General features: G+C 41.1%; 3 protein-coding genes across 3 annotated transcripts; 1 reads left to right on the top strand and 2 right to left on the bottom strand.

Annotated features, from left to right (window-relative positions):
• Window positions 1-7,063: 7,063 nt before the first annotated feature.
• LOC114311189 (WEB family protein) lies at window positions 7,064-8,234 on the bottom strand. The gene has a single exon (XM_028257266.2). It carries the CDS (start codon window positions 8,001-8,003, stop codon window positions 7,335-7,337), a length of 669 nt encoding a protein of 222 aa, XP_028113067.2. The 5' UTR covers window positions 8,004-8,234; the 3' UTR covers window positions 7,064-7,334.
• A 23,788-nt stretch (window positions 8,235-32,022) lies between these two features.
• On the top strand, window positions 32,023-35,812 carry NFU2 (NIFU-like protein 2). Its single transcript, XM_028257265.2, has 4 exons — window positions 32,023-32,403; window positions 32,506-32,602; window positions 34,311-34,621; window positions 35,375-35,812. Exons 1-4 carry the CDS (start codon window positions 32,281-32,283, stop codon window positions 35,561-35,563), a joined length of 720 nt encoding a protein of 239 aa, XP_028113066.2. The 5' UTR covers window positions 32,023-32,280; the 3' UTR covers window positions 35,564-35,812.
• Window positions 35,813-36,600: 788 nt separating this feature from the next.
• Window positions 36,601-55,390, bottom strand: LOC114311187 (ATP phosphoribosyltransferase 2, chloroplastic). The gene is made up of 11 exons (XM_082914463.1): window positions 54,981-55,390; window positions 54,809-54,868; window positions 40,629-40,742; window positions 40,149-40,214; window positions 39,946-40,053; window positions 39,735-39,818; window positions 38,532-38,633; window positions 38,303-38,416; window positions 38,149-38,229; window positions 37,826-37,945; window positions 36,601-37,042 (listed from the first exon to the last, which is right to left on the bottom strand). Exons 1-11 carry the CDS (start codon window positions 55,224-55,226, stop codon window positions 36,947-36,949), a joined length of 1,191 nt encoding a protein of 396 aa, XP_082770589.1. The 5' UTR covers window positions 55,227-55,390; the 3' UTR covers window positions 36,601-36,946.
• Between the last annotated feature and the right edge of the window lie 16,699 nt (window positions 55,391-72,089).

Below are 72,089 nucleotides of genomic sequence, written 5' to 3'. Positions count from 1 at the left end.
TTTTGTGAAGAATACAAGATAGAGTTTTACAATTCTACACCGGCATATCCTCAAGCAAATGGGCAAGCAGAAGCATCAAATAAAGTCGTCTTGGATGGACTAAAGAAAAGGCTAGAGAAGGCAAAAGGCAAATGGGCGGATGAACTTCCTCATGTTTTATGGGCTTACCGCACCACACCTCGGCGATCAACAGGAGAAACACCATTCTCCTTAGCCTACGAAATGGAAGCAGTAATCCCACTGGAAGTTGGCCTCCCCACAATTCGAAGCGAAAATTTTGATCCGGACTTGAATGGAGAAGCCATAACATTGGAACTTGACCTTGCAGAAGAAAGAAGAGAAAGAGCACTGGTTCACATCGCCGCATACCAATGAGAGTTAATCAGAAAATACAACAAAAAGGTGCATCCAAGACAATTCAAAATAGGTGATTGGGTACTGCGCAAAGTAATGGGAAACACCTTGATCCCAGGAGATGGAAAGTTAGGGCCAAACTGGGAAGGTCCTTACAAGGTGGTTGGGTTAGCAAGCAAAGGGGCATACCACCTAGAAGACGAGGACGGCAAAGCAATCCCTAGGCCATGGAACACGGCCAATCTCAAATTATTTTACTTTTAGCTTTTCTTTTTCAAACATATGTAATTTTTTCTTCCTTCAATAAAACAAGCAATTCTTTTCAGCACAAGTGGTTCTTTGTAAAAGTTAGCCTTAGTGAAGATTAGGTACATTGCAAACATTTTACTCTAAGTTAGCTGGAAAAACTTAGAGGTTGGCTGGATTAAACCAACACCTTCCTAAGCCCAGGATAAGGATCCAGGCTGCAGGACGTTTGGTCGGAATAACCAAACATTATTCTAAGTTAGCTAACTTAGAGGTTGGTTGGATTAAACCAACACCTTCCTAAGCCCAGGATAAGGATCCAGGCTGCAGGACGTTTGGTCGGAATAACCAAACATTATTCTAAGTTAGCTGGAAAAACTAACTTAGAGGTTGTCTGGAATAAACTAACACTTGTTACTCTTCAGCCGAAGTAAGGGATGGCTGAAGAGTGGTTGGCTGGATCAAACCAACTCTTGTTACTCTTCAGCTGAAGTAAGGGTATGGCTGAAGAATGGTTGGCTGGATTAAACCAACTCTTGTTACTCTTCAGCCGAAGTAAGGGTATGGCTGAAGAGTGGTTGGCTGGATTAAACCAACTCTTGTTACTCTTCAGCTGAAGTAAGGGTATGGCTGAAGAGTGGTTGGCTGGATTAAACAAACTCTTGTTACTCTTCAGCCGAAGTAAGGGTATGGCTGAAGAGTGGTTGGATGGAACAAACCAACTCTTGTTACTTTTCAGCCGAAGTAAGGGTACGGCTGAAGAAGTGATTGGCTGGATTAAACACTGTGTACTCCTCAGCCGAAATAATTATATCGGCTAAGGAGTGGTTGGCTGGTAATCATAGTTTAACCAACTAAAACCGAAATAGCAGTTGGAGTAATAGAAGGCATTACAAAGTGCACGCATACGAATCAAAACCGGAATAAGAGTTCAAGCAAAAATTTCATTCACTGAAAAGCCATTACAAGGAAGGGGCATAGCCCGGTTACAAGAACAAAAAAAAGTAACAAAAGAAAAAGTACATAATCAAGAGAAAAGTTCTTCAATTTCGGCATCAAAAGATGCATCACCATCAGCTTGAAGACCGGTTTCATGAGGGAGCTCGCTCTCGGTTACCAGGATAGTTTCAGTTGGAACCACGGTTTCAGTTGGTAGTTCAATTGTCAGGTCTTCCACCGTGGGCTCCAACCGAACTGGTGGTTCCACACTGACAACCGGAGTATCTTCAGAAGCAGAGAAGTCGTCAGAATCTGAGTCTTCTAAAAACTGTTGTTGCAGGGCATTAGCATACTCCCCAAAGGAGCTCGGTATGAAATAGGCTGGAGGGTTGTTGAAAACCTCGGTCTGTGGATCGTGACCGAGCTTCTCAACAGCCGCCCTCCAGCCGCACTTGAAGAACAGCTCCTTGGCAGCGTCGCACTGTTTGACATAAGCGTCTTCTGCCTTCTTGTAACCCTGCTTGTAACCCTGCTTTTCGGCTCCCTTCGCGCTCTTTTTTAGTTGAGTTATTTCGGTGTCTTTTCTCTTTTCAAACTTTACCAACTCGCGCAGATACTTGTCTTTCATAGCAATGGCGGCTTTCTGCTTCTCTGCCTCAGCCGAACTAACCAGATCGGCAAGTCGGCCGTTCTCTGCTTGTAGCTCGGCCATTTTCTTTTCGACTTCTTCTAGCCCGGCCACCTTTGCTTCGGCTTCCGCCATTGCTTGCCTTGTGGTTTTTCTAAGCTCTTGGACTTTCTTGTAAGTAATGTTGTTTTTCTGTAAGGCCTGACAAAACGAAGACTTCTCTTGAGCCGAAGTAAAAGTTGGAAAAATCAGACAGAAAAAGCGGACAGAGTTACTTACCAAGATCATGGACTTGGATGAAGACCGGATAGATTTCAATTTGGTGTTTAATTGTTTTAAGTGGTGCTCCATATCCTTAGGGAGGCACACACTCTTGGCCAGATTGAAGGCCAATTGATGATCTTTTTCAGCCACAACCGAATCAGAATCTTTGATATCTCGGTCGTTGAAGATTAGCTTCGGAGCCCATTTGGAAGATTCTGCTCGGTCAGTTTGCTCCGGTTGGGGGGTTGGTTGAGGACTTTGGGGGATGGATTCAACCTCGTCAACAAGTTGCTGTTCGGTCGATGTAGATCGGGCGCGTTTAGAAGGGCGAGATGAAGAAGGTTGTTAAGAAGGGAGGGCCACAACGGCAGGCTGCGTTTGATAGTTGGTGATACTTCGGCCCTGGTTGTTGCGGTCAGAAAGGCCCTAACTCTGCTTTTCTTTGCCATCTCTTCTTCAGCGGTTAGTGGGACAAGTCGTATTTCGGGCAAGGTTGGGTCCGGTTCAGGTGCTTCTTCAAGAAGGAAATCGGCCACTCGGGCTATTCGACGACCGCTATATCTGTAGGTCGGCTCAAAGTTTAGAAGCTTAGACCAACTTCTTTCTTTAAGCCGTAGTGCGGCTCGGAGTGTGTTTAGATTTGGGTAACTGTAATGGGAAGCAAGATGAGCTGAGTCTGCAAAAAGGATACAACTGTTAGATCGGTTATGACGTCTGAAACCAAAGCAATAGGAAAGCATGAATAAAACCGAAGTAACTATACCAAGTTCTCATTTCTTCCAGTTTATACTTCGGCTTGGGATTGGGGCTTGCTGATCTTCAAAATTACCCGATACCCAGAAGAAGTCATCATCATTAACATCCTTATCCGGCGTATCTTTTATTATCTTTTCTCTACGACGACGTATCCTAAGGTAATAAACCCAGCCATCGTCTTTAGAACCTATGGAGTACTGATAGAAGATTTCAGCTAGACCGAGGTTAAGGCCTGCTTGGCGGTTTAATTCGGCTATGCCCATTATTATCCGGTATGTATTGGTCGATAGCTGGGTTAGGCATAACCTGGTTTGCCTAAGAAATTCACAAATTAAAGGCTGGACTGGGAACCTTAGTCCGGTCTCTATTATTGAAAGCAGGGTAAAAGGTACAAAGCCTGCTTCGCCCTACGGTATGATGTCCTTCTTAGCTAGGGTAAGGTGTACGTCGTCTGGAATGCCATAATCCCTTCGGAATTCGGCCATGCCACCAGGGGTCTCTACCAAATACCTATACTTACCCATTTGTTGTTTAATTTACGAATAAGTTATATCGGTGCAAAAATTGTGCTCAGTAGCTCGGTTGAGCGCACGCAGGAGTGCCTGGGTAACCTAAGTCTGCAAGGTAGAAAACAAAGGGGTTAAGCACAGATCGTTGGACCGTGCTACAAATTAAAAACAAGGTAAATGAGCCCTACTTCGGCTTTCTGGGCAGGTTCTGTCTTGGTTCGGCAAAAAACTTGGTAGTTCGGTTTGAACTTTGGGTTCGCAAGATCGGTTTTTTTACCTCGGTTTGAACAGTGGGCTTTTTTTACTTCGGATAAGCCACTAGGGGCAGCTTTCTGAGTTTGGTTTAGAAACTTAGAAAGCTGGTTTAGCCCCAAAGGCTTAGCTCGGTTGAAGATCGTGGTTCCCAGTCTAATGTGTTCAAATTTCGTTCGGTAATTTTATTTCGGCTACAATGAATCAGGAGTTGGTGATTTGTTAAAACTCTTACGATCCTAGTTCGGTTATTGTTTAAAGTAATCTACCTATATAGGACAAACAGTATCCTAGTTTGGTTGCTATATGATTTTGGATCCAGGACTAGTTTTCTACAGAATAGTTCATACACGCATGAGTTCTACTGGTTTTCTCATGAAAGTACAGAAGCGAAACAAAAATGAACAAGCATGTTTTGCAAAAATACAGTGAACAAAATACGTAGAACGGATATGAAAGCAAAAACAAAGGAAGCAAAATGAGTTTACTTTTTTTTTTTGATCGACAAAGAAAAAATTCCATTAAAACATGAAATTTAAAAGGTACAAGAAAAAAAACGCATTGAGAGAGATTCGAAGAGTAAAAATTCACTCTCCTACTACTGCTACTCACGTCTTTATAACCGACCCCTTGGCCTCACAAAATATAATTTAAAATACAAATAAAACTAACAAAACAAACCCAAAAAAACTACAATTCAAACTCTTGAGCCCCACACCTAACACTGAAACACAGAGAACACCCACACCTGCCGAATACCACCTAAAGCACTGACACCTAAAACACTGAGCCCCACGCCTACTGCTGCCGAGAACCATCCATGACTGCAAACCCTGCTGGTTACTCCTCCTTGGCTCAACAAAATCCTAGCTCTCGTCTTCAACCTCCACCGGAAACTGCTACTGGTGCCTCCTGTACAGCTGCTGCGGCCTCCTTAGGTTCTTCTTCAGCAGCCACTGGCTCTGCCTCTGGAAATGGAGCTACTGGTGCCTCCTCTACTGCCGCTGGTGTTGCAGCTGCTCTGCCTCTGGAAATGGAGCTGCTTCAGCAGCCATGCTATTACTCTGAAAACCCGAATTACCAACTTAAACTTCTGCCACGGTTTACTCACCCAAACAACTCCCTCAGTTGATCCTCACCAACAAACGCTGAGCAGTCCCCTCTAAGAAGACCCGGCGCCATTCACCTCTTAACCGAACAAAAGCACCAACCACCAAAGATTTGAACGGAAATCACCCCACAAACTCCCACTCGCACGGAGCGCTCGAATGAAGAACCTAAACAACTATGAAACCTTCACCCCTCAAACTCCCGCTCGCAGTGGAAGTGCCCGAATGAAGTTCCTGAACCAACCCACCCATGATCAACGCAGCCACCCTAAACCGAAATCCATGGCCGAAACTGAACACCATGGCCGAAGTAAAGATAGATCTAAAACCTCCCAAGGAAAACACAGCTAAAGACCCCAAAGAAAACCTGAGAGAACAGACACCCTAAACAAAAACAAAAGGACAAAACAGCATCCTAATCAAATCTAGAGATTAGATCTGTAAAAGGAGAAAACCGAAAAACAAAAGGGGGCTCAAGATTAATAGGAGAAAAAGCAACAACACAAGAGGAAAAGCTAGGCCAGCCAACCGCCATGGCCAAAGGCGGCGGCCGGCTGGCCAGCGGTGAGGCCCCGAGGTGGAGGTTTTTTTAGAGAGAGAAAATTTTCAAAGAGAAGAAGAAGCTTATTTTTCTTGCAAAATGAGTTTACTTACCAGATTGAAGAGGGAACTGGAGTTGGGAAAGTGGCAGCAAAATCAGTCTTCAGAAGCAACGGAAGAACAGCAAGAGCACAGAGAGAGAAGATGGAGAATAGTAAAGGTGAATGGTTCAAAGGCAGGATGATTGTTTTGTGGAAAGAGAGAGAGAGGGCGGGAACTGTTCAAAAATTACGAAATACGAAGACGACGTTGACAGCTGCCTTCTACGAATGGGAGCGTGCCACGTGTATACGGAAAGGGAAGCGTTACAGTCGTGATTGAAGAGACGTTTTTAGCCGGACAAAGTGAAGCCTGAAGTAAAATTAGCTCGGCATAAGGGCCCAAGAGTTTTTGGCTCGGCTGGAGAGGCTAAAGGGTTTTTTAGCTCGGCTAAAAAGGCTTAATAACTTCAGCTCGGTTGGTGGACTGGTAATCCCAATCATGCTGAGCAGATGGAATTAAGGGGCAATTGAGAGGGTAATTTTTTATAAAAATTGGGCCGAGCTATGTGATGGGCTTTGTGGCCCAAAGTGCCAAGGACTGGGTGAAAAGGCCGCAATGTTACTCCGGCCCAGGAGAAGTGTAGTTACTCCGGCCCAGGGAGGTATAGTTACTTCGGCCAGGAGAAGTAAAAGTTGCTTCGGCTTAGGGATTGTAAAGCTACTCCGGTCCGGAGGCAACTTGGAGTTAGGTCGGTCTCAGAGTTAGTCCGATCACGGCGTATTATGGTTAGAACGGTCAAAACCTTGCTACTCGAAAGCTCGGTTTAAGCACACCATGGGTTGTACATGAGAAAACTGAGATAAGGATGGAGTTAAAGGTGGAACCGAAGTAAGGGTGGTTCGGCCTTCTCTGTGGCTCAGCATAGCCAGTTTTATTTCGGTCATGATTGTAGTTCGGCCATGGTAAAAACCATCTCACTTGGTTTAAGCAGTAAGGGGGGTGTGGAAGGATAAGCATTATCTTTCAGGAGTATAAATCCTAGGAGGACTCTGCATAAGAGGAGTACAAGTCCTACTAGGATTGTGCCACACAAAACCTATAAAAGCTCACAAATATCACCTTGGTGGAGGTAACATAATTTTGCTTTCTAAGAACATTGAGCTTTGTCTATCTGTCAAGTTTTCTGATTTAGGCATCGGAGAGGTTTCCGGCTAGCTCACGTTTGTGTTTTCAGGTGATAAAGCGACGTCGTACGGAGGAGCGTGGACTTGGTCAACAGGATTATACGAGAAGGTGTATTTCTTTCCCGTACACACCCCTAATTTCATGTGATAATCAATTTTCATGTTTGCAAGGGGGGGAAACACACAAAAAAAGATCAAATTAAATAGATAAACATGCTCATATACATTACACATCCCATAAAACCAGCAAAAAAAACATGTAAATTTTCCTCAACATCCCACTAATTACAAGTTTCAAGTTGGGCGAAAGTAAGTCTCGAAACACATAGACCGAACACAAAATCAAAACCGAAAACACATAAATGAATGAACAAAGATTTATCAATGGGAATACTGAAAAATCTTGTCCATCAATACAAAATATGATTAAATGTCTCATTTATATTCCTAAACTTATTGCTAATGCATATATTATAGCTAGGTCACAAAGTGAACCCAACCAATATTGTTTTCAATTTAAGTACACATGAGTTGATGAAAAGAGAGAGCTGTGAAGACTAGCAGAAGACCCTTTTTTCCTAAAAAACAAGTCTCCCACAAGAGGAATAATAGGCTTCTTCTTTTTCTTCTTCACCATCATCATTTTCCTCCCATTTTCTCTTCCTCCAAACAAGCCTTCCTCATCACCAATACCCAAAACCTGAGCCAAAGTTGGCTTATCCTCCTCCATTCTCACAATCTTGTCCCTCTTCCTCACCTCCTCCTCCCTCCTCGCACTCCCCGTCCTCGCCACCGCCTCGGCCGCCGCATTCCCCGCAGCAGCCGCCTCGGCTTTCGCCATCTTCGACATGTTCTTGTGAAGCTCCGCGTTGAGCGAAGCGAGAGCCACCTCAGTCTCCGACTCTCTCTCCTTCAAAAGCTTCAGCTCCGTCTTCGTCTCTTTGAGCTCCGATTCGAGTCTGTTTAGGGTTTCTGCTAGGGTTTTTTGCTCTTCGTCGTCACTCTCTTTGGTTTTCGTGAGGGAAAAGTTCCATTGTTTGGGAGCTGAGAATGGATTCGGAGAGGAGTAGAGTTCGCCAGTAAGGAGCTTTTCACCGAAGATGGCAACAGCTTCTTTGACGGAGGTGAAAGGACGAGAGGTGTCGACAGTGGAGGAGTGGTGGTGGGTTATGGATTCCATGGTGGTGGGGGTGAGAGAGAGAAGTGAAGGAGATGAGGAGGGAAGTGTTTGTGAATAATATTGGAGGAGAGGAGATGAGGGGGGAACATTTGATGATGGGTTGGTTTGAGTTTTCTTTGCTTTTACTTCACTAGTTCATAGAGAGAGAGAGAGAGAGAGAGAGAGAGAGAGGTGGGCATGATGGTAAGCTGGTGAGGTGCGGTTTTGGTTTTTTTTGTTTTTGTGTTTTTGTTTTTGTTGTTTTTTTGGGTACAAAGCTGGTGAGATACTGTTGTTTGAAGGTTAAGACAGATGAGATTTTGGAGTAGAAAGAAGTAGACAACTCAACCACGAGAAACAAATGGTTCTATGTTAGGCCTCCCTGGCTATTTTTATAATTTTTTGATTAAAATATAAGGTAAAAAAATTAATATGTTTGAAGTAATTTTTTAATTTTTTATAAAAAGATGTATAAAAGGTGGAGAGAATTTTTTTTTTAAACTTTTTGATATAAATTATTGACTTTTTAAAAAAAAATTATTAACTTTTAAACTAAAACAATGAGTTGTCAAATAATAAGAAGGTAGTTTTGTTATTGTTTTGTATGCTTTGTATGTGATCTTTCTCATTAATTTCTTATTAAATGTTTATCATTAATTTCTTGTTTATGCATATATAGTTTTTTCAAAATAAGTTGTAGCATATAGTAGTCCTCAATCAATAAATACATACGCTACAATATATAACAATTTTAGATAATAAATTTTTTTATTTTTAAAAATGAAAATCATATATATGATTAAAAATAATGTTTTTCCTTTACTTAGATGGCACATTGTAAAGACTTATTTTAAAGTAAAATAAAAAAATTCGCATCAACATGTCTTTTCTATTTATACATAAAGTTCTACACAAATTCAATTTCAATTATAATAACTAAATTTATATGGATTCTAATTGAGAAATACTTATTTTATATATATATATATATATATATAATTATAATTTAATTATTATGATATTTAAAAAAAATTATCTTGATATACAAATAAATAAATAAATAATTTACATATAAAATTCTACATAAATTTAATTTCAATTACAATAACCAATTTTATATGGATTCTATTTGAAAAATACCTATTTTCTATATATATAATTAGAACTCTGCTGGTCCCAAGCCCGGGTTAAGAAGGAAGATTGTGTGTTAGGTAGCCGATAGCCAACACGTAAAAAAACCGTTCGAATTCCTTATGAAAATGAATCATACTTTGAATCGTTTAAATGCGAGGCTGTTACCCTCAAGTAACACGTTGTGCCTGCCTCCGGGTGTTTCGAAAAGTGAGCAAAGGGCGCCGTATCAACGCTTGGGTGTGGTGAAAAATGGGCAAAGGTTCCCGTGTTTTCCTAGACGAGCACGGGTAAAGAAGCTAGTTCAAGAATATAAGTTTAGGGTAGCCACTTGGAATATAGGAACCTTAACTGGTAAGGCGATGGAATTGGTAGATGTTATGATTAGGAGGAGAGTTAGTATAGCTCGCATACAAGAAACTAAGTGAACAGGTGAAAAAGATTGGGAAATTGAGGATACCGGTTTTAAACTGTATTATATTGGTAAGGACAGACACAGGAATGGGGTAGGAACCATAATTGTCAAGGGTCTGGTGGAGAATATAATGGCGGTCATTAAGAAAGGGGATAGGATTATGTTAGTTAAACTAGTTATTTGAGGGAATATAGTAAATGTTATTAGTGCATACGCCCCTCAAGTAGGATTAGATGATCAGATTAAGAGGGATTTTTGGGAGCAAATGGATGAGATCTTACAAGAGATATCCGTAGGAGAGAACTTGGATATAGGTGGAGATTTTAATGGCCATGTAGGTATAAATAAACTAGGCTATGAAATGGTGCATGGTGAATACGATTTTGGTGACAAAAATAAGGCAGGAGAGAATATCTTAGATTTTGCGTTAGCTTCTGACCTGGTGGTGGCCAATACTATGTATAAGAAGAGGGATGAGCATTTAATAACTTTTAAGAGTGGGTCAATTAAGAGTCAAATAGATTACTTCTTAGTAAGAAAAGTGGACTGCCTAAAAGGCAATGATTGTCAGGTGATTTCTGGAGAGAGCCTGACTTCTCAACATAGGATTTTGGAACTAGATTTGCAAAAGAAACACCTTTTGCCCCTATTTTTATGATTTAATGATTTAATTCATAACTAAAGTTTCAGAAATTTTGAGAAGTCTATTATGTGTTCCATTTGAAGAGGGGGAAAAAGAAAGAAAGAAAAACAATAGGGAGGAAAAACAAACAAGGTGTAAAGAATGAATGTAAAGAATGTAAATGCCGAATGTAAAGAATGTAAAGATTTGATATTTAATAACTAAAGTTCCAGAAGTTTTTCTCTCACTTCCCCCCCTCTTCTATTTGGGTTTTATTTATTTTTTCTTTCTTCCTGTTCGGTTGCCGAGAAAGTGGCTGCAGGAGTAGAGAAAATGAAATTTTGGTTACTGTCATTTCTAGGTTTGACTGAAAGGTTTGTGATGATTGTATTTTTATCAAAATTAATTTTTTTTATTAGGTTTTGTACTCAAGAACAAGTGTTGATGTTCTTAATTGTTACAATGGACCAGAGACAAATTCAACTCTATTTAAATTCTGAATATTTTTCTAAATAAATCATATTTATGAAGAAATAAATACCAACTTCTTTTTTAAGTATAACACATTAACCCCAATCATCCATTCAGGAGGGGTGTCTCTTAGTCTTAGATATGGATATCTAAAGGAGATGAAAAGAGCTTGAATTTATTGACTTTGTTCTTGGCGTTAAACAAGGTCCTTTGAAACTTCCTCTACTGATATCTACTATTTGCATTTTGTCTATTTCAGCTTCAACACCAAAGAAAACAAAATGTCTACTCAAACTTTCAAAAGCTGTAATGTAATAATCACTGATTTGATATAGAAAACAACAACCATCCCTAGCTGTTTCCAACCCCACTTCTTTATCCCTTATTTTCATTGCAATTAGAATTGAAACTTTGTCCTTTCATTTTATTTAATGACATTCTATATTACCTCTGTTTCACATGGTTCCATATATCCCCTTGCACCCAACAATATCACTTCTTTTTTCATTGAAATGAAGAACTTAGAGTTAATCAATTTAATTTGTTTATATTAATGATGCCACAAGTCTTTAGGGAGGAAGGTTAATAATTGTAGGAACTATAGAAAGGTACACTTGGTTATTTCGTTTCTAAATAGAAAATTATTAAATACTCTAGGTGTACCATGTAATATAGTTTATTTTTTGCTTTCTACTACATCTTTCTTATAGGTTGAGGCTTTTATTTATTTATTATATCTAATTTCCTCTTAATAAAAAGTTTTTCCTATAATTTACAGGTGGATGAGACTTAAACCCAGGTAAAACTCTATGCTTATTCATTTTCTCAAAATTTTCCCTTTGCATACTATTTTTGATTTGATTATAGGTTATAGTCAAACTCTTATGTTTTTGTGTGTTGCGATTATATAGCATATTCTGTAATTTTGCCAGTAGAATATTTGATAAAATACCTAAAATAGAGTCTCTTCTTTATTTCCTTCACTATAGTTACCAAGTGGAAGCATAAGCTTGACTGCCTTCAGAGTTTTTGTGCTTTGAATTTGGTATGGTAACTCTCTCTATTTTATATCAAATAATACTTTCGTGAGATGCAATTTGGCTTTGCAATATTTATGGCAAATGATGCCATGGCTTTGACCCATTTTCATAATAGGATGGTGAAAGAACATGTTGTGAATGACTTTGACCATTTTAATTTGATCTTAATTTTGTTTTCTTCAATTGAACACGTTGCTCCATAAATGTTTTGGTTAGCAGATTGGTTTTTTATTGTATATGAAATTTTAATGAGAATGTTGTGAGTGTGGGAAAAGGTCATTGGAGCTATTCTCTTCCCAAATTCGCATTTCATTTTTTATAATCTATTTTCAGCAATGGGGTATCTTTATAAAAATTCCATCCTTAAAGAAAATGATGGTCGGGATAGCTAATAATGTTCTATTACATATTTTTTGTATTCCTCCGATTGAAAATTAGGTCGTAGTGTGTGCTTCTACAGCTTGCTTTTACTTTTACTTTATGATAAGTTTTTGATTGGTCATGCAATTTGGGTCTGATGAAAATCAGCAACCTTGGTTGTGGTGATGACGTTGATGTGATTACTAGGTTGTGAGCCACTTATCAATTATAACAGTTAGCAAAATTGGTGAGTACTCTATTGAATTTGGTAATTCTGTTAAACCCAGTGAAGGTTGACAAGTGATACTGCTTGAGCAATCCCAATAATCAGTGTTATCAGTTTTTTTTTTTTTGTTGGGATTGCCTTTAGGCACGAGTTATACGCTAGGAGAGCTTAGGCATCATTAGCTTTACAGTTATTTTTGCCTTTTCCTGATGAAGAAACTTATCTTCATTTATCATTTTCAAGTGTATGGAACTATGCACTTCGTTTTCAAGTGTAAACTTAAAACTTTGTCATGTGTATATGTGAAAGTAATTTGTGAATATACTAATACATTTTCTAAATATTTGTTTTGATAGCTAAAAGAAGTTTCTTTACCCATAAAGCGTCTATGTGTAGTCGTGTAAGCACATGCATTGCACATCAATAAATTTATATTGGTGCAAAGCTGGGAGTTTGAGGGCAAAATTTATACTATTTTTGGTTTTATCATTGCCAAATTTTGAAAATGATTGGTCAGGGCAAAAATAAATTTTATTATATCAGTTTAGTCTTATAGTTTATTTAGTTTCAATCTAAATTTTGTTTTTGTTGTGGCAGGGGGTTAGCTGCTGCCCATGAGCTAACCAAATAGATCCAAAGGGGTTGGTTTGATATTTTGTTTATGGTCATGTATTGGAAGCGAAATGAATATGAATGAGTGTAGGTGAAGATTGAAGAAGGTGATAGAGGGTTATCCTTGACGTGGGTAGGTCCATAAAGGCCATAACCCACTATGAACAACCCAAGCCTACCACTTAGAGCCCAATACATAACCCAACTGATAAGGCCCAGCACGGTTGGAAGTCAACATGACATGAAGGACCAATGATATTCAGACACATGGCAGGTAAAAGGCAAGCCACATCAGCAGACAAAGATCTGCAAAGTTATTGTCACTACACATCGCCATTAACGCAGCCCCTCACAGCATTTATTACGACAACACCTCTCCGTCGGGACAGCACGCCCTCACGCTGAACAAGGTAAGCTACAGCATAGACTTTTGGCCAAGGTGACAGGTCGGAAGGGACACCAAATGATATAAGCAGAAGTTGAAAATAAGAAGAAGGTTAAGCTTTTCTATCTCTAATTCATATCCCTACATCCCACTTTCTCTTTTTCTAACTTGCTCGTCGGAGGGTTCACTGTGGGACTCCCCGTTCCCCGTTGAACTCGTGTGCAGGTTCATTGGTAGGCTTGACTATCCAGATACCGGTTGGAGAAGCGTGGACCAGTCCGACCCATTCCATCTGGAACCCGTTATATCATAACTGTATCATTAGTTGGCGTCGTGTCACGACCCAAACCCGCCTCTATGGATTTAGCACCGTAACCGGCCAGTAATCCGTGATTACCGAAGGCCTGTTTAACAGTAGAACAGTAAAACAGAGTACAGGGGCTAGCGGAAGCCAAAACAACAAATAAACAATGTCCAATGAGCTGTGACAGTCTGTATGCAAAAAGACTTTTCATACATATATACAATCAGTGCAAAACAGTGTGTACAACATTTACAATTGTTCAGGACAGGGACTTAATCCCTATTAAAACAGTACAGTACAGTAACATTCAGTCTATACAGATTATAAGCAAAAAGGGAAAATCTAAAATCCCCCAAGCAGCCTTAGCTTTAACAGATCAAGAACCTCGAAGTGAGGTACATAGGTTGGCTTGACAAAACTAGAGTTTACCCCGACGCTTCTAGCAACAGTCCGGTGCCTGAACACCTACATATATATATGAGCAGTGAGCTAAAGTCCAGTGAATAACATAATACGTAAAGAGGTTAAGAATGAATGTCCTTTCAGTATTGAAAACAGTTAATTGATTCAGTATAGCAGTCATTCAGTTATAACAGTCATATATGGTACATCCATTAGCAGAAACAGTACAGTAAGTAGTAGGTCTTGAGAGACTGAACAATCAATGATGGCCATCAGTAATGGTTCCAAACATGGGAACTGACAGAGATCTCTGTAACAGTAGCAGTAACAGTTCAGTAACAGTATATTGCTATGGATGCCACAGTACAGTTCAGAATAGAGGACAAACATTCATTCAGTTAACAGTAAATAGTTCAAAAACCAGTTCAATTGATCATTCAGAAAATATTCATTTTCGAACATATCTTTACAACATTGTTATTCACAGAGTTCTAGGCTACAGATTAGCTAGAGCGTGTCTCCGAAAGCCAATCCTACACAGTTGCAGAATGAACACACACTAAGCTACATAGTTGGGAAAATAATAACTTAATCCCTATCTTGACTCAGTGTGGTTCTACCTCAATATACTCATTAAGATGCCTTAAACTAGGCCTAAGAATGCCTAGAATGATGCGATGATGCACTTAGAAAACATTTTCAGAATTTTCAGAAAGCAAGGGTCTCGCTCGAGCGTGGGATTCCCCGCTCGAGCGGACATGCAAACAAAGCCTCCGCTCGAGCGTAAACTTTCACGCTCGAGCGTATTGAAAAAGTATTGGATGTGTGAAAATCACGCTCGACTGGGTGCTCAATACCCGCTCAAGCGTGTGAAACAAGCCCTCGCTCGAGCGTCCAATACCCCGCTCGAGCGGACTGTAAAACAATGCAAAGTGCTGGGAGCACGAATTTCACGCTCGAGCGCCAGTAACTCCGCTCGAGCGTGAGTCCAAAATCTGGAAATTCCAAATTCGAACCTCAAGCTCAAAACCAAGTTTTAATGTACTAAATTCGATCCTTTTGGGCTAATTTTCTGGAAAACACTTCAAAACCCATAGTATAACATGTTTCAAAGGTTAATTTGGGAAATCAAAGCCCAAAGGTAGTTCAATTAAATCCAATTTCAAACCAATTTTCATGAACAAAGCTCAAACATGACATGCATGAGTTTAAACCAATTCAAAGCTTCAATTACATGCTCTAATGAGCCAATTTCTTCTAAAACATGGTACAATCATGAACTATGATCAAAAGATGAACATGCATGAAGCAATCTCATGAGCAATAACTTTAAAACTCAAGAATGGCAACATGCATGCATGAATTAAGCTACAATACAACATTATAAGGCTCAAACTAGGCTTAGATCACTAAGGACACAAGAACCATGCATGAATCAATTCAAAAACAAGTTCAAAAAGGTGGATGTTCTACCTTAAGTCTTGAATTAAAGGCCTAGGAGCTCAATTTGCAATCTATACTTCAATTCTTCAAGTTCTTCAAGCCAATTCACAAAATCAAGTTGAAATCACTCATATTCTCTCACTCTAGTCGGTTGTGGCCTCTAAAATGGCTGAGGAAGAAATGTTATGTGATCAAGTGCAAGGCTCAAATGTGTTAGGTAGTGGGCCACTAGGATGGCAATATGGTAAATAGAGCAACTTATGTAATTTAACTCATTTTAATCTAATTTAATCATACCAAAACACAATTCAGATAAATATGCCATAAATTCACAAACATTCTAATGATCATAAAACACTAATCGATTTCGGGTTCGGCCGCCGATAGGGCCTTCAATTTGCAGTTTAAACATAAAACATGAATAGATAATTTAACAGTCAAACAGATAGAAATGCATTTAAACTAGCACATTCAATCAGCCAGTTCAGTATTTCAATCAATTCAATTACTAATCATGTTCAGACTCAGTATAGCAGTGATCAGTGGTTTATCAGTAAACAGTGGTGAGGGTTATTACACGCCGTCTGTGGGAAAGCTTTGCTCCGCGTGCCAGTTGTGCTCACTGTCGCCAGAGACCCTGTCCCAATAACCCTTTCCTGCTACCCATCAAAGTGTATGACAGACGACTAGATCCACGGCTTCTCACCACAATGCTGCCGACCATCAAGCCGACCCCCCAATCCAAACAACCCACCACAGTATTTCATCGAGTTTACCAACAGCATTAATCGTATGGCCGAGCAAAACCAAGTCCTGATTAATGCTCTGCTCCAAAGAAACCTTCCTATGCCCCCTCTACCACCTCCAGATATTCCCCTCAACCAAGAGGGAGCCCCGAGCCATACTATCCCGCAGCCTAATCCACCCAACTGGGAAGGCTTGTAACCCCCTCCCCCAGGTATAAACTTGCCACCCCGAGGCCCACAATCATCGATCCCGGCACCAATCCCCGAGGGGGAGGCTAGTAGCGTCCAGCCCCCGCTGCCCTCTGGTGGTGACAACATCTCTATCTGGGATGCAGAACTCCGAGCCGTGAAGCTCCAACTCCAAGGGGTCATGCAGAACATACAACATAAACCATCTACCACAGCCAACTCCCCGTTTGTTGCCTCCATCAGAGACAAACCTCTCCCTCCTAAGTTTAAAATGCCCACCATCGACTCTTTCGACGGTACAACAAACCCAGTCGATTACTTGGAGACCTACAGAACCCTCATGATCCTCCATACATTCCCCGACGAAATCATGTATCGGGCTTTCCCCGTAACACTCAAGGGGTCGGCTCGACTTTGGTTTAGTCAACTCCCAGCAGACTCCGTCTCCACTTTCTAGTACCTCAGCGACTCCTTCCTCAGCCATTTCATAGGGGCCCAGCGCCAGCGACGCCCAGCAACGCAACTCCTCAATATCCGTCAGACCGAGGAGGAGTCGCTACGCAGTTTTGTTACTCGCTTCAACACCAAAGCCTTGCAGGTAGCGAAAAACGATGACAAGGTCATCCTTACGGCTTTCATGGCCAACCTACGTTCGTCTGATTTCCTTTTCTCCCTCTCAAAAAATCCCCCGACCTCCATGGCAACCCTACTCGCCAAAGCCTAAAAATACATGAACGCAGAAGATTCCCTAGCTACTCGCCAAGACCTTACAACAAAAAACCCGGCCTCCCGAGAAAAGCGAAAAGACTCAGAAGCCAGAAACACCTAATACAATAACCAAACACCACATTATACCGATCGACTCCCCCGAGCCGACCGGTCGGCACCAGCCCGACCGCCTGGCCGGTTCGAGCGGTACACACTCCTTAATTCCCCCATGGAACAAGTCCTCAATCAGATCCAGCGGGATTACCCCCTCAAATGGCCCCAACCATCACGAACCCCCTTCAATCGGAAAGACCAGTCCAAATATTACCGTTTTCACTAAGACCACGGCCATAATACCAATGACTGTGTCAACCTCAAAGATCAGGTCGAGGCCTTAATACGTCAGAGACGTCTTAGCCGGTTCACGGATACCCGTCCTCAGCAGAGGGAAAGGACTGAGCCCATCAGAAACAACTACCGGCGCACCCCTCCCCAGCAGCCAGCCCAACCTAACCAAGGCCATGATCGCCCTCCACAGCAACCTCGGGCACAAGGTAATCCCGCCCCACCTGTTGGAGAAATCAGAGTTATTTCTAGCGGGCTTGCGTGTGGAGGACCATCCCGCTCTGCTCAGCGGGCAGAACTAAGGAAAATAAGGCAAGGCTCAGACAAAGAAGTTGCCACGTTGGATCGACCATCCAAACACCCCAAGCAGTGGACCGAGCCTATCACCTTCACGGATGACGACTGCGCAGGCATCCGTTACCCTCGTAATGACCCTCTCGTCATTTCTGCCCTCCTCTCCAACTACAAGGTCAGACGAGTTCTCATCGACAAAGGCAGTTCTTCAGACATTATCTTCCTCAACTGCTTTCGCCAGCTCAAGATTGGGGAGGAAAGTCTGTCTCCTCTCCAAACCCGTTTGGTTGGTTTCACTGGTGACCAGGTGACCTCCGTCGGCTCCATCGATCTTCCTATCACAATCGGCGAGTACCCGCGGTAGACCACAAAGTTGCTCACCTTTCTTGTTGTCGACTGCCCCTCCACCTATAACATCATCCTTGGCTGCACCGCCCTAAATACTTTTCAAGCTATCACATCAACTTACCACCTTGCCATTAAGTTCCTCACCGATTTGGGGGTCGAGACAGTGAGGGGAGAGCAGACAGTTGCCAGGGAATGTTATGTCGCCTCACTCAAAGAAGTCAAGCTGAAGGAAGCAATGATCATTAAAGGGCTTGACGTCCGAGATGAGGACGAGCTGGTCAGAGGGGAGCCTGTGGAGGAGCTCGTTGAGGTTCCCATCGACCCCGCCAACCCGACGAAAACTACCAAAATCGGCAGCCAACTATCCCCTCAAGCAAAGGCCGACCTTACTGCTCTCCTGATCGAGCACAATGATGTATTCGCCTGGACCCACTCAGACATGCCGGGTATTGACCCCTCATTCATAACCCACCGTCTCAGCATTGAGCCCCATTTCCGACCTTATCGCCAGAAGTAGCGCATCTTTCATCCGGAGCGCAACACTCTCATTGCCGCAGAGGTCGACAAGCTCCTTGAGGCACAATTCATCAAAAACGTGGACTACCCTAGATGGTTGTCAAACGTCGTCCTGGTCCGTAAGAACAATGGTAAATGGCGACTTTGTGTCAACTACTCCGACCTCAACCGAGCTTGCCCCAAAGACAGCTATCCTCTCCCCCGCATAGATCTGCTAGTTGACGCCACGGCCGGTCATCAAATACTCAGCTTCATAGATGCCTTCTCTGGGTACAACCAAATTCTGATGCACCCATCTGATCGGGAACACACCTCCTTCATTACCGACCGAGGTACTTACCATTACCGTGTGATGCCATTTGGACTGAAAAATGTTGGGCCCACTTACCAACGGTTGGTCAATTTTATCTTCCATCATCAGATAGGTCGGAATATGGAAGTGTATGTCGACGGCATACTAGTCAAGAGCAAACTCTCTGCTGATCGTCTGACCGACCTGCCAGAGACCTTCACCACTTTACGAAAGTACCAAATGAAGCTCAACCCGGAGAAGTGCGCCTTCGGCGTAGGATCTGGGAAGTTTTTGGGTTTCATAGTCAGTCAGCGGGGCATTGAAGCCAACCCTGAAAAGATCAAGGCCTTGATTGAAATGCAGTCACCTAGAACGGTTAAGGAGGTTCAAAGACTCACTGGCTGAGTTGCCGCCCTCAACCGCTTCATTTCCCGTGCAACGGATAAGTGCCTCATCTTCTTCTAAGTTCTTCGGCAAACTTTTGAATGGATGACTGAATCCGAAAAGGCTTTTTAACAGTTGAAACAGTGCATGACCAACCCCCTCTCCTTTCACAAGCAATCACAGGCGAACCCCTCTTCCTTTGTTTAGCCTTGTCAAGCACCGCAGTCAGTGCAGCTCTTATCAGGGAAGACGGCTCTATCCAACGGCCGGTCTACTACATCAGTCGGGCTCTCAGGGGAATGGAGCAGAATTACCCACTGTTAGAAAAATTGTCCTTGGCCTTGGTTACCGCCTCTAGGCGACTCCGTCTTTACTTTCAAGCCCATTCCGTAGTGGTACTCACCGATCAACCCTTGAAGAAGGTAATGCAGCAACCAGAACTCTCCGGCAGACTCATACAGTAGTTAGTGGAACTCAGCCAGTTTGACATCTCCTACCGGCCTCGAACAGCGATTAAGGGGCAGGCTGTCGCCGATTTCATCCTGGAATTCACTAATCCTACCCCAACCACGGCCCCTCCACCCCCACCAACCCCTACCGACCCAGAAAACCTTCACTCTTGGACTCTCAACGTCAACGGATCATCCCGCAGGGAAGGCAGTGGGGCTGGTCTCATCCTCATCGCCCCTGAGGGTGGTTATTTCAAATGTGCTCTCCGTTTCTTGTTCGAGGGTAGTAACAATGAGGCCAAATATGAGGCATTGATAGCAGGTCTCCGCCTAGCCAGGGATATTGGTGTCAGCCACATCCGGGTGTTCAGTGACTCCCAGCTCATTGTCGGACAAATTACGGGGGAATTCAATGCTAAGGAGGACATAATGCGGGCTTACAGGGATATAGCACTCTCCCTTGTTCGCCTCTTCAATACCTTCCACATCAAGCACATCCCTAGGGCGGAAAACTCTAAGGCGGATAAGATGGCTCAATTGGCTTCTGCAGACCAGTCCGACCTCAGCCATGGTGTCCGCCTCGACTACCTAGCCCACCCTGCCATTTCCTCCAACCAGCAAAAAGTTCAGTTCCTACAAAATGAACCCATCCCTTGGGCGGCAGACATCTTCTTGTATCTAACAACAGGGGGACTTCCAGACGACAAACAGCAGGCCGCCAAAGTCAGGGCCCGGTCAGCTAATTACACTCTTGTTAGCGGGCTCTTGTACAAAAGGGGCTTCTCAAGCCCATACCTGAGATGCCTCAATCCTGCTCAGGTGACCTACATAATGAGAGAAGTCCATCAGGGTATATGTGGCAATCATTCGGGTGGCAAGTCCCTAGCCCACAAAATATTTCGCTCTGGTTATTTCTGGCCTACTCTCAATGAAGATGCGACAGACTTTGTGCTCAAATGTGACAAGTGCCAACGTTTTGCCAACATCCCTCACGCCCCTCCTACAGAATTGATCACACTCTGCAGTCTCTACCCCTTCGCCAAATGGGGGATCGACCTAATTGGCCCATTGCCCACTGGCCGTGGCCAAACCAAATTCGCCATTGTCGCCATCGATTACTTCACCAAATGGGTTGAAGCAGAACCCCTTGCCATCATTACCGAGCAGAACACAACCAGATTCATCTGGCAGTCGATAATCTGCAGATTTGGCATCCCTCAAGCCATCGTCTCCGACAACGGCAAACAATTTGACAATGCCAAATTCAGGAAATTCTGTGAAAAGCTCCAAATCCAGCCATGTTTCTCCTCCCCAGGCCATCCCCAAGCCAATGGCCAAGTTGAGGTCACCAACCATTCTCTTCTCAAGATTATCAAAACAAAGCTGGAAGCTGCTAAGGGACTTTGGGCTGAGGAATTGCCGAATGTACTATGGGCTTACCGCACTACCGCTCGAACTCCCACTGGGGAAACCCCTTTTCGCTTAACATATGGCGCTGAGGCGGTCATCCCAGTGGAGATCGATCTTCTTACCGCAAGGGTTCTACATCCGAATCCAGAACTAACTGAAGAGCTACATTGGGCAGACCTAGACCTAATTGAAGAGCTCCGAGAAACAACTACAGTCAGACGGGCCTCATACTAACAGAAAATGAAAACACATTACAACCACAGAGTCTAACCAAGGGAGTTCGCCGTGGGGGACCTTGTTTTGCGTGAAGTAACCCTCGCCACCAAGAACCCGACTGAGGGAAAGCTGGCGGCCAAATGGGAAGGACCTTACGTTGTTAACGCCAGACCTCGTCCAAGCACTTACTGGTTTCAGGACATGGAAGGTCGCGATCTCCCCCACCTATGGAACGCCGAGCATTTGAAGTGCTATTTTCAAGAAAAGTTTAATTCTTGTATCAATCTTTTACTGTATTTCTTTTTGATAATTTGCACACTTCGTTGCTCTCATTCTTCTCTCATGTGATGTAAATTTCTGATCAAATGGGCTACACTTTAATGACGACAAGCTTATATTCCAAATATATGTGTGATCTTTCAAATAACGCTTTGATTGTAGCCTCAGCCAAACTGAGCATAAAAGCCTCGGGCAGACCGAGCATACAAAGCCTCAGCCAGACTGAGCATAAAAGTCTCGACCAAACCGAGCATCAAAGCCTCGGCTAGACCGAACATACAAAGCCTCAGCCAGACTGAGCATAAAAGCCTCGGCCAGACCGAGCATACAAAGCCTCATCCAGACTGAGCATAAAAGCCTCGGCCAAACCAAGCATCAAAGCCTCGGCCAGACCGAGCATACAAAGCCTCGGCCAGACCGAGCATACAAAGCCTCAACCAGACCGAGCATGACAAGCCTCAGCCAGACTGAACATGACCAGCTTCAGCCAGACTGAACATGACCACCCTCAGCCAGACCGAGCATGACAAGCCTCAGCCAGACCGAGCATGACAAGTCTTAACCAGACTGAGCGTGAAAGCCTCGGCCAGACCGAGCCTACACAGCCTTAGCCCGACTGAGTTACTTCAAGCTACTAAATTACTTGCAGAGCCAGTTGATCATAGCTTAACCCCAACTGAGCACGCATGCAGAGCTCGGTCAAGGCCATTCATGCAAACTTCATGCTTGTGGCATAAGTAGACACACTTAGTCAAAATTCCAGGTCCATGTTTTTACACCACTCTTCACTTAGTCAAATTCCAAACTTATCTTTTATTTACCAACACTCTTGCAACATGATTTATAACTCCATTTTTGGGCATAATTTGAAACTTCACATCTTTGAAATTCTTACATGTTTCCTTTACAAGTCAGATTATTTTCTTACTTATCAACTTTTGCAAGTCAGCCTCTTTCCCTACAAATCAAGCCTAACTTGAATAAACCACCCCCATTCACTTCAGACTCACCAAAATAAAGACAGCAGTGTGGCAAACACAAACTCATAATTTTATTACATTTTCAGCTTCACTCTGCATAGAGTTTTTATTACATTTTCAACTTCACTCTGCATGGAGTTTTTATTACAAGTTTAACTTCACTTTGCATTGAGTTTTTCTTAACTTTTCTCTGCATTCAGTTTTTCTTACATTTCAACCTTGGCTTTGCGTTGAGTTTCCCTTACACAAGCCTTATACATAAGTCACCATTCTCATTCATTTCAGATGCACAAGCAAAAACAATGGAATGAAAACACAACTCAAATTTTATTTATTCACAAACTTGTACATAAGTTCATTACAACAATTCAAAAACAAAAAACAAAAAAAAACTTGTAAAACCCAAAGCACAATAACTACCAAAAACCCTAAGTACAGGTTTTGTTCACACCAGTCACTCTTTCTCACTTGAAACAAGGTCTTCTTCTTCAACGCCCTCATCTAGGGGGGTCTGGGCCACGTCTTCATCAATCCTTACACCGCTAAGGTCCAACTCTGGGAACAACTCTTCTGCCTTCCGCTTGAACATCTTCCAGCCACTGTCCCATAACTCAGCCATTTCGTATTTGTAGAAGTCCGACCGCTAGAAGCTCTCAATAACTTCTGCTTCAGTCCTACCCCCAGCGGTCATTCCCAACGGGCCCGCCTCCCCAGACACTTCCCTTGCCAAGTTGTTGGCGACCGCGACATCGATTGCCATCTGAAATTCACCAGACCCCTTGAAATGCTCTACTACTGCGACATACAGATCGAGGTATGCTTGCCTTTCAGAGGCGGCTTTGGTTTTTTCTTCCTCCAACTCCTTCTCCAATCTCGTCTTCTCCTCCATTGCCTTCGTACGCTCATCTTCTAGCTCCATTTGCAGCCCAACAATCTTCAGGTCTGCTTATTCATTTTCCTTGATTTGTTGGGCGCGCAGTTCTTTATTACTGGTCATAGCCTCTTCAAACCGCTCGGTGGCAACCGTGCAGGCATTTTGAGCATCCCCCAGCTCCTTCTGCTCGCCAACCAGCTGAAACTCAAGCGACAGTACCTTGCGGCGATCGTCTTCTAACTCAAACTTGACCGCAAACAGCTCAGCATGGGCTCGAGCGACAACATTACACTGCACGATCGCCATTACTTCCATCTTCTTCGCTTTCTGCGCCTCCTCCAACCCCCTGGCACACACACTCCGCGCAGCCCTCCTCCAACCCACGCTCTCCCTCTTGAAATTTTCAAGTTGGGCCTCCACCTCTCCCAATTTCTCCATCTTCCTCCTTCATTCGCCCTTCGCCACCGCCGCCTTATTCAACAGGGCTCCTACTAAGGCAGCCGCCTCCATCTGGGCTGAGCACAACCCCTTCATCACCTCAGCCTCAGTATAACAAGCCACCGAGCGAATGGCTGCGTTTTTCACCACCCCCAAGAGGCGGTCTGCAGCCATCTTGGCCTCTCTCCCTTCCCCTTCTACTCGCCCGGACACCGCAGGGACGTAGTAGAAGGCAGTTTTCAACCCTGGCCTCGCTCCTTCCCCTTGGGGTGCCAGACCCTCCTGTAGTTGTGGCTCTCCCCTGGGCTCTACCCTTGGCTCAGCGCCGACCCCGCCACTTTACATTTCCTCCCCAAGGCCAGTCGCCCCACTCTTTCCCTCTTTGGACGCCCCTTCCAACCCCATTTCAGGGTTTCCCTCTGCCTCCCCCGCCAGGGGAGTCTGCTCTGTCGTCCCCTCCTTCCTCCTCTTCAAGGCAGGCTCCCCCTCACTCCTCCTCAATCTCTTCTTCTTTTTTACTGCACCCTCCATCTCTTCGTATGCTCTCTCCTTCAAAGGATCAACTGGGGGCGGTCGTGGCTCAAATCCATCTAAGTCTTTTCCCCCCAGGGGTTTGGGGCGCGGTCGGATTCTCTCCCTCGCGATCGACTTCGACGGTCGGTCTGCCTGGGACTCTTTGAACTTACTGGCTTTGGCGAGGATAGTCATATCCTCAGCCTCTTGCTTTTTTCTTCTTGCTTCTAACTCCGCCGGTCCTAGGTCTCCACCGATCGGTTGAGGACCTAACCCTGCCGCAAACAAGGCTGACGGCTGAACAAGCTCGTCCCATCGGGTGCCCTCTTTCTCCCTCCATTCTTTCACCCTCTTCACTCTTGCCTCTGTCGCTGCTCCCAGTTTTGGCTCCACAGACTTAGTGGGCACTTTCCACACTATGCGCACCCCAACACCTCTGTTGGCAGACACATAGAACCATCGCGGCCTTTACCCTTTTATCGATGACGGCAACCCTGCCACCAGCCCCTTTCCTGCCGCCGCCTGCAAAGTGACCCAAGTCTCTTGCTACCCCGACGCCTTGTAGCACGCGAAAAACTCATCCATCGTCATCTCAGCACCCCCGTTCGCCTTCGGCCACTCGCTCACACAGGCCAGCAAGATTTTCCACGCATTCGGCATCAGTTGGCCTAGAGCTACCTCCAACCGGTTCAACACATCCACCACTATCCGGGGTAGGGGCAACCTCAAACCCCCCTTTAGCGCCTCCTCGTATAGGGCAGATTCCCCCGGTCGAACGTCGGATGCCCTCTCCTTCGACTCTGGCAGTTTCAACTCTATCTAGGCGGGAATCTGGTACTTCTCCCGCATACCTTCCAGCTCCTTCGTGGTAATAATCGAATTATCGGCGTTTGTATGCCAGTGATCTGGCTCCACCTGATTGATTGGCGTCGGCGCCGCTATCATTGTGGACGAACGAGGTTGCCCCGACAGCTCCCCCACATTCCCCACTCACCTCTCCGTCCTATATTGCTCTGCCAAATCCACCGCGTCGTTATCCCCCAATGGATCAACCATGGCGTTTGCAGTTTCTTTTTGGGCCATTTCTGTGGTGTGTCTACGAATAGCTTCGGATGCGGGCGCAAGGAAATTCAAAAAATGTCGCAAGGGTATATCACTTGCAACGAATGAGTCTCTACTTGGAGTGTTTTGATTTTTCGAAAAAAGGTAGGTAAAACGTATAATCCCAAAAGCCTAAGGCTTGCCTGTATTCCAAGGGTCACAATTAATTTTCACCAGTTTGAAAAAATTTTAACCATCTGCCAAAACTGTCTTTTCAACACCCATAATGACCTATTGTTTCACTTCTGGCCCAACTCCTAACCTTCCCCACCACGTGATTCTGCCACGTGTACGGCCACGATTCACTGCCCCCTTCCCCTACCCTGTCTTTTCCACTTCAAGTCATCACGTGACCTACCGCCTCTCGAGCCCCGCACCCCGCCACCTCACCCTTCGTGGTCGGCCCTCCTCATGGTCAGTCCTTCCACTCAGTTACCCTTCGTGGTCGGCCCTCCTCATGGTCAGTTCCTTCACTCGACTACCCTTTACGGTTGGCCCTCCTCACGGTCGGTCCCTCCATTCGGCTACCCTTCGCGGTCAGCCCTCCTCACGGTCGGTCCCTCCACTCGGCTACTCTTCGCGGTCGACCCTCCTCACGGTCGGTCCCTCCTCACAGTTGGTTCCTCCACTCGGCTACCCTTCGCGGTCGGCCCTCCTCACGGTCGGTTCCTCCACTCGGCTACCCTTCGCGGTTGGCCCTCCTCACAGTCGGTCCCTCCTCACGGTCGGTCCCTCCACTTGGCTACCCTTCGCGGTCGGCCCTCCTCATGGTCGGTCCCTCCACTCGGCTACCCTTCGCGGTCGGCCCTCCTCATAGTCGGTCCCTCCTCACGGTCGGTCCCTCCACTCGGCTACCCTTCGCAGTCGGCCCTCCTCACGGTCGGTCCCTCCCTCCTCACGGTCGGTCTCTCCACTCGGCTACCCTTCGCGGTCGGCCCTCCTCATAGTCGGTCCCTCCTCACGGTCGGTCCCTCCACTCGGCTACCCTTCGTAGTCGGCCCTCCTCACGGTCGGTCCCTCCCTCCTCACGGTCGGTCCCTCCACTCAGCTACCCTTCGCGGTCGGCCCTCCTCACGGTCGGTCCCTCCACTCAGCTACCCTTCGCGGTCGGCCCTCCTCACAGTCGGTCCGTCCCTCCTCACGGTCGGTCCCTCTACTCAGCTACCCTTCGCGGTCGAGCCTCCTCACGATCGATCCCTCCACTCGGCTATCCTTCGCGGTCGGCCCTCCTCGCGGTCGGTCCCTCCACTCGGCCACTTCTGGTTGGTCCTTCCTTTCACTCGACCTTCAACCCCCATCTTCCTCATTATTCCCTTCCTTGGACTAAAGTTGCACTTGGAAATAGGGGACTACTGACGTGGATAGGCCCATAAAGGCCATAATCCACTATAAACAACCCAAGCCTACCACTTAGGGCCCAATACATAACCCAACTGATAAGGCCCAGCACTGTTGGAAGTCAACATGACATGAAGGACCAATGATATTCAGACACGTGGCAGGTAAAGAGCAAGCCACATCAGCAGACAAAGATCTGTAAAGTTATTGCCACTATACATCGCCATTAATGCAGTCCCTCACAGTATTTATTATGACAACACCTCTCCGTCGGGACAGCACACCCTCACCCTGAACAAGGTAAGTTACAGCATAGACTTTTGGCCAAGGTGATAGGTTAGAAGAGAGAACGAAATGATTACCAAAGGATATAAGCAGACGCTGAAGACAAGAAGAAGGTTAAGCTTTTCTATCTCTAATTCATATCCCTACATCCCACTTTCTCTTTTTCTAACTTACTCGTCGGAGGGTTCACTGGGGGACTCCCCGTTCCCTAGGGGTGGGCGCGGGTCGGTTGCGGCCACGGAACCTCCAATCCGCCATCCGTCCGCCAGATTGGCGGATTGAAGAAAATCAATCCGCATCCGTCCGCCAATCCGGCGGATGTGGATTGAGCGGATTGGCGGTTTGGCGGATGGATGCGAATCGGTTTGGCGGTTTAAAATTTTATAAATTTTCAACATAATTCAACTTGTGCACTTCCTCAAACAAAAAAAGAAAAAAAAGAAAAAGAAAGCATTACAGTCAATGACTTAAAAAAAATATTACAATCACTGTATGCCTTATCCAAAGAAAAAAAGTTTGAAACTTTAGAATATCATGATCACTGCATGCCTCATCCACATATTACAATCACAGTATGATTCATCCCCATAAAGTATTACAATCTGTGATTCTTAAAATATAATAACAATTCAAATCACCAAAACCATGAACAGAGCAGTAGTAGAGATTGAATGTCTCTGTATTGTTACATCTACATATGTTTTTGAAAACAAAAACCAACCAGCATATATCATATTTTCTATTTATTATTTTTAGAGTTACATTTAAAAACTAAAAAATATATATGAATAATACGTTTATTTTTTTCAATTCAAAAAATATATTCAAGTTGAAAACTTTTTTTCAACAGAATATTTAAACTCTTTTTCAATTGAAAACACAAATATAATATTTAAACAAATTAAAAATACAAAGTTTTATAAATTACTAGGGGTGCTCGCGATTTGGCGGTTTGGCGGTTCGGTTGCGGCCAAAAAATCTCAAATCCGCCATCCGTCCGCCAAATTGGCGGATTTGAGAAAATCAATCCGCAACCGTCCGCTCGTCATCACGCATCCGTCCAAAATGCTGCGGATCGGTTTGGTTCGGTCGGTTTTGGCGGATCGGTATATCCGCTGCTCACCCCTACCGTTCCCTGTTGAACTCGTGTGCAGGTTCATTGGTGGGCTTGACCATCCAGATACCGGTTGGAGAAGCATGGACCAGTCCGACCCATTCCATCTGGAACCCGTTATATCATAACTGTATCATCAATCCTAAATAGCATCCAAAGTGGTAAACTCACATGAATTTTATAAAATTTTATATTCCACAGTTATTTTAATAGTTTAAATGGATTTTAATGTGTACTATTTGGGCGTTGTTTTTATATATTTTGAAGGATGACACTTTTGCCAAGTAAATTTTAAATTTTCTACTTTTAATGTGTATTGTGACAATATGTCATGTTTCTAAATACTCCTATTTAGACTTTATGTTCCTAAATAACTTTTTGAAATATGTCATGTTCCTAAAGTAATTTTGTTGTTTTAATCTTCTTCCTTATTCATGCTAAATACTCTACCACTGTTGGTTGGATATGAATCTATAGGAATTGGATGAGATGAAGAAGCTTTTGAAAGAGTCCGGGGTTGTTCATTGATAGAAGGAAACAAACCAATGGCACCCTTGAACTATCCAATCAAGGTAATCTCTTCAAACTTCCATGTTATATGATTTATTTTTTATTTTTTATTTTTTATTTTTTATAGAGAAAAGATTCAACCATTTAAGCTGTTTATATAAGAGTGCTTTTAGGCATGAGTGATATGCTAGCAATTCATATTAAACTTTTTTTTCTCTAAATAACATTCCTTTAATCCGTTTGATTTGATTTGATTTTTTTATTTATTTCATATATTGCTACTAAAACAACTATTGGACCACTTTAAAGTCGTTTTACTTTAGTTATTTTTTAATGCAACAATTTCAATTTTAAAGTTGTCGTAGTTGATGTAATTAATGACTTTCAAATTAATCATCTGTGTAATTACTCTTATTTAAAGTACTTTTTCATTTACATGATTAGTTTAGTCACATTGGGGCATGATATGAATGCAATGATTTTGTAAATTCAACCATTTAAACAATTTCAACGAATAGGCTTTTAACAGAATTATAGAATTTATGAGTTAATTTGTTTTACAACTATAAAAGCTGAGTTCGAGTTTTTGTTTACTAAGATTTCAAATTCATGTTCAAGTGCATGGCTTTAATCCGTTTGATTTGATTAGGATTTGAATTTTTTCAGTTAATTGATTTTGAAATTAATGACTTAATTGGTTTGAATTTGTAATATCATACCGTTCAAGTTTCATTAATCTCATTAGCAAGTCCTTTTATTTTTTTAGAAGTCTCTGATTGGTTGTTGAGAATTTCATTGTTCTAAGTTAGTTTAATTGAGTTATTTAGAATCTTTGAAATTTTAAGCAATTTGTTAAGCTTTATATATTCCAAACCTTCTATCTTTAAAATTTCGTCTTAAGTATTTTGATTTTCATCTAAACACTTCTATTAAATGATTTGGTAATTGTTTTGGAATGTAGGAGAGCTTAGGCATCGTTAGTTTTACAGTTATTTTTGCCTTTTTGCTAATGAAGAAACTTATCTTCATTTGTCATTTTCAAGTGTATGGAACTATGCACTTCATTTTCAAGTGTAAATTTAAAACTTTGTCATGTGTATATGTGAAAGTAATTTGTGAATATCCTAATACACTTTTTTAATATTTGTTTTGATAGTTAAAATAAGTTTTTTTACCCATAAAGCGTCTTTTGACTATGTTTAGTAGTGTAAGTACATGCATTGCACGTCAATAAATTTATATTAGTGCAAAGTTAGGAGTTTGAGGGCAAAATTTATACTATTTTTGGTTTTATCATTGCCAAATTTTGAAAATGATTGACATTGTATGAAGTTAGAGATTATTTAGAGGCAGATTAACGTTGTGTAAACTTATATAGATTTGGTTTGGTTTGGTTTGGTTTGGTTTGAGAGGTAAACATTTGGAGGTGTCTACTATTTGGATTTTGATCAAGAACACCATTTTCGTATTGGCATGGGGTGCTCCAAAGGGAGAACACTATTTTGTTATTCCTCTTATTTTGAAGTTATATATATAATAAAGAGGATCTTCTTGTTCAAATGCATGCTATCTATCCATTTTGTATGTCATGGGTAGACAAAATTTTAGGTATATTTGATTGTCAATGTTCCTAGCTTAAGAGAGAATAATAAATGAAAATTATTCAAAAAAACATTATTTACACCGTGCCTTCAGGCACGGGCATATATTAGTTTATTAAGATTGCAGAGCACTTGTAGTGTGTTTTATTTGGTGTCCAGTAATTTTTTTTATTATTGAATGGTAGCAAGTGTGCAATAGCTTTTTTTTGTATATTTTGTTTAGTGTTAATAATTTTTTTTGGCTTGCTCTTATATTTTGAACATTTTAAATATTATATGTTTGTTTCTTAATTTGCATTAAGGTTAGGGGAGTTGTTATTTTATTTGAATTATGTAGAGCGTGTGACACAAGTTCAATTATTACAAGTTCTTTAAGAAAAATAGTATTTCTTTATATTTTTTCAATATTTTTATAAAAAAATACTACAGACTCCATAAATTTTAACATGATACGTATAAATTATAATTATATTTTCATTACAATATTATTTATACCGTACCTTTAGGTACTGGCATACGCTAGTACTTTTATAAAACGATAATGTTAAGATTATCAAAAAAAAAAAAAAAAAAATCCACCCAAAAAAAGATTATCAAAATAAATAATTAGAATCATTTTTAATTTTAAATGACTTCTTTTTCTCCAATTTAATCTTTATTTAATATTAAAATAAATATTTATTTTAGGGACATTTACACACAAATCCTAATTTATGAAACTATACTCCATTAACTAAGATTTTTTGAACATTCAAGTTTTATTAAATTTTTAATAGTCGGAACTGCCCTTCAAACAATTATCTATAAAGGAATATGATAATTCAACATTTATTTTGATTTTTAAAATTTTAAAATATCAACTTTCAAATTGAAAAAAAAAAATTATTCATGTTTTTTTTTTTCGAAAAAACTGAATTATTTTTTGTGCAAAATTGTATAAAGGCGTATGATGATAGAACATTAATGTGCAAAACTGGAAAAAAAAAAACACTTTAAAAATGAAAAAATTGATAATATTCTCGATTTTGTTAGATAGTTGAATCAATAAATAGAAAGATAAGAACGTTTAATCTCATATTGTGTTTTTTTTTATTAGTTAGTGAAACAATTAAAATTAACAATGTTCTTAGTTTTAAAAATTAAAAAAAATTAATAATATTCTCAGTTTTATTAAATAGGACTCATTGATTCAAAAAAATCTTAAACAGGACGTGAACTACCATAAAATTTGTAAATAAGACTTTTAAATAATTAACACTTATTTTATTATATTGAAATTAAGTACAAAAATATCATATATATATATATATATATTTAAATTACACTTTCATAGAAAAATATCATAAATATATATCTATCTATACTATTATAAAGTGAACACCTTATGGTGTCCTGAAATTTTGTTTCTTATATTGTCACGTGTGCACTTTTTTTATTTAAAATTGAAAAAAAAAATTAGATAGACGAGTGAAAGGGGATTTGAACCTTAGACGTATATCAAATGAATAACATTCTTACCACTTGACTAGCACATAATATATAATAATATTTTTATTTTATTTTTATTTATTTGAATAGCACAAGCATTGCATGTGCCAATCGCTAGTATATACATATACACAAACAAAAATGACATTTTTTAAAAAAAATTATTAAAATTAAAATTATTAAAATACCAACCTAAATAACAAAGCAAAATAAAGAAAACGGAAATAGAAAAATAGACGGCTCAAAACGAAATAGTGATTCGTGAACACCACCTAACCCAGAGAGAGAGACAGAGAGGGAGCGAACAGTCGATTCCCCAAAATTTGGATCCGATTATTGTTTTGTTTTATTGGTTTATTTATTGCACAGCAGCATCTCATCGTTCTTCATCCCCTGCTCGAACCAAACAAACCCCTAGTAGATTCATCTGTTGGAGCTCAGAGAGAGAAACCGAGGGAGTGAGAGAGAGATGCAGACTGCGGTGTTGAACCCATCATATTCTTACTGCAGGGCCCAACAAACCCTAGAACCTTCTTGTTCTCTTTCCTCTCCATCCACAACACCTTTCTTCCACCCCTCTTCACCCTTCAAGGTCTCTCTCTCTCTCTCTCTCTCTCTCTCTCTGTATGAATCTACTTGTATTTCTATGTTTATTATGAGTAATTTATTTCTTACCCAGCTCAATTTTTATCAGAACTCCATCTTTGGCCCTCGAATTTTTCTATCTGGGAGAAGCAATCTGGTGCAGCGGAGCTTTGCACGTTCCGTGCCCACTGGGATACAGAGGCGAGGTGACTGACCTTCTTGTTGTTGTTGTTGTTGTTGTTCTTCTTCTTCTCTATTTAGTTAGGACTCTATTGGGTAATATTTAAATAAATTTGATTTTGGTTAGTTATTGTGGTAGTGGGTAGTTTGGAAAAGTTATCTTTTGAAGTTATATATAATCGTTAGATGGGGGTATTGCTTTATAGAATGAAGAAACCAGCGTGAAAGTCAGGGCTTTTGCTTTTTTCACATTGTTATTTTTATTGTTTAGAAGCGTTTGAATCCATTTTCATTTTTGAACTGCGCACTTGATTACTCAATTCATTGTTTATCCATCATGTATCATTTAAGGTGCGTTTGCTCGGTGAATTTATAGAGAGATTTGGAAAGGGAGAGGAAAAGGGAAAGGAAAAATCTGTGTGAAATTAGGTGAAATATAAATATATTTTATTCACATTTCACCTATATTTTCCTTTCTTTTTTCCTTTTCTAAATCCCTTCTTAAATCTCCCAACCGAACATAGCCTTAACATTGATCCCCTAGTCATTTATCCTATTTGGTTGGTTTTTGCTTAATCCTAATCGTGTTCAGTAAATCAATTATTGACCAAAATTTTGAATCGTGAAGTTCGTAATGCATACTATTGATGAAAAATTACAAGGTTTGGAATGTCTTCATGGGAGAATTTGCAAGTTCGTTCTCTTCAGTTCACCTTATTGTGATAATCAATTAATTAGATACGACTTGATTCTTGATATTGAGACTGTTTGTGTAGTGTTGTATCTATGTTTTTGAATTTACTTAATTGTAGGAACCTTAGGAACATCCATTTCCGATTTGCCATTTGGTATATGTCGTGTAAAGTGTATGCTTGCTAGTGAGTTTGGAAACATGCTCTAGTTGTGAACAAAATTTGTCTCATTGTCTGACTTGTGGCATTGTGTTGATTGAATTGGAGGTTAAGGAGGGGCATGAACCACAGTGAGGATTATATTGGATGCAAAACTCTCTTGTTATTTAGATGTTTGGCTAAAATGAATAATTTTCTAGAAATGTTTGGAAAGGTGTCATTTGCTTATTATTTATTTATTTTAAATGTAGTTTCTGAGACGTATATTTAGGACTTGTCATGGTAAGCTGATTGAATTTGAGGGTAAGGTACCCAGATTGGAATCAGGGTGATGATGTTAGAAGAAAAGTTTCAGCAATGTCTCAATATTGGCTTAGAATTGATACAAGGCAGTTTAGTATTTATTTTCTTCTATCATTTTGTTATGAATCTTACCGAGAGAGAGAGAGAGAGAGAGAGAGAGAGAGAGAGATTTTGGGGTACATATACCAAGTATGTCAAAGAAATTTTGAATATTTTGGCTGTTCTAGTTCCCGAGGAAAGAATGGGGAGTTTGGTTTAACAAAATTTTCCTCAAAACAACTAAAACTACAAGTGATGTTTGAGATATGATTATTTTTAATATATTTAGATCTATATGCTTATTTCTGGTTGGTTTGGTTGTGTCAGTATGGGTTTTGCAAGGTTTGCACGGGCCACCATGTCTTATTGTTCATGGGTTGCATTGCCCGTGATGCCTTTCTATATATATCATACTTATCAAAAAAACAAAAAATTATATAGAATGACTGTAAAAGCATTTGATTCCTTTGAAAATATTTACAAATTTGATTCTTATTTTTCATTTTTTGGTACCTAATTCCTCCTGTTTGCTATTTTGCAGTTGTAAAGGCGGTTGCCACGCCAGATTCAGCTGTGGAGTTGCCCCTAACTGCAGAAAATGTGGAGAGTGTGTTGGACGAAATTCGACCGTATCTCATTGCCGATGGTGGTAATGTGGCACTACACGAAATTGATGGCAATGTTGTGAGGTTGAAGCTACAAGGAGCATGTGGCTCCTGTCCAAGTTCTGTAATGACTATGAAGATGGGAATCGAGCGTCGTTTAATGGAAAAGATGCCTGAAATAGTTGCGGTGGAACCAATTGCCGATGAAGAAACTGGCCTTGAGCTGAATGAAGAAAACATAGAGAAGGTAATAATTCATATCCACTGGTTACATTTAAAATGCTTCCACTTTTAAAGCACACAAGTGTTTTTCACCTTGTTTGTTCCACATCTTAAAGTGCATAAGAATCAGTTGTTCCTTTTTGGCACGGTGGTGCTACATTACCACTTTAGAAATCTGGGAAGGAAACTGGGTTACCGATTGAGAATGGCAGGAGAATGTGGAAGTTACTTCAAAGTTTGAAGTGGCTTAATGGAGTTACTATCTGGTCCTTCTTGTCCATAGCTTGTAAAGCCAATTGCATGTTGTGTCGTCTAACTTTCTCTAACCATCATTTGATGAGGCTTTAAAGTTTAAATCCATCTCTGGACAATGATATTTCTAGTAGTAAGCTAAGCTTAAGTACTTTTCCATCTCTAAAAACACACACACACACACCCCTTCCTTTTTTTTGTGCATATGCTCTAACAATCATTTAGAAAATGTTCGGAAATCAATAAACTTGCTCATAAACTAGTGTTTCCTGAATGTGAACTTTGGGTTATTTGATGAATGAGTAGCTTATAGATAAATGTATGCATATACTTGTATATTCTGACGTGATAAAATGGCTTGAATTGGAAATACTTCTTTGGCCACAGTTTGATTTGGCATGTTATTGTACATAATGAAACTTGTATGGTGTTTGGTTGTGCGATTGATTATCTACACTCAAATTACCCAGTCTCTTCTTTTGTTTCATTTCACGTTTGGCTGATAAACTACCATAAATCATTTTAGGTCCTCGAAGAAATAAGGCCTTACCTAGTTGGGGAAGCGGGTGGATCTCTTGAACTGGTAGCAATCGAAGAGCCAATTGTGAAAGTTCGAATCACAGGTCCAGCAGCAGGGGTCATGACTGTTCGTGTGGCTGTCACACAGAAACTGCGTGAGAAAATACCAGCTATTGCAGCAGTTCAACTTTTGTAACACCCCAACTCTCATACAGAAGAACACGTCGTATCTTTGATGAATAAAGGGTGTTCAGAAAACATGTCATGAATACTGAAGAAAATGTTTGGTCAGCAGCCACGTGATGAGTAAACCACATTTGACAGTTTGTATAGTTCCAAACTTGTTGGGTTGCGATGCTTTCTCTTCTTTGTGATTGTATAGGATCTTTGTGAGGGACAAATATATACAATACAGATATGAACCTTTTATCATTTTATCCCCAAACTTGTTGCAATGCCCCATTTGAGTTTGGAGAGTGTTTTTTCTCCATGATCCAAATCAACTATTGTGATAATGGCATTATTGTTGCCACATTCATTATTTTTCATAGTTCTTTTTAATAATTGATGGGATAGGAATCGTCAGATAGAGCTATCTGCAGGAAATTATTCATGCATTTACTTCTCATTTCTTGTATAGAATTATTTTCTTTTCGTATGTTTTCTATTCCATTTTATTTTCTCATCACAAATTCAAGATTCAAACATAATATTAAACACGGTTGTGCAGTGACAGCGATCAATTGGTATCTCAATGCATTCCATGGCTAAACACCATTCCAAAACTTTTAAGTTGCTCCAAATAATAAAGAAATTGCATGCTGCTTCTACCAGGTAAGATCTTGATTTTGTGTAAAGTAAACCAAAGAAGCATTTTCCTTTGCAAAAATATAGAAGGACAGAAAATTCAAACGAAGGTGAAACCACAAGTAAAAACCTTTTGCAATAAATTCCATAGAAAAATTCAGCCTACACGCCAGAACAAATTAGGACAACAGGAAGGAGAAAATTCATCCAAGAAAAGCCAAACGTGTAGTGATTTTTACTAATAATCAGAAAAATATGGATCCTAATAATAAGGATACTACAAATAATTCTTAAAAACCTTAATTGTGTTGGCAACAAGTAAATTAACATGAAGTCTATAAATTCATTCAAATAAAGCAAGGTTAAGCAATTTTTATAGAATTTGCAATATGTAAGTGTGTGTGTGTGAGAGAGAGAGAGAGAGAGTTTATCTTATAGGTCCCGATTATATTGGATTTTATGCAATGCACACCAGACTCCAAATGCTGATAAGAAAAACATTATGGTTAAAAGCTACAACAGGATAGAGAGGGAGGGAGAGAGACAGAACACTAATTAAAAAAAAATTGAACTAGCATCGAAAAGATGCAAAAAGTTCAATTTATACATAAAAAAAAAAAATCACGACATGGAAATTTCTCTAACGTCACAAGCTGCTGCCCAATCTACACCTGCAAATTCTCTAATTCTTTAAAAGCACGAGTTCCGTTCCTTCAACATGTTTGTGCCACAGAATGCAAAACCACCCAAGGCATTCCACAAAAAGAAATGACTAGAGCCCTAATTTCGAAAGGAGTTCGCGCCATCGTGGAGTTTCTTCATCAAAAATGTAGGTCAGAGGTGAAATCAGAACTCCGCTACCTCCAATCTGCATTAGACAATACAGTTAAGCAAAAAAGTTCCAAAAAGTCAATATGAGAGTCCCAAAAACTTCAAAAGGCCAAAGAAGAAATGGAACCAAAAATTAAGAGGAACCAGATAAAATCCATATGAGGCTGCAAATGAAACAGGAAACATGTTTTCCTATAGGAGAAATGAAATGGGAAAAAATTGAAGATGAGGCTGCAAATCATGAAATGTAGACTTCAACGAAAAAAAGATGGAACAGTGTTTTCCTATATTCAAATTCTAAAATAGTCACACACACACACACACACAAACAACAAAAAAAAACATTAAACAAGCCTCAAATCAGATTCAACCAAAACCAACCAATTTTCTGGCATTATTTACACGAAACATGTTTTTACTTGGAAAATCAGGGACAAGCTGACAACCAGTGGAACTGGTTGGCCCATTGTGCCAGAAATTCTATAGTGGTTCTTAGTCAAATTTTGATGTCCTCATCAGAGCCAGAAAGTTTTCGTGTTCTATATGTAATATGATATTTGACATGGCAAGTTATTACACAAAGTTGGTCCTATAAATGTGAGCTAGTGGGAAGTTAGACATGATACAAAATTAAATTATAGCATTATTTGCACAAAGTGGCTGCTCTCATTCTCTACCCCAAATAAAACTAAACCGTAAACTTTGTGGTCTTTCTCTGACTCTGCGTGTCGTGGGTGGATGGATGGGAACTTGGGAAGAAATAGTTTCTATTGTTATAATTAATGGCATATATTAAGTAAAGAAAGAAAAAGTGTCTCACCGCTCTCAGCTGTTGGACAGACTTGTAAAGCAACTTTTTGGGCACACATATGACTATGGCATAGTAATCTGCTGCTACTCTCCCATCACGTTTGCAAAAAACAGGACTTATAGTTGGCCCCTGCATATATAAACATGCAAAGCATTTAAGGCAGCTCTTGGAACTGAGAAGAACTCAACATATAATCAATAATTCAAAAATATCAAAGTATCTCCAGTGAGTGCTTCCACAATACACGCCATTTAGAATTAACTTGTACTAGGATAAAACAACATAATGGTTTGGTTTTCACATTTCTTTGGGAGAAAGAGAGATTGATTCACCTGCAAGCCCGATAATGATGTTTGGCTCAGTATTCGCTCCGCCACCTCCTCTTCACTGCTTCCCCTCATGTTTGCAGTAACCTAACATAAATAGCATGAGACAATGAAATTATAGGAAACTACAACCATAACATAAAAAATAAATTATGCACACCGTAAACTGTCCAATTGCCCTCAAATGTGCCTCCAATCTTTCAAGAATTTCATGTGTGATGTCTAATACACCTTTCCGTTGGGTCAAGGACTTCCTGCTAGCAACAAGGACAGCCTGAAGACAAGGGAAGATAAAGTAGAGAGACTTTCAAATTAATACTTGAAGACCTTTTTAAAATAAATTATCAAAGACCGTTTGGCATGCCTGGTTAAGTCCAAAGAGAGTGCACCTGACTTTGCAATATAACTCCACCTTCAATTTCTTTTAAATTGTTCTCTCTCAATGTGGTTCCACTACTCACAAGGTCCACAATAGCTTCAGCTATTCCCATCTTTTTCAACAACAAAGCAAGCAGCTAATATTAATACCATCGGGAACTAGCATATATAATGCAATTTATATTAAATGAGTTGCATTAGGAGCCAGGAACTATGCAATGCCAAATAAATAAGTTAACTTTATAGATACTAAGCAACCAATTTCAAAAAGAAAAATGCTATAAACAATGAGCTAGAAAAAATGCACTGTTCTGAATTTTACCTATTCAAAACAGCATCCAGAACAAAAAGGAAGCTGATGTTTATAGCAAGTCAAGCATGGTAAACTTTTCGAAAAATTTCATTTATTAAAGATTCAATGATCTGATCACTGAAAAACAAAAAAAAATAATGTAAACAGAAGTAACAAAACGAAGGCAGAATTGCCTGCCAAAATTCTAAAATGTCACGACAATAAATCAAAAAGCAAAATTCAGTTAGTTCATTACATTCATAGCAAATGGCAACAATAAATCAAAAAACAGGTAAGAAGCTAATTGAGATCTTGAAAATGAAACACATATGTACATGTACCAACTCCCCTATATGTATACATATATATAGGATAACTTCAAAATGATATTGAAACATGCAGGGAATTCAGGTTCAAATTTTTGCTTCACTGGTTTAATTAGAAAATAGGTCAAATTTTTACCCCCAAAAAAAAAAAAAAAAAAAAATCATAAGAAGAAGAAAGAGGGTATTTTTACATAGTTATATTGTAAACTTCAATTATTTGACATGCTTCTACCTAGGTGAATGTCCAACTACAAGTGTCACATACATATCCCATACCCTTACATTAGTGTCTAGTTTCCAGAAAAAGGGTACCACACACATATGAAGAGTCAATTAACATAGCTTGACTGCATCAAATCAAGGGTGCAGATATGTGAAACTGGAGATAAATATAAACACCCCACCCCCAAAAATAACCACTAACAAGATAGAAGAAATATTTGACAAATAAGTATCGTATTTGTGAACATGTGAGGCATTAATGGCCAAGCTTTCATGTACTGTCCATTCTCCCTGGCAAGCATCACGTGCAATACTCACGAGAGATAGCATAACTTGACAAAAATAATAAAGCTACAGAAAAAAATAACTTTTACCGCAGGAGCTGCCTCTAATGCTCCATCAGCAGTTGAAAAAGTAACATGCCTCACTCCATTTTCCTTCATAAATTTAGGACCCAGCTGTGCACAAGAATGGAATAGAAACTTAATCCCAACTAAACTTCTTAATTGAAACTTATAAATAAAAATTATTTAGAAAGAAATAATACAACAGAAAAATGATAGGACAACGTGAAACACAACATACATAAGTGAAACCAGTGGCAACTCTCAGAGGTTTCTCGGGTGTCCATTGAGGCATTTGCGCTAGCTCCTTCATTGAGTTTACATTCTCAAAAATCCCATATTTGGGTATCTGACAAAAAGAAAATATGTATTATACCCACAACCGTACAACCACGTGACAATCAGCGTACCGCTGTATTGTGTTAAAGGAGAACAATGACTTACTGCCAAGGATAAACGGCAGTCTCCAAACTCAAGTGCATCATGAACAAGAATTAGATCTTCATTCCCCTATGAAAAGTAATTCACATGATAATTTTCAATTGTTAATATTTGCCCACAAAATCAAACTAAATGAAAACAAGTGCACAAGAAAATTAGCAGTGCCAAGATAAATGCAACATTAACAGTAAGGATGGTATCTTTTTTCTTTTTTGATAATCAAATTTATTTAAGAAAAACAATGCATCAAGAGGGAGATGCCATCTTTATATGTCACAAGAGTACGAAGCCAAAAGCAAAAGGAATTTTCCATATCACTGATTAGAGAAGATTACTGAAGCATATGTTAAATGAACAAAACTTATAAGTCATAGTAGGAAACTTGCTCAACAGGTATCAAACATGAGCATACAATCAACTATTCACTTCTCACAATTGTGACTCCCTTGTGTGAATAAAAAAACTAATTTGTACAATTCATACCTGCCCATATTCACTAACTGTATCAAGACCCACAATACCAAGGTCTAGATCCCCTGATACTAATTTCCGTACAATGTCTTTTGGCCGCTGAAACCAAACTTCCAGGTTTGAGAGCTGCAACAACCATTAAAAAAAGTCATGCAGCAACATAAGACATAAACTTAAGCATAACTGTAAATACTAAAATGTAGAGCATGAAGAGGTCAAATACAATGCATAAACTAAGTGGCAGAAAACAAAATTTTTGTTTAGAGAAAAAATACACTACCCCATATATATGTTCCATATTTCAATAGTGTCTAACACATGGTTTTATTGATCAAATTCATTGAACCAATGGATGAATACAAGAGAGAGTAAAAATGTATTCATGCACTCACAAGTTTCAGTGAAGATGGGAAGGATGACAACAAATGCTGAAAATGGACAAAGTACCATCTAGAAGAAAGCTTACACAGCATAACATTATGAAACATGCAATGTATAATAGTATTTATGTAAGCAAGTGCATTGGCTTGCAGAGTTCACATCTGCTAACTCGTAGATGAGACTGAAATTTTGCCTCTGTAGCCCATATTAACAGACAAAGTACATCTCTTGATAACGCATTCTTAAATAACATAAAATTATTTAGGGCAATTACAAGCAGAATAACAAAAACCAATAACCTTCTCCAAATAGCCTAATATATTCTTTGGAAATGAAAAATCATCAATCATCAACCCGAACTTTAGCAGGATGGGTTGGGTCTAGGTTTCTTTGACGCCAATATACATTTTCAGCAGGGCTCAAACCCACCCCAACATCTTTGTTTATGTGACTTCTACTACTATGTCACTCTACTGAAAAATGGCATGTTGAACCCGTAAGGACACAATAAGCTATTTGTGCTGTTGAACGAATTGCAGTTTTGCCATTTATGTTAGTCAGTATTGCAGCTACAGCTTAGTTAGAGTTGCACCCAAAATGTGTGCCAAAACATACAGGAATATAGGTAGCTAATAATATACATACAAGCATAACCTTCATAAAAATAACAAATATCACTTTGGACCAGTCATCATATTAAGTTTTTCAGAACATTTAAAACCACATAACTATCGAGATTTCCAGAGTATAAATTCAGGATAAAGAACTAACAAATTATTGATGAAAAGGGAACTAAGGGAGCTCAATATAATTATGTCAAAACCAAGACAGTGGTTGTATTTTTTCCAAACATCAGGGGAGTACAGGGTAACTTACCCTCTCTTTTTTTAATCAGCAACAAAAGGAAACTTATTAATAAAAAATAAAAGACAAAGAAAAACAAGAAGAGGACAAGTTGCCCACTTCAAGGCCAATGGCCATTACACCAATTAAACCCCAAAAATATCCTATACATCACAAACCGCTTTCCAATCTCTATAAATAAATAAAAAAAATGAAACCCTTTAAAAGAAGGGGAAATAGATGCCCAAAACGATGCTCAATGACACACTTTCTCCCACAAAGAATCAACAACCGCAAACTTGTCCTAAAAAATCCTCGCATCCTTTTTCAATCAAATGCCCCAAAATTGCGAACACGACACATCACCAGCACTTTTGCTCTCTTCTTATAACCAAATCGTCGGAAATCAATTAGAAGCATATAAGCACACTCCTCTAGAACAACCCAATGTGAATGTATGCATATAAATATTGGTCTGAAAATATATCATGTGAAAGGAATTGTGCAGTGGTTGTGATAAAACAAGAAAAAATGGCCAATATTACTTGTGCTACACAATCACATGTCTGCCTGGTCATGCATACGCAGGGCCGGCTGGAGTATAAAGCCATTGAGGCAATGGATTTAGGCCTCATTTGCAAAAAGGCCCCACATTTTCCAAATATAACCATAAGTTATAATACAATTTAATTTTTTCTAATAAGGTCTACTTTGAAAAAGACCTCCACAAAACCAACACAAGAGAAATGAAAAAAGAAAAAAGAAAGATCTACTCCTTTGAGCATAGTAAAAGTTTTAAATTTTTGATAAAAACGACCACCGATTTAACAAATGCCACTTTAAACGCGGCTCCCACCAATTTAGAATATGTCCTACAATTAGTCTTCACCTATTTTAGTTTTCACTTTGAATTTATAAGTTCTATTTATTTGATAACTTTTGACGTTTTTAATTTCTTTTCTTTCACAGCTAAATATTTTAAATAACCCCACAATTTTAGTCACGAGAATCAAAGAGACTTGTAAATTTTACATGATTGTACGGGGAGCAAATATTCCGGCGTGCCCGTATTCCTTTCTTCCGAGCTCCGTCGATATCCGATCACCTGCGAGCAAATAACGGTGAGCTACCCGGCGGTGTGTGGCCGGAAACACCCTCCGACGGTCAAATTAGCACACACCTTAGAGGGAATAGAGAGAAGGGAGAGAGTGTTTGAGTGTAAGAAATTTCTTACAGAGTGTTCGTCTGTCGCGTATGGGGGGCGCAGACATGCTTATATACCTTCTGAGCCCCATATCCACTCCCTGTCATCTCCTGACACGTGGCTCTGCTATCCCATCTGTCAGCATAAACCATGCCATTCATCACCTGCTCTCAACTGCCTGTCAGCACAGCTGGAGCTCGGCAGCCGAGCTGCCCTACCTCGGTCGTACCATGCTTCATACCTTAAGCGCCTAACCGGATAAACAAACGAAGGACCGGGCTAAGCGGCATCCCGGCCGAGCCTAGCCCGGATACTTACTTTGATCGGCCTTCCTGCCGACCATACAGTCTCCTCGGCTGACCACGCCTTTCCGGGCACCGGCCACTCAACTTCCTCGGTTGTCCATGCCTTCCTGGCCGCCGGTCACTCGGTCAATCCGGCTTTGGCCATCTTCGGACCGGGCACCCTGGTCCGACCGAGCACTGCCTTACCGAGCAGTTTCTGTCCGGTCCGGGGTGACACTCAGCCCGTACTCTGCCCGGCCCAAATTCTGGCAGCCCACTTTGGGCAAAAAGTCGATCGTCTCGCACCTATGCACCGTTGGGCCCTCAACTTGCTCGGCCGTTACCTCGGCCCAACTCCAGATCACAATTCACCCTCTCAATTGCCCCTTAATTCCGTCCGCGGAAGCGTGACAGGGATTACTCACTTCGACCGAGATAACATTTCTTCGGTCTTCAAGACGCCAAGCCTCGACCGAGCTAGTTGACGTCATTGTCTGCAGATTTGACCGGTTATATTCCTCGGCCGACCTGTTCTCGTCGAAAGTAGCTCGGTTGGCTCTTCGTCTTTTCAACCCGTCGCTTCAGCCCCGACGTAGCCATAAATGGGGACACGTGGCGGCCTGCCATTGGGCATCGGGCAGCCAACCCGCCGTTTTTGTCAGAATTTGAATTTGGGCGGACTCCCCCTTGCTTATACATACGAGACCTCCCCCAAACTCCAATTCCTACTGCCACTTCGATATTCAACCTCAGAGCCCCAGCACTCTCGTCCTCAAATCTTCTGCCATTCTGCCATCCTTCGTGTTTTGGAAGAACACCTTCAGCCCTTCACAGGTAAGATACTCAATCCCTCTTACGTTGCTATTTTCTTTTATTTTACACACATTAGGGCACAAAAACGTAGCTTTTAGGGCATTGACCATTGAAAACGTCACAAACCTCCCACTGTTCTTGGCGTTCTTCGTCTTCCTGAAGAACGCTGAAGAACTGGGGTGAACCGGGCTCTGGGCCTTCTTTTGATCCAAAAAACCAACCAAACCGGGCAAACAACATGTTTGTAATAACCACGGCACAAACCGAGATAACCCAATTACTTGATCGCTTAACCGGGCTAAAATCAGGTCTGCTTGGGCGACCGAGCTCCTTAATTAGTCAACCGAGGTGGTTTGGCACCCTTACCGACCGAGCTGAAGTCTAGCTCCCAATGCGAAACCGCGCTCACTTACACTTGCCATCCTTTTCCTGCAGAGTCCAAGGGGACCACTGCCATTCCTGAACCTCTCAGGACCGAGCTACAGCCAATTACCACCGTGCCCAACCCATCAACCGGGCTATAGTAAGTCGGCCACAAATGGGGAAATTTCGCTTCCTAGTGGACACTCCGGCCGCGCTAGCCGCTTTCAGAGAGGAGTACGGCGTCCCGGCCGACGTCCATCTCGAGCTGGCCGAAGAAGAAACCACGCCTTGGGGTAGGGAGGAATGCCCCTTCACCGTGCTGTCCATTGTCGAAGGGGGCCTTCGTTTCCCTCTTAACCCGCTGATTACCGAGTTCTTACGCCGAACCGGGCTAGCGCCAACCCAAGTGTCCACCAACACGTACAGGATAATAAATGGCGTGCATGAGCTAAATAACCGGTTAGGCATAAGCCTAGGTTTAGCCGAGATCCTACGCCAATACACACTTGGTCACACCGGCGACGGTCTCGCCTATTACCTGAAGATTCGACCGGGCCGAGAGAAAATCGTAACCGGCACACCAGACAAGGATCTTCATGACGATGATTTCTTCTGGGTGTCTGGTAACTATGAAACAGCCGAGACACCGGGCTGGATGATTAGCAAAAATTTTGGGAGCACATGTAAGCTGCGCAAATAATCTCGGTTTACACACTTATGTTTTCCGCAGTTTAATCATTCTCTTGTTTCTTTTGCAGCCATCCAAGCCTTGCAAGCCAACTACAATTTCCTCAACGTAGAGGCGATCAGGACCGCGCTTCGCTACCGGGATCGTGACTGTAACCAACTACTCGGCTACAGTCCTACATATAGATATTCCGCTCCCCGCCGGAGTAAAGTAACCGACTTCCTCAGAGCTCCTTCGCCACCGCCAGATCCAACCCTTCCCGACGTCCCGTTAATCCGGTTAACAGACGAGCAAGAAATGGCCAAGAGAAGTCGAATCAAGAACCTGCTCACCGCCACATCTGCCGAGGTGCCGAGCGTGGTAACCCGGTCGCCAACCGCCGGTCAATCCAGTGGCGCCGTGGTCGCCCTGGCCACTCAATCCGCCGGGCAATCCAGCCGAGAACCTTCTGCGCGGCGGGCCGGAAAAAGAGCTCGGGCAGATCCGTCCGCCGAGCTAGTCACCGAGCACCCCACGGACGCCCCCGCCCCAGTGCCAGCCTGGCGCCCACATCTGAAGCACCGGGGTCAGGACATCCCGGCAACGGCTTCGATCAAGGCTGACAAAGAGCATCTGCTCGCCTTTGATCTGTCCAAAGCATTCCTACTACCGAGCGACGTGGTTGGCAGCGACCACGTCCCTGACACTCGGTTAGTCAAGTCATCAGTAAAGTCCATGGCCAGGGTAAGCCAATGCAGCTCTGAAAATTTTCCGAAGTGTTTGCCCGGTTACGTTTCTCATCAACTTTGTTTTTTGCAGGCCATTCAAAAACAGCATCTTGTTTTGGAGCGCATCCACCGGCTTAGGCAAAAGGCAAACGACACAGCCAGCCAGGTTGAGAGCCTTCAAGCCGAGCTGGGCCGGGCTAAGGCTTCCCTCCAGATAGCCAACGCTGACAATAACAGACTGCTCGGCCAGCTGGAGGCGGCCGAGAAAAAACAAAGTGAGCTCCAGACTGAGGTGGACGCTTTTAAGAAGACGAAGAGGAAAGCTTGCCGGGCTGCCAACAATGCCGGTTTTAACGAAGCCGAGAAGAACTACAAGAAGCAAGTCTTTGCAACACAAGACATCTTTTTCAAGGCTGGCTGGAAGTCCGCCTGCGAGCACCTCGGCCAGGGCTCCGACATCGATGTATTTACTAATCCTCCTCCCGCCAAGCTACCGGTCTACCTCGTGCCTTACGCAAATGATGTATTCAGTGCGCTTCAAGCGGAGGCCGAGGAGGGGCTTGAAGAAGGAAGTGATGAGACAGATTCGGAGGCTGAAGACGCCGAAGTGGAAGTGCAGCCCGGTCAAGTTGAGCCCGGTGCCTAAGAAGCGAGCCCAACCATCAACCTTGAGGCTGCCGAGGATGAATTCACCAATCTATCCCCCTTGGTTTAGTTTTCTTTTCTTTGTATTTTTGCTTTCAATACTTTTGATGTAACCGGGCTCTGTCCCCACCTTTTGTAATGAATTTCTTTATCAATGAAAGATTTTGAATTTTTGCAAGTGTACGCACGGTTGTAATCAGTTCTGTCTTCAGCAAAACATCTCGGTATAACTCATCGAACCGGAATACATAACACGGTCTAAGTACTTCAGCAGAACGAGACAAATTCATGAACCGAAATAGCCACTTCGGCTGTAACTAAGTTGAACAAATCAACACTTCCAACCGGAGTACATCATCTCGGTTGGGAATCCAAATTTGGACAAGACACCAACTCTTCCAACCGGAGTACATCATCTCGGTTGGGAATCCAAAGTTGGACAAGACACCAACTCTTCCAACCGGAATACACCATCTCGGTTGGGCATCCTAAGTTGGACAAGACACCAACTCTTCCAACCGGAGTACATCATCTCGGTTGGGCATCCTAAGTTGGACAAGACACCAACTCTTCCAACCGGAGTACATCATCTCGGTTGGGCATCCTAAGTTGGACAAAACACCAACTCTTCCAACCGGAGTACATCATCTCGGTTGGGAATCCTAAGTTGGACAAAACACCAACTCTTCCAACCGGAGTACGTCATCTCGGTCCGTAACATTAAAACAATAATCCAAGTGCTAATGCAAAATGACTTCTATAATTTGACAAAAAGAATTACATTCTGCTTTGCAAGCTAAAAAATTGCTTTACAAAAAGAGGAAAGTAAAAAGCTTAAAAATAATACAATTTCAAGTTGGCCGCATTCCATGGCCGGGGTATGGCTCTTCCCTCTAGATCCTCCAAGTGGTAAGCCCCCTTGCCAGCCAGACCAGTGATCTTGTAGGGTCCTTCCCAATTTGCCCCTAGTTTGCCTTCTCCTGGCACCAGGGTGTTGCCCATAATCTTCCTCAAAACCCAATCCCCAACTTTGAACGGTCTGGGGTGCACTATCTTGTTATACTTCTTGGAGAGCTCTTGTTGGTAGGCGGCCACATGGATGAGGGCTTTCTCCCGGCGCTCTTCCGCTAGGTCCAACTCCAAGGCAATAGCCTCGGCATTTAGCTCGGGCTCAAAACTCTCAGTTCTGCGGGTGGGCATTTCAACTTCCAAGGGTATGACCGCCTCCATGCCATAAGCCAAAGCAAATGGAGTTTCCCCGGTCGAACGTCGCGGGGTTGTTCGGTATGCCCAAAGAACGCTCGGTAATTCTTCAGCCCACTTGCCCTTAGCCTTTTCCAACCGTTTCTTCAACCCATCCAGTATAGTCTTGTTTGATGCTTCGGCTTGACCATTGGACTGCGGGTAGGCCGGGGTGGAGTTGTAAAATTCTATCTTCAGATCTTCACAAAATCCTCTGAATAGGCGACCGTCAAACTGGGTGCCGTTGTCAGAGATCAAAATCTTGGGGACACCAAACCGCGTGACAACGTTCTGCCAGACAAATCGCTTCACGTCTTTCTCTTTGATGGTTGCCAAGGGCTCAGCTTCAACCCACTTTGTGAAGTAATCTGTGGTCGCGATGAAGAATTTCCGGTTGCCCGGTGCTGTTGGCAACGGTCCCACTATATCTAGCCCCCACATGGCGAAAGGCCAAGGACTGGTGAGGGGAAGAAGTTCCCTGGCAGGCTGGTGGATCTGATGGGCGAATTTCTGGCATTTCTCGCACTTGCGGACATATTTTTGCGCGTCGGCCTGCATGCACGACCACCAGTATCCCTGCGAAATAGCTCGGTAGGCTAAGGACCTGCCCCCGATGTGGCTGCCACAAATGCCTTCATGAATTTCAAACAAGAAGGCCTCCACACTATTCGGGTGCACGCATTTGAGATAAGGACCGGTGAAGGACTTCTTATACAACGCGCCAGATGGAGAGAGCCGAAACCGCTCTGACTTCACCCGGATTTTGTGCGCTTCTTTCTTGTCTGTTGGAAGAGTCCGGTCTCTGAGGAACAAGATCAAGGGGTCCATCCATGAAGGGCCTAGCTCGGCGCAGAGTACATCCGTCTGCCCGGCGTTTTCAATGCTCGGTCGCGGAAGAAAGTCAATCAACAATGGGTTTGGAGACGTACTATTGACCATGGAAGCGAGGCCGGCGAGTTCATCAGCCCAGCTGTTTTCTTCTCGGCCAATCCGTTGGACTCTGATTGCCTCAAACTGCTTGATATGGTCCCTGACCAGAGCTTGGTATTTCGCCATCCTGTCGTCCTTCGCTTCATAAATCCCTGAAACTTGGTTGACCACAAGCTGGGAATCACTATATACCAGAAGCTCGGCAGCCTTCATTTGAATTGCGCTCTTGAGCCCGGCAAGAAGCGCCTCGTACTCAGCCTCGTTGTTAGACGCCGGGAAGCCGAGTGTGATAGAATGCTCAATAGTTAGGCCGTCCGGGGATATAAGAACAATACCTAGGCCGGCACCATGACGGTTGGACGCTCCATCAACAAAAAGCTTCCACATGTCCCCCACAAAAAGCTTCCAGCAGTCAGATGGGTCCTGAGAGTTGCGAAGGGCAATGGGATCACAACTGCTCGGCTGTGCGGTGTCAAGTTTGGTGTTGACCGGTTCGAATTCAGTGCCCCTTGGTGGTTCGACACCGGACTCAGCAAGTTTATCTGAAATGCTCAAGTCCGTAGGCGAATCACCAGGTTGCGGTGTGAAGCCGGCCGCAGGTTCTGAGCTGTCTGGAACCATTCCTTTCCCCCTTGATGATTCGACACCGGACTCGGCGAGTTGGTGCAGAATGCCCAAGTCCGTAGGCGAATCATCAAGTTCTGAGCTGTGTGGAATCATTCCTTCCCCCCTTGGTGATGCGGTGCCGGACAGAGTGGATGGGTTGGTGATACACAACTCCGTCATCGCATCGCCGGGTGGTATTACCGTGCAAATTGAGGGAACTTCGAAGGTGCGCGCTAACTCCGCGGCGCGACCTTCTTCAGCTGGTTGTTCCTCGGTTGGCATTGTGTGCGTCTCATCATCTGCCTCGGCAATATCGACCGGGCATACCGGATGAGTACCAGGTGAGAACTCGGCAACAAAATCGGCCAAGGTTTGGGCTTTGATTGCGGTGCGCGGCTGGAACTTCACATCGAACTGTCCCAACTCGACCGCCCATTTTAAAATTCGGCCTGAAAAGTCTGCGCGCTCAAACAAGGCTTTGAGGGGAAACTCGGTCAGTACGACGATGGTATGGGCGTGAAAATAATGTGCCAATTTCCTCGAAGCCATCATCAGTGCCAACGCAAGCTTTCCAGAGGCAAGTACCTCGTCTCAGCCGGCAGCAAGGTCTTACTTACGTAAAAAATTGGGAGGTGCTTGATCCCTTCAGCCGGGACTAACACCGCACTTACTGCGTGCTGGGAGACGGCAAGGTAAAGGTAGAGTTCCTCACCGGGCTCTGGTGTAACCAACAGTGGCGGAGAAGACAAATAATCCTTGAGCTCGGCCAAAGCTCGGTCACACTCGTCATCCCATGAGAACTTTGACTTCAATGCTTGAAAGAAAGGGCGGCAGCGATCTGATGACCGGCTTATAAATCGATTGAGCGCGGCGGCCATCCCGGCCAGATGCTGCACGTCCTTAGCCGAGCTGGGCTGCTTCAACTCTTGCACGGCTCTAATCTGAGTGGGGTCTGCTTCGATGCCTCGGTTCGTGACTAAGAAACCCAAAAATTTCTCGGATCCCACACCAAAGGCACACTTAGAGGCGTTCAAGCGCAGCTTGTGCTTCTTCAGAATGGCGAACATCTCGGTTAAGTCGAACACATGGTTTGCCTCATGTCGGCTCTTTACCACCATATCATCGATGTAAGCCTCCATTGTCCGACCGAGCAAAGGAGCAAACATTTTGGTCACCATCCTCTGAAAGGTTGCCCCGGCGTTTTTCAAACCAAAAGGCATAACTCGATAGCAAAAGAGTCCCCTTGGAGTCGTGAAAGAGGTGATCTCTTGGTCAGGCCCATGCATGGCAATCTGGTGATAGCCGCGGTACGCATCCAAGAAACTGAGCCGATTGTGTCCAGCCGTCAAATCCACTAGCTGGTCAATGCGCGGCAAAGGGAAGCTGTCTTTTGGACAAGCTCGGTTGACTGTCTTGTAGTCGACACAAACTCGCCACTTTCCATTCTTCTTAGGCACCACTACCGTGTTGGAAATCCACCGAGGGTAGTGCACTTCCTGTATTGCTCGTGCCTCAAGTAAGTTTTTTACTTCCTCTGCTACTACCTCGGCGTGATGCAGCGCCGATCTCCTTGTTCGCTGGATGACTGGCTTTGCTCCAGGGAAGACATTGAGGTGATGGCAGATAAAACTTGGGTCAAGGCCAGGCATGTCGTAGGGCGACCATGCAAAGACTTCGATATTAGCCATCAAAAACTCAATCATCTCGGTTCTCTCCATAGCCGAGAGACTCGAACCGAGCAAGAAGAATCTGTCCGGCTGCTTAGCATCTATCCGCACCTCAACCAATTCTTCAACAGCCTTGTCTTCGGCTTTGGTGCCAACATCATCCAAGACACTTTGGTCCTCCGGTCCCTCGATCATTTGAACGAATCCTTTGGCAGCCCGGCTCCCGTTGACCGCCACGAAGCATTGCTTGGACATGACCTGGTCTCCCCAAATCTCCTCGATTGCCCCCATAGCCGAGGGGAATCTCATCACCTGGTGGTAGGTCGATGCTACGGCTTGCATGGCGTGAAGCCATCCTCTTCCAAGGATAAGGTTGTACGTTGAAGGCACTTGTAGCACCCAAAACTCTACTTGCTTGACCACGGATCCCGCTTTGACCGGCAGGATAATCTTTCCCAATGGCCACTCCGGCTGCGAGTTAAATCCAACCAGTGGCGAAGTGGCCGGAGCCAAGTCTGTCTCGCGGAGTTTGAGCTGTTTGAACGCATCATAATACATGATCTCGACCGAGCTTCCCTGATCGATCAAGATCCGTCTAACATCAAATTCTTTGACGCGTAATGTTACGACAAGAGCATCGTTGTGCGGCGTCTGGATACGCTCTAAATCCCTTGAGGTGAAACTGATCACGTCTTTCTCTTCTGTCTTCCCCTTTTTGATGGCAGACTGTACTGACAAAACTTCCCTCATATGCTCTGCCTTCTTAATCATGCCCCGGAGTTCGCAAACACGCTCCGGTTCCACGATTCCGTGGATGACATTAATAACTCCCTGTGGTGGTGCATCTCGGTCGTCCTGTCCCCTGGGATCGACCGGAGCCTGATTCGGTTTCACTCCGCCATCAATGTAAAGGTCCAGATGCCCGGCCGCAACCAGTTCTTCCAAGTGTTGTCGCAGAGGCAAACAATCCTCAGTCCGGTGGCCCCTCTCCCGGTGAAACGTACAACGATACCGCGGATTGTAGCCCTTTTGTCCATCGCCCAACTTAGCAGGAAACTGGACATACTCCTCGTCTCGGATTTCACTAAGTATGCGATAGATTGGAATCTTGAAGACCGTGGTTATGCCAGTCCTTGCCTTCATTCTTCTGTTTGCGTCCTCAACGTCATCTCGGGGCTAATCATCCCGGTCATTCCGACGTCCTCTACCCCGGTTTTTTCGATTTGAACCTCGGTCTGATTCCTCTGCTCGGTCATTTGAGCGGTTGGACTCTTGCCCAACTGTGTGCACCTTGCCTGCTGTCTTCTTGTCTGTTCCGACCGGAGTGGCCTTCACGGTGGAAGCCAACGCATCATCCTCTACTCGGATGTGCTCATTGATGCGCTGCATGAGCTGGCCCATGGAGGTCGGTTGGTGCATGGTAAGCGAGTCCCGCAGTCTATGTCCGACCGGGAGACCGCGCTTATATTGTGTGATAGCAAGGTTGACCGGGCAGTCTAAGATCTCGTTGAAGGTTTCCCAATACCTTGAATTGTACGCCTTCAGTGTGTCGCACGGTTCCATCTTGACACTTAGCAAGTGATCGACTTCCTTTGGTGTTTTTGTGTTGGTTTTGAAGCGCGTAACAAACGCCTCGGCCAACTGATGCCACCTTTGTATGCTCCCTTCCGGCAACCTCTCGAACCACTTTAGGCCCAGCTCGCCTAAACTTGACGGGAAGATTAGGCACATAAGTCCGTCATTGCGCCGATGTCCGGCCATAACCTGTCGGAAGTGGCTCACATGCATGTACGGATCGGTTTTTCCGTCGTAAAGTGTGAACTTAGGCTGGTGGAAGCCTGCCGGAAGCGGCGTTGTTTCTATTTCCAGGGAAAAAGGAGTGGCACTCAGCCTTGCCAAGTCTGTATCTTCGAATATTGGCATTGCTTGGCGGGGTGGAGGCATTCCGACCTCCTCGCTGCCGTGAACCCCGTAGGAGAGCCGCTGGAAAGCAGGTATTCTCTGAGCTTCGCGCCGGCGAGCCCGCTCCCTTAACACTGCCCGCAGGTCCTCTGACTGAGCAGAATAAGAGTACCTCGACGTCGTCGCCGGACGTGAGGGTTTGTAAGTGCTGTCTTGCGCGCTAGACTTTTCTGCACGCATGTCGGAATCACCAACCTGGTAACTCCTGGTGATGGAAATGGACTGAGTACGTCGCTGACTCTGATCGCCTGACCGGCGGGATGGGGTGCGCTCACTGTGGTCTCCCACTCCAGCTACACCTTTCCCTTTGACATGCCGCTTAAGATCCTCCATCTCCGCCGCCATCCGCCTGACGACAGCGTCTTGGTCCCTTAACTTGCTTTCCAGTCGCCTGGCGTGTGAGTCTCTCCGCCGGTGACCGTCTGGACTCCGTGAATGCCCATGACTCCTTCCGCGCTTATCCCGCGCGTCTCCTGACTGTCCTCCAGTGGGCGTCCCCAAGTCAGCCATTGGATGGACGGCAGGTGGTCCCTCTCTCCTTCGGGTATACTCCGGGGTGGCTCCATCGATGGCGGACAACGGGAACTCGTCGTTGTTCGCCATGGACGGCGATCAGATGAACCTGGAAGACAAAGTTTTGTCTGTCAAGATTCCCACAGACGGCGCCAATTGTACGGGGAGCAAATATTCCGACGTGCCCGTATTCCTTTCTTCCGAGCTCCGTCAATATCCGATCACCTGCGAGCAAATAACGGTGAGCTACCCGGCGGTGTGTGGCCGGAAACACCCTCCGACGGTCAAATTAGCACACACCTTAGAGGGAATAGAGAGAAGGGAGAGAGTGTTTGAGTGTAAGAAATTCCTTACAGAGTGTTCGTCTGTCGCGTATGGGGGGCGCAGACATGCTTATATACCTTCTGAGCCCCATATCCACTCCCTGTCATCTCCTGACACGTGGCTCTGCTATCCCATCTGTCAGCATAAACCATGCCATTCATCACCTGCTCTCAACTGCCTGTCAGCACAGCTGGAGCTCGGCAGCCGAGCTGCCCTACCTCGGTCGTACCATGCTTCATACCTTAAGCGCCTAACCGGATAAACAAACGGAGGACCGGGCTAAGCGGCATCCCGGTCGAGCCTAGCCCGGATACTTACTTTGATCGGCCTTCCTGCCGACCATACAGTCTCCTCGGCTGACCACGCCTTTCCGGGCACCGGCCACTCAACTTCCTCGGTTGTCCATGCCTTCCTGGCCGCCGGTCACTCGGTCAATCCGGCTTTGGCCATCTTCGGACCGGGCACCCTGGTCCGACCGAGCACTGCCTTACCGAGCAGTTTCTGTCCGGTCCGGGGTGACACTCAGCCCGTACTCTGCCCGGCCCAAATTCTGGCAGCCCACTTTGGGCAAAAAGTCGATCGTCTCGCACCTATGCACCGTTGGGCCCTCAACTTGCTCGGCCGTTACCTCGGCCCAACTCCAGATCACAATTCACCCTCTCAATGATAATTTACAATATAAAACTAACAAATATTATTTACATTTAAGGTTAAAGGCCTTGTGGAGAGTTAAGCTGTCCCTGTGCATATGCACCAAAAACCCAGTTCATTTTAATTACAGGTTTACAAAAATTTCCACTTGTAGAAGCATGAAACCAAATTCCTATTTAGTTCAGCTTTCGAAAACTATTTTTGCATACATTATCTGATAATTCCACAAATGAAAACATCTAACAATTTCAAAACCACAAACTTTACACCTTTTATCTTCATTTCATTCCATTTTCCATCTTCATCTGATTATACATGCAATGAATCAATCAATACATCTACAACACTAATCAGATAAGAGCACAACACCTGAGGAATCGCAGCCACGTACTGCCGAGGATTCACCTGCTTGACAGATAATTGGCAATCCTATTGCAAGTACCCAAAAACAAGTTAAAATAAAGTATAAACGTACACATTCATACAAATTATTAGGGCATATATATATATATATAGAGAGAGAGAGAGAGAGAGAGGGTACCTTGAGGAGATCGAGAGTGTCAGAGGCCATTCGACCTTTGCTAGGCAAGCCGAGACGAATTTCGTCCCTGTCAGGAACTCTCTGGTCTATGTTTCCATTGACCACAGTGACTGGAGACTCCAGAATGCAACAAGAAACTGTGAATTTGACAGAGACGCGAAGAGAAGACGAGGAATGAGAGACAGATGAGAAGGTAGAGAGGGAGGCGGAGGGGCATTGTTGGAAGAAAGGGTTAACGACGGGCATGGTGGTGGCGGCGGCGCGACTTGCGGCGGCGGGTTTTATAGAGAGAGAGAGAGAGAGAGATTTGGGAAGATATGAATCGCAGCCGCAGAGGAAGAGGAGAGTTCAAAGATGGAAAGAGGGGATAGACTACGGTACATGTGTATCATAGGAAATAAAATTACATACCGTTCAAAAAATTTTTTGGCCTCATTTGTTTGGTGAATTAATTATTTTAGTTGGTTATTTAATTTTTTTAATTATTTTAATTTAGATAAAATAGTTATATTTAAGAAAATTGATTGAAAATTTTAATTAATTTAATATTGTGAGAGAAAAAATGAAATAATTATAAATTTGATGTGATATTTTATTTTATTAATTATTTTAATTTATTTTGTGATTAGGAGATGTTTGAGATGTTCTAAATAAGCTTCCGTTTGGGAAGTGGGTTGACTTTTTGACTTTTTTGACTATATGAGCCTGGGATCAAAAGCTTAGTTTGGGAAGGACTTTTGGCTTTTTGACTTTTTTGATTTTTTTGTGAGAGAAGAGTGTAATAATTATGGGGTTGGATGAGATGTTTTGTCTGTTGTGGCTCATGAGCCTATTTTGTCTTTTATGGCTCATTGAGTCAAAAAAGCCCAATGAGCCTTTACCAAACCAACCCTAAGTGTACTTTTTAATTTTTTATAAAAAAAATATGTAGAAAAGTAGAGAAAATTAATAGAAAAATATAAAAAAAAATATTGATAAATATTGATTGATATAACTCAAATAAATATATATATATATATATATAAAAAATATACTTTTTTAGTGCATACCAAATAAACACTCAATTACCTTTCCAAATATCCCTTACACTTTTTTAGTCCTAGCAAAAAATGAATTATAATAAAATATTATAACTAAAGGAAAAACTAAAAGTAAATGTGATAAAGAAGTGTAGTGTGTTTTGACAATATGATTAAAAATTAATTTTTAAATTTCTTAACTTTTTTAAATTATATATTTTGTTATATTTTTACATATTTTTTTTAAAAAAATAAAAGAATTAACTTTTAACATATTCCTCAAAATACGTCGGTGTATGGTAAAATTGTCCTGGAGCGTGAGAAAAAAAAGGGTATATGCTGTCCGGGTTCGTTTTCTGATTCATATGATGATTTTGTCCCCAATTTGGAGTTTCAAGCCTATATGAATCACGTGTTCGCACACTCGAATAGGTTCGTGTGGTTGTTTGGAGTTTGAATTTTTGTTCTTTTGTTTTTTTTTTTTCACTGAACATTTTAAAACGATATAAAAAAAAAAGATTTTTATTTTATATTTTATTTTATTAGAGAAATTAAAAAAATAAAAAATAGTCAGATTTTGTTGGCTTTTTGCAATATTTCAAAAAAAATAAATAAATACTTTTTAAATTCGTCTATACAAGATGAATCGACAAAGTATAAAATTTTGACATAATTTTAAAAAAAAATTTACTAAAGATAAAAAAAAAAATTAAAAAAAAACACTTATTTAGATGTTCTGAAACACTAGGATTGCAATTTTGTTTGGTTTGTATTTAGAGATACAATTTTTGAGGAAAAAATCTCATAAATTTGTTTGGTTAAAAATTTTTGAAAAAAATTTCAAATCACTTTTTTCATTTTTTCTCTCTCATTTTCTCTCACATCCTACACATTAATCAACCATTTTTTCTCTTACACTCATCTATTCAACTATAAAAAATATATATCAAAATTATTCTTAAATTATACATCCAAACAAAATTTCAAATTATAAACTTTTTCTAAAAAAATATTTTTTAAAATTATTTCACAAATACAAACTAAACATGGCCTCTATAACTTTTTATTTTTATTGGCATACAAATACAATAATAGAATCAAGGGGCTATTAATTTGGAGGGATCATTATATAATTTTTTTCAGGATTACTCTTCTTTGAACTTTAAGTGATCCGTAAGAGAATCTCTAACAGTGTATCAATTTTTCATTAAATTTAAGTAAAAATTTGAGTAGAAGTTTCCTTTAATATCAAGTGCTCTAATGGGGATGACCGAGAGGACATCTAGGAGGACATCCGGCGACGACAATGAACAGTGATTTGATAAAAAGTACATTGGTCCTTAGGCCATCTCTAACGGTGCATCAGATTAAGCATCAAATTCAAATTTGATGAAAAAAGTACATTTTTTCCTCTCCAATGATTTCACCAAATTGATATCAAACTAAGAACGGAACAAACTTTCATCAAACTGAGAACAAGCGCGAGATTTAACCATTTTACTGTGCTGTAACGTTGGGGGTGGGCCAATCGGTCAACCAGCCGGATGTCCGGCTGATTGACCCACCGGTCGACCGGCTCCCTCAATTCTGCGAATTGGTTTATTTTCTAGAACAAGTGCAAACTGGTTTATTTTCTGGAATAGGTTCAAATAGGTAGGTTATTTTGTGGACTAGGAATAAATTGAAGGGTGATATAAATTTAATACAGACGAGGAGATTAAATTTAATAAATTGAAGGGTGGAACTGAATGATTGTCATGCTCAATCCTGCATTCATCATCTGGAAGTTCAATCCTTCCCTTAGTTTGTTCCAGGACAAGAAACAAATTAGGGTTGATCAAATGGCCCGATGGGTGGAATTGAATGATTGTCAAGCTCGAGCCTAGATCTTTGAGCATTATTCCGGATGCCAACAATATCTCGGTAATGTATCTATGCTTTGGATTTTTGTTCTCACAAAGAGATGCAATGTAATTTGTAGAAGCTTCATCGTGTGTGGAGTTCACTCGTCTGAGCTTATGAACCAAGTGCTTTGTCACGCCCCCAAACCGCCCCTAGTAGTTTGGTGCCGTGATGGCCAGTAACCCGAGGTTACCGAAGGCCGACTTACAAGAATCACACACAATCAGAGTATGAAATATGGGGCTTACAAGTGCGGAAGCAATATATGTATATACAGAATCTAAATAGTCCATGAGAGCCGTGCTTAAGTCCAATGAAATGACATACATTTTTACAAGGTCTTACAACTTAGATACAATAAGGAAATGAGATACAAAATACATCTTGACCAAAAGGCTTCTCAAGCCGACATATACAAGTACAAATGAAAAAATAAGCCAAGAAGCATGATCTTCAAGATGGTACAAAAATGCTAATCCAAAACATGTCGGCAATGCACCCAAAAACACATCGGCATCACGTCTAGGTCTCAATGCCTTCTTGTTCATCACCTACATATATATATAGAGAGGGTGAGCTTGGATACTCAGTGAATGATATTAGAAATAAAGGTTTTTCATGATTGATATCCAAGATTTCTTTCAAAACAATATTTAGCATACTTTACAGTCAAGGGGAAATCAAGTTCATTGCCGGCCTTTCAAGTTCTTTGGATGTTATTACATCTACTTAATACAAGAGGGTGATGACAATTCCAAGACAAGAGTGCAGTTGCATTATAGTCCCCTGCAGCTAAGGACTTTCAAGACAAGAGTGCAGTTGCATTATAGTCCCCTGCAGCTAAGGACTTTCAAGACAAGAGTGCAGTTGCATTATAGTCCCCTGCAGCTAAGGACTTTCAAGAAATGTCATCAAAACAAGATAGTGTTTAATATACAAGTAGGGATAGTCAGTCATGCTAGATCAAGTACTTTTCAAAACAAGGCAAGACGAGATTTATGAAAGCAAGTGTAACATAGCTTTATTAAAAATACCACTCACATAGTTTCTTCACACGTCGGGGTCGAGACAAGCCCAAGTCCTACAAACACAGGGCAAAGCCTATTGAATGCACTTTAAAACAAGTCCCTTATGTATGCAAATGATCTCGGAAAAGCATGCTGGGCACTAACCAGGTCTAGGCCGAGGTTCCACACCTCCTCGCCGAGGTGTGTTCCCGAGGGCCACATGCAAGGAAAAGAGGCCGGGAAACTCTGGGTTTCCCTCTGCTGATGAACATGAAGAACATGAGTGTGAAAACATGAAAAATACGAATGTTCAATCATAATCTGTCATCACAAATCTGGGATTTTCATGCTATGAGTTTGAAAACATGGACCTGGGTACCCGTACTTGGAATTCTTGCGGAAATAAACACAAAAACATGATTCTTTATGCAAGCTTTCGGATCAAAACAAGACTTTCTTGAAGAACACATGAATGTCATTTTCTCTTTCTAAAATCGAACTTCAAAACGATGCATGGCTTACAAATCATATCCGATCATGCAATGCAATAACATGAACATAGAGAACATCATGAGCAGATCAAGAATCTAACCTTAGAACACGGATCTAACGGTTCGATCTCTAGGAATCAAGCTTGAAGATCTACTTCCTCACTCTAAAACTCTTTCTTCCTCCTAGAGCTTCTCTCTCTACAAAGCAAGTTTATGACACCAAATGATAGTTTTTCTTTACCCGGTTCTGGGGTTAACCCTCTGCTGAGACACGTGGCGGCGACTGGTTGGGTTTTCCCTGAAAAGGTGGCTGACAGGCCAGACAAAGCATGGTGGAAGGGTGTTCAACAAGCAAAGCGGTATGGGCTCTCTGACGGGGCAATGACATCGGCTAACAACAAGGCGTATCTAACACGCTATACGGAATGGCACTCCGGCAAGGGGTGACATCGGCTAACAAAGGACTTTGGCAACTAAGGTGACAATGACCTCGGCTAGGAAGGACAACACTTGACTAAGCTGTGCCACATCTTGGCCTAGATGCGCCACACCTCGGTCTAGGTTGCACCACTCCAGGACGAGATCGCTTGGGTGCAAGGTAACATCTCGGCTAATGTGGTCAAGGCAAGGACGGAGGTCAACAAGGGGTTCCAAGATACCACTAGACTAAGGATGACCTCGGCTTGGAATGATCTAGGCGTAACGTAACCTAGGCTTGGAATAACATCGGCTAGTATAACTCAGGCAAGGCGTGACCTAAGTCTCACATCAAGGAAAGAACGAGACAAGTACACCACACTAAGACAAATCACAACATACACATGCAAACTTAACAAGTCATAATCATACGGATGCTCATGAACATGATGAGAACATAAAATGTGGGTTCCTACATGCTTGATGTTTTCTAATTTTTCTTGACCTAAGTCAGGGCTGAGATGGAGTCTTTTGCTGTTCAGCAAGTCATGTAGATCTCCCAAATTCCATTCCGCTTCATTAGAATTTAGGATCTCCTCATCTGTATCAAAAAAAAATTGATAAGCCTAACCGGTCGACCCATCGAACGTCCCCTTCCCTTTTGATGCACACCATTGGAGCTACCCGTATCAGATTGAGAAAATCAACTTTTTTTTACTCAGATTTGATGAAAATTATAATGAACCGTTGGAGATACTCTTAGTTTAATGAAAGAAAAGTGAAATCCCCTATTTGATACCTATTTGATGAAACCGTTGGAGTAGGAAAATGAATAATTTTTTTCATCAAATTCAAATTTAATAAAAGGTTTAAGTAACCATTGGAGATGGTCTAAGGGCTCACCATAACTCTCATTTTGATAATTTAAATTATTCATTTTGTTAAACCTTCAATACATATCTTTCATAAAAAATAAAAATAAAAAATCAATCCGATATTTTTAACATTTTTTTTATTTTATTAAGTTTGTCCCCCCCAAAAAAAAAACAAAACGACAATGGCAACTATTTTATCAATATGAGGTTCATATTTTTAGATCAATCTTATTTTTTTTTAAAATGTTAGGAATTCACCCTTATGAATTCATAATTTATCCCGAATGTGTTTGTGTGGAGATTAAAATGATAAAATGTAGAGTTCATAACTAAAAAAAATTCAAACCATTAATTTTTTTCTAAATAAATTCTAAATTGAAAAAGATGGATTTATAGTGTCGTTGTATTTTTTATATTGACAATTTCTCTTCCAACTGGGGTGGTCCTCGAAGGAACAACAAATGGTCCAGTTGAGCAGAAATTAGTACATGGGTCTAGATTATGCATATGCTTATGTGTATGTTTAATAGTATTTTATAATTTATTCACTATTTTTTTTGTTTATCAGATTATGTAATTATTAAATCTCTTGCAATAGGTTGAATACATAACTAACATGGAACAGATAATTAATCTCAATTGACCATCCAGTTGAATTATTCATTTTTTAACTTATATTTCATTATTTTATTTTATTTTCATCAATTTTTTCTCAAATCCAATATTTTATGTGCTTTTTTTTTCAGTGCTTAAATGGAAAATTTATATCCTATAATTTATGAATTTTTAAATAAAAAAACAAATTGTTCAGTAAATGAAATTCTAATTTAAAGGAAAAACAATCTACAAAAAATGAAAAAAAAATATTCATGTTTTGACTTTTCAACATTAAATGTTAATTCCATCCTTACAATTATGTGTGTTAGTTGAGTTTTGTCCAAGTATAACCTCTCAAACCATTAACCTTAATCTAAGTCCACCTCAAGCACAATTTATTAATGAGAAACGATGTTCAAGCCCACAACAAAATCAAAACCGACAAACATGATGTGTTTTAGTGGTGCTAATCTTGTGGGCGTATATGAACAATTAATTGAAATGCAACATATCATCGATTTTGACATAAAATTCGATGTGAATAACATTGCTCTTTATTAATTTAGGATTAGAGTTTTATCCGAATTGGCTTAACTTTTCTTTGATAAGTGGGTTGTTTTATAACAACTATGTTTAAAAATTTTGGTCATGTAAATTTTATTGGGCTTTTACTCCATTGCTTATGTGTTGGAATTGAAGTGCAATACAGGAATTAAAGTGCTAGAAATATAAAGAATTGAAAATATAAAACTATAAAAAAAATATGAAGTAAATAAACTAATTTCTGGATTTGAGTTTGGGTCCTTCATCCTGGGCCTTCTCCTCTATTTATACTTCCCAAAGATAACCGTTGAAGTGGACTTCCAACTATCAAAATGCACTTCCACGATCTCTGATTATAGCCCTGAACAATCTGCTCCCACCACGCCTTCTTTGCAGTTGGGCTTCCCTCTTGAATTTGAATTTGAATTGTAAGTAAACGTTGGGCCACATCATGCGACGCAGGCCCACCATTACTAATATGAACTGCCACGTGTCCGTCGTTCGTTGGAAACTTGCATTAACTCCCCAAATTACCCTTTACATGCCACGTGTTAAGCTGCAATTGGCTTATATGAATATATAGCCAACATTACCCTCCGCACTAATATATCCAATACTTTGTGATATTAGTGGACCAGTGCACTTTGTCCATGTTCTAGAACGTGCATGGACTTGGCTAGAGTATAACTGTCTTCTTACAAATGAAGCACTAAACTTCATTAAATTCTTCCTTATGCTTTGAACATTCCCTTCACTATCTGCGAATACGAAGAGACTGATACGTCTTCCATGGCCAATCAAACCCTCTCCTACATTGATCGAGCATACGAGGAGGTGTTTGATAATGATACCCAACCTCAAAAGAATCTCCATGCATTTATTGGCCATACTTATCTGCCTCCATTTATACAAGTTATGGAAGCTTTTGCACCATACAAACCTCTGGACCAAGCATTTGCATAAATGGATTTTGAAAGCTCTTCCTCTACACTAAAACCTTTTGCATGGGATAAGGCTACTTCCTTTTCCTCTGGAAACACTGGCTGGGATACTTGGTCAACACCAATTCATCCCCAGATAAGGGAGTGAATTCATCATAAAATCGTTGAATTCGATGATCCTTTTCTAGTGCCTCATTCTTTCCGAAGCTCAGTGGTATACCCCTACATGCCCATTAACCGCCGCCGTTGTTTGGAGGACAACCTGCTTTCGGCGTGGTATATTGTAACACCCCAACTTTCAGGCCGTTAAGTATGTACAATAATACAACACAAGTAGGATAGATAACCAAAACATCTTAATATACATTATAACCAGAGTTAATATCACAAATAATTCGTTTATGTTCCATTACAAGATTACCAAAACATAGCCAAACCAAAAATCAAAAGGAAAAAAAATTAGTCTAAGTCTTCAAATGAACCACAGCTCCAACACTTCATCTTATTTGCCTTCGAAATAACCTTCACCATAGTAAATTGCTTCATCACCTAGCATGACACGCCATGAGCTTGGAAAGCCCAGTAAAAACACACACACCCTCATATCTTCTATCAACCAACCAATCATACACTAAACAAATTGGGTAACATAACATACAATATTACAACAAGATTCTATAAATTAGTAGTTAGATTAGACATCTAGAATCTCCCAAAGAGATCCTTCTACCCAACTACAAGGATTGAACACCAGACTATTCAGAACTCCTCATTTTGCTGTTTTGCAAACCTTACCACCTATGTCCACCTCCCGGTAATTTATCGGTCAGTGACATTGATAGACCTCAAAAGGGACGGCCAAACAAGTGGGCTCACTTACACCTAAATCGTGCCTAGGGCTCGCTTACACCCTGTACATACCATACCAAATGGCTTGCTTACACCCTGAAACCACCGCATAGAGTCTGAATACATCCGTGTCAACCTAGGGGCTCGCTTAGACCACTTGCGCAAGACTTAACTCATTTGGTTTTAATCCCATCATAATTCATGTCATTCATATGTATAAATTATTCCAAAACACTAATGTGAACGTCACCTATTGCCAATCCCTTATAATTTCCCGTTTGTTAGATATTTTGCCAAGCAAGTTAGTCACATTCGGTAATATAAAAGAGCATGAGACAACATAAGAGAGGAAATATAGCCCATAATAATCATACATAAGTATGGTAAAGCAAGCAAACAACATTAGGCATGCTTTGAAATACTTAGAGACAAATAACACAATAAGACACAATTTCTAGCACTGTTTAGTTCTGCAGGGCTAACAAGAATGCTTTGGTAAAAATGCTTCCAAGTCATGTTAGGGGCTGAAATTGCACAGAAACGATAATAACCTGTCTAGTTTCAATTCCAATTCTCAGAATTTGCACAACGCCTTTAGAAATTCATTTACAAGCTATATTCAAAAACCTATCCAGATTTGTCACCCTTTGGGAAAACTAGCTTTCCTCTCAATCTACCTGATGATTTTCACCCAAATAAATTCTGTTGGAAAGAGGACTTAGAATTCTAAATTTTGACACAAGAACCAACATGAGATGATTTTTCTAGAATTTTATAAAATTGAAAGAAGTGGACTGTTTTTCAGAGACTTAGAACCAAATTTTTAAACACAATATCCAAGCCCTAAAATCACACAATGAGGGGATAATAAAATTATCACAAGCTCTAAACACACCAAATATCCTACATTAAATTCAGATTTGACAAATTGATAAATTTGATATTTCTTTTAAATTAAAGAAGTTGCAGTAGTGCATAATTTGACAAATTTGAAAGGCAAAGTTACTAAATCAAACCCACACTTTCATACATATCAAAAATCCTATTTACCATTAATATGAAACACAAGAGGGCATCTAGACAATAGGATGAGATGGGTGAAAGAATTGAAGAAGACATGGAAGGGGTGTGTTCTTACCTTGACTCAAGAAGGCACTTTTTTCTTCCTTTCCTTTTTTTTTTTTTTTTTTCTTCTTCTTCTCTACTTCCCTCTAATCACACTCTCTTTCTCTCACCCTCTCCTTGGCTGCTGATGCGTTTGTGTGTGTGTGTGTGTGTGTGTGGAATTGAGACAAGGATCTCAATTTATGGGAAATAAACTTGGGTCCTAGCTTAATGACTAAGGAAGACATAAATAGCTAGATATTTTTTTATTTTGTTTTTCAACCAATTTTCTATTAAAATATTATTTATAACACCTATGTACATATTCAAATAAATAATAATATTCTATTCAAATAAATAATAAATATTTAAATAAATAATAAATGAAAGAACACAAAAACAAAAATAGAAATAAAAATAAAATGTATGAATTAATTTATAAACTAGGAGGTAAATAAATAAAAACCAAATTTTAGGGTATTTCCAATTATAAAGTGGTGTTCTCTGATTTAATTATGATAATATACAGGAAAATTATTCTTTATTGGGCCACTTTGTAGACTTTTACGAAACTACAGCTAAAATGCTATTAGCCTAAGTCTTAGGGTTACACGTGTAATTACCAAAAAGTAGGATCTGTACATATACTTCCTCCTTACCAACGAGAATAGTGCAGAAGACTCCCTGTCCAATCGAAGCATTAGGATTTAGTCCCTTATTTTTAGCTAAAAAGGCCAAACATTGTTCTTTTGACTTGCTAGAGATGGTGAATGACCCTCAATTTTCTCCTTCTTTTGTGATGGACCCTTCTGCACCCTCTCTTCCTCAAAACCCGACCTGGATAGAAGAATTGAAACTTACTCTTTTCGAGAGTCAGCATTTCTCTTCCTATCAACCTCTAGTTCCTCCTACTGCATTTCAGCAATATAAAGCTCAACTCTTACTTGCTGCCTTCTCCCATTTGTCTTTCCATGTTCTTGGAGATGACATTCCCCACAAGAACTTTTTGTGGGCCTGTGACATTGTGTCTTGAGGTCATGCTCTTAACCCTATAGCCCAAACAGAGCTCCAGACTTTTTTGGACCAGTTCCCTCTCCTTCTCCATTGGCATAAAAATTCCTTGGCTATCAATGACTCACTGGACAACATTGCTGCCAATCGAATTCAAATTCAGTATGAAGAAGAGAACCTTCTTGAAGAATATGATGTCTTCAAGAACAAGGACTCATTATACTGATGATATAGACATAGAAGAGAAAGAGTAGGGCGTGACAGAGACGGAGTTCGAGGTGAAAACTGAGCAGCTTTTCCACCAAATAAGGGCATATCAACAGCAACAACCCAATTTGGATAGAACTGAAGATAGGATAAAGAAATAACACAAGTTTATAGAACATTGTTGGACTATTCACTGAACTTGTTACTCTCTTTATCCCCTGTTATTACGAAATTGAATTTGTAGCCAAATAGGCCTCTAATGTAAATATTATATATATCAATACAAAGGGTTCTTCAAATTTCATTTGCATGGTTTGGTTTTGCATTCCAATTATAAATTGTGTGAATAACAGCTTTAAATTAACCAATTTTGCTTAGCAGCCTGGTTTAAGTGTTTTCAAAGTATGGAGCTTCTTTTAAGAATGACAATTTTTCTCCTAGGTTTCCATATTCTAATTACATGGTTAACATAATCTGTGTAAATAACAACTTTGAATTAACCAATCTTACTTCGAAGCCATCTCTATGTGCTTCGAAATATGGAATTTTCCATAGGAGTGACAATGTTTATCCTTTTAAACAGAAAATCCAAGAATGTATTTCATGTATAGGTAAGTCTTCTGGTTTTGATATTTTCCACATTGCTTGACCAAGTGTTGGCCTCATAGTATTCACCTATTTTGAAGTCCAAAACATCAAGCAAGAATCATATTCTGGTCGCAGAATACTACAAAGACTCCTTCGAAGGATCTTATCTTTACAGAAGGCCTAAAAGCATGTCTTTAAATCCTTCGAAGCAAACAATTCCCAATTATACTTGAGTTTAAGGCACAAAATTTGTTCCAAAGTCAATTACTTGCTTCGAAGTCCAGCGGAATGTTTAACCACTGGCTTCGAAGCCAAGTATAGGTTTTCAAAGCCAAGCCGAGTATTCAAAATAGGCTTCCCTCTCAAAATTCACTCTTGAAAGAGACACCCTATGTTGTGTTCTCAGGACCCCTTTGTGTTTGAAAATAAAGGTTTGTTTTCGTGTTAATTATTTTGGATCTATTTGACCCATTTTAGGCTGACTAGGTAACTTGTGGGCAAAAAGGATCTAAAATCCCTTCTCCTCGCATTTTTAATCTACTTCTTTGTCTAAAAACCCTTTCACCCCTATTACTCCCTACTGTTACTTTTCACTCTCCTACTCACCCTCGTTAACTTCTTACCAATTGTCTTTCTCTCTGAAAGTGCCAGTTATTGAGCATGTAAGCCCATTTGTGGCTTTGAAGAGATGTATTGATGAGGAGACAACTAAGTTCAGAGCTGGACCAAGTACCATAGATGTGCGCATTTTTATCCCTCGCGACAGTGCTCAAGAAGAATACATCTTGGGACCTATCTTCAAGGAAGCCCTCACCTAACTTCCTGCTTTATATCCTCATTTGGAGGATGACTGCCTTCTTTACGAAGAGGGGCTTGACTGGGGGAATTAGAGAATGAATCGACCCCACCGTTGCTGGCCCACATTAAGAGTCGAATGGGAGGAATGGTATGATAGAGTTGTGTCTGCTAGAGAATGGGACTTGCAAGAGCTCTGCATCCTCAATGCCCTCCGTCTCTCCAAGTTCATTATTCCCGAAGACCCTTTTTTGATCCCTATAGCCCTTTGTATTTAGAACTTAGCTTTTAATTTTTTTTAGTTTCGGTGTGGTATGATGGCCCCCATTGTTCTTGATATTTGTCATCTCTTAGGACTCTCACCAATTGGTACTTCCTCCACGCCTGGTTTATCCAAACCTTCTGGTTAGTTTCACCATTCCTTCCTTTAGTGATTTTGTAAAGGCTAAAAATAAGAAGGAAAGTCTTATAGATAACCGAGAGTTCTTTTATTTTATTTTATACTGGTTATGCAAGTTTCTTTTTTGCACATCATCTCAACGGATTATGCCTGAGTTTGCTCCCTTTGCCAAGGCTCTTTCTTTGAAGAAGAAGATTGCCTTGACACCTTATGTTTTAGGCCATGTTTATAGAGTCTACTCTCAATTCTGTGAGAAACCTCTAGATGTTAACCAAGGAGGTCCACTCCAGATATTGCAACTCTAGCTTTTTGCATATTTTATTGGTCTACAATCTAGGTATTTGAAATTCTTAGTGCAGGATCCCACCACTTATTGAGAAAAATATGCCAGGGTTTCCCTATACCCTTATAGTTTTGCCTATTATCTCACTTTTTTCTATCAGCTCCCAATTTCTCCACTTTTTACCTTTTTCTGCCCTTTCGAAGCCAACAAAGGGCTAGCCTGGCTGAGAACATTTTTGGCTGATAATAAGTGCTCCAATCCTTTACACAAAGACATATGGGCCTCCATCTTACTGCAAAGGGAGCTTTTTATTGGTACTTTAAACCCTCAAGCCTATAAGTGTATCTCTGAGATTTATTGTCATTCCCAATTTGCTAAACAATTTGGGCTTACTCAGGGAATTCCTCTCCCTCTCTGCAGTCTCTCCAACACAAATCTTACAATCTGAGATATGAAAGTGTCCAAAGTCAAGTTGGATGAAGCAGCATCTAAACTGTTGCAAGAATTGAATGAGTTTGAATTTATTCCCTTCATTCCATATGGCATAACTTTAAAAAGATTTCAAAATTGGTAGTCAGCCAATATGGAGGTGCACCTAGCCATCCCTTCCAAAGATTTGCAGGTAGGATTAGATATGCCCTCCAAAGCTAAGCTCAAGGAGGCTGGGACCACTACTACTGCCTCCACTGCTCCTGCTACCTCAATTCCTGCTGCTGCTACTACTTTATCTCATCTTCCTAGAGTCATTAGGGCTACTTCGAAGAAATGTATGCATTCTATCTCTTCTACCCCTTTTTTTATGACGTCTTGTTTGTTTACTCACAACTTTAATATTTGGTGCAGAAACATCACAAGAGGCTTCTCCTCAAAAGACTCAGGCCTTGAACATTTTCAAGGGTAAGTAGCAACAACAGAAGAAAAGAAAACTTTTGTTTGATCCTAAGGAAGAGGTGTCTAAGGCTCATTTAGGGGAGAAAGAGAAAGAAATAGAAAAAGAAGCACCATGGAAGAGGCAGACGAAGAAGACATTCTCTTCTATTGAGCTTATTGTGGACTTCACCCATGAGGTAGCTGCTAAAGCAGTGGAAAAAGAACAATCCAACGAGATTATTGTCTTTCAGAGGTCAGAGAATGAGAGGTAGCAGTAAATACTAAGGGATGAAGCTGCTGCTGTTGATGTATCACAAAAAGAGACTGCAAGGAAGAAACAAACTGCTGAGCATTATACCCTTCGTAGTTCTCTAACCATCACCACTACCACCTCTGAAGCTGGTAATTTTCCCTTAGTTTCTTTAATTTTCTTTTCCAGGATTCATCACAAAGTTTAGACTTTCCCTTTTGTTTTATCATATACAACAGTGGTCCACCCACTCTCTCCTCTTTTGACGCTGGCTTCTCCTTTTTTGTCCATATATGAAGGGCCCTTCCTAACTTCTATAGGATTGAAGGCAACTTTCAAAGGAAAAAGAAAGGTTAATACTGAAGTGTCAGTGAGTGTAGAGCCCATCCAGATGATACTTCCCCTTCCCAGCTCCACACTTCCCATGCCTTCTTCCTTTCTTTCCTTGAGGCATAGCATCCCAGCTTTCCTTCCTCTTGGCCTTTTCAATTTTTTAAACTTGCTTCTAGTTTCTATTGCCTTACCTCTGCAGATCTGTAGCGTCCCTAATTTTCTTAAGTCATTATTTATTATTATTACGATTATTATTATTATCTTATTTTATTTTTGGCTTCATTAATTGCGTGATTACATGAGAATTTAATGTGTTATTTAGTTAATTTAATGTGATATTTAATTAATTTAATGTGGTATTTAATTATATATAATTAATCAGAATATTTATATTTATATATTCATATATATATAAAAAAAAGAGAGTTTTTATATATATTGATAAAATATGTATTATATTTATATATATATATATATATATATATTGTACTTAGATTGCATTTTTGTAATATAAATATAATATAATGTTAATAGGTTATTATATATATTAAACCTAAGTTGGCCAAGTTTGGCATACACAAAATAATTCATCTTTTTATCACATCCACCTCTCTACTTTTCTGCACATCTTTTCGTAAAAAGACAAAAAGTACACTTATTCAGGTCATCCCAAACAAAAGTTTTCCGTGAGGGACATAGCAGCCGCAAGCCAGAGAGAGAGAGACAGATTGACCATCAACGAGAGAGAAATAGCAACGGCGGAGGAAAAAAAAAGAGAGAGAGGAAGAGAGGAAAAAATAAAAGAGGCTAGGGTTTTATTTTTGGTGGCTCCATTAATTCTCTAAGTTATTCTTTGATCTTCAAAAAAAAATATTGTGAGTACAAAACGCACGTCCTTTGATTTATGTTTAATTCGTTATTTTTATTTATTTGATGTTAGTTTGATTTTGTATTTACCTAAAGATGATAGATTAATTTTAATTATTTTGATTAGTGGTGTATGTAAATTTTAGGGTTTTTAGATGATTGATTGATTTTAATTATTTTGATTAGTTGTGTATATAAAGTTTAGGGTTTTTAGATGATTGATTGATTTTAATTATTTTGGATTAGTTGTGTATGTAAAGTTTAGGGTTTTTAGATGATTGATTGATTTTAATTATTTTGATTAGTTGTGTATGTAAGGTTTAGGATTTTTAGTTGATTGATTGATTTTAATTATTTTGATTAGTTGTGTATGCTAGGTTTAGGGGTTTTATATGGATTTATTTTATGATTGTAATCACACTCATGGTTATAAGAATTTAAAATTAATTAGGAACCCATAGATAAATTCCTTATACTCTACCATAACTCCATGGATTGTTGTTTTATTTGCGTGATGGTGAGAAATAGTATATAAAAAAAAAGTGAGCATTTTGAGATTTATTTGAATGCCTTAGGCTTGGCATTGTTATGTTGTTCTCATGAGTGAGATGTTTTGTATATGTATATTGTTGCCTCGTTCTCATGAGTAGACGAGTGCTTTGATTTACGCACGTACGTATATGCTAACCATCCGGAAAGTGTGAGTCAAACTCGGGACGATATCCTCGTGCAAGTTTGGCTTCGGAGCGGTGTTAGGTATACAAGAGGCACATGGGATATATGTGTAGGCCGGAAGTGGAGAGCCGAAGTGGTGGAGTTAAGGTACAAATAATTTAATTATGAGTTTATTGTTATAGTATGTATTGTATTGATTTGTACAGGTTGAAAAATAGCAAACGACCTTGATAAGTTATGAAATTTGAGAAGAGGCATGTATATGTGATTCTAGACAACTTTTGTGTATTAGCTTTTTATTAAAAAGATCGATTATAACTTATAGTCGGATGATCTTGGTTATTGTAGTTTTGATTGGCAATGCAGATTTTAGAGGCTGTTTTAACCCACGAAACGAGCTCATTTTTATTGGTTTCGGGTAAACTGAAGTAAAATATTATTCTGAACACTTTTCGTGTTTTGAACTTTTCTCGAAAAAAAAATCATCTTAGGGCAGTTTTTGTTCATTTTCAGCTTCAGATTTTTCAATTGAATTCCGTCTAGGTTTTTCTATCAAGTTTTTATCTCAACATGTTCAGTTTCTATTAAATTCGTGCATGATGTCTTTTAGGAAATTTGATCCTGTACAACTTTCGTTCTTTGAGTTTTAGTCTATTCGAATTATTTAATGATGAAACGGTGCATTTTTATACTTCTTCAGGAGATTACTTATGATTAAGTTATACTAATTTTATTTTTTTGCAGGATGGTGGGTCTTACTAACTTTTTTATGCAAGGCTGACCCACCATATTTTTATTTCTATTTTGTTTATTTTATAATCAATTTATATTTCGTTGTGTACGAATAAGAAACTAAATGCCACCGTATCTCGAGAAACTACCCATTCGTCTCGGTGTGGTTGGAACTACTTGTCTTGTCCCATAATAAGAATTAATGTATTTTTGTTTGTATCTGGTGGACACGTGGGTGTTAAATCTTGTACTTATACTAGTATACTTGTATACTGACCCGTTTTGTCTCTTGGCAACTCGGGTGCGTTCTGTTTGAGCGCACCCGAGCTTCCTTTGTAGGATTAGTTAAGGCT

Source organism: Camellia sinensis, chromosome 2 (assembly GCF_055761805.1).
Source record: "Camellia sinensis isolate YWXY chromosome 2, ASM5576180v1, whole genome shotgun sequence".
Classification (NCBI taxonomy): domain Eukaryota; kingdom Viridiplantae; phylum Streptophyta; class Magnoliopsida; order Ericales; family Theaceae; genus Camellia; species Camellia sinensis.
This window is presented reverse-complemented; position numbering and strand designations above follow the sequence as displayed.

Excerpts from the sequence above, each read along its gene's own strand:
- LOC114311189 (XM_028257266.2), bottom strand. The coding sequence starts at position 8,003 with ATGGAATCCATAACCCACCACCACTCCTCCACTGTCGACACCTCTCGT.
- NFU2 (XM_028257265.2), top strand. The coding sequence starts at position 32,281 with ATGCAGACTGCGGTGTTGAACCCATCATATTCTTACTGCAGGGCCCAA. Across the intron at positions 32,404-32,505 it reads ACCCCTCTTCACCCTTCAAG|AACTCCATCTTTGGCCCTCG; the intron begins GTCTCTCTCTCT and ends AATTTTTATCAG. Across the intron at positions 32,603-34,310 it reads CACTGGGATACAGAGGCGAG|TTGTAAAGGCGGTTGCCACG; the intron begins GTGACTGACCTT and ends GCTATTTTGCAG.
- LOC114311187 (XM_082914463.1), bottom strand. The coding sequence starts at position 55,226 with ATGCCCGTCGTTAACCCTTTCTTCCAACAATGCCCCTCCGCCTCCCTC. Across the intron at positions 38,634-39,734 it reads CATTAGAGGCAGCTCCTGCG|ATGGGAATAGCTGAAGCTAT; the intron begins GTAAAAGTTATT and ends TTGTTGAAAAAG. Across the intron at positions 37,946-38,148 it reads CATCATTATCGGGCTTGCAG|GGGCCAACTATAAGTCCTGT; the intron begins GTGAATCAATCT and ends TTATATATGCAG.